Source organism: Tribolium castaneum, chromosome 8 (genome assembly GCF_031307605.1).
Source record: "Tribolium castaneum strain GA2 chromosome 8, icTriCast1.1, whole genome shotgun sequence".
NCBI classification, from domain to species: domain Eukaryota; kingdom Metazoa; phylum Arthropoda; class Insecta; order Coleoptera; family Tenebrionidae; genus Tribolium; species Tribolium castaneum.
This window is the reverse complement of record NC_087401.1, coordinates 181,536-253,624: the sequence shown is the minus strand read 5'-3', so window position 1 is coordinate 253,624 and position 72,089 is coordinate 181,536. Positions and strand designations below refer to the sequence as shown.

At 38.0% G+C, this 72,089-nt stretch overlaps 1 protein-coding gene, 2 long non-coding RNA genes and 1 other non-coding gene across 4 annotated transcripts; all 4 read right to left on the bottom strand.

Annotated features, from left to right (window-relative positions):
- Positions 1 to 21,645: 21,645 nt before the first annotated feature.
- LOC103313110 (uncharacterized) lies at positions 21,646 to 22,485 on the bottom strand. Its single transcript, XM_008195511.1, has 3 exons — positions 22,260 to 22,485; positions 21,823 to 22,122; positions 21,646 to 21,779 (listed from the first exon to the last, which is right to left on the bottom strand). Exons 1-3 carry the CDS (start codon positions 22,483 to 22,485, stop codon positions 21,646 to 21,648), a joined length of 660 nt encoding a protein of 219 aa, XP_008193733.1.
- Positions 22,486 to 31,386: 8,901 nt separating this feature from the next.
- Positions 31,387 to 37,809, bottom strand: LOC103314583 (hypothetical protein). The gene is made up of 2 exons (XR_010335161.1): positions 37,409 to 37,809; positions 31,387 to 32,445 (listed from the first exon to the last, which is right to left on the bottom strand). It is a non-coding gene; the product is annotated as a hypothetical protein (transcript).
- An 11,580-nt stretch (positions 37,810 to 49,389) lies between these two features.
- LOC135266989 (uncharacterized) lies at positions 49,390 to 50,813 on the bottom strand. The gene is made up of 2 exons (XR_010335217.1): positions 50,137 to 50,813; positions 49,390 to 50,071 (listed from the first exon to the last, which is right to left on the bottom strand). It is a non-coding gene; the product is annotated as an uncharacterized LOC135266989 (long non-coding RNA).
- A 12,856-nt stretch (positions 50,814 to 63,669) lies between these two features.
- On the bottom strand, positions 63,670 to 65,483 carry LOC135266970 (uncharacterized). The gene is made up of 3 exons (XR_010335190.1): positions 64,370 to 65,483; positions 64,248 to 64,317; positions 63,670 to 64,203 (listed from the first exon to the last, which is right to left on the bottom strand). It is a non-coding gene; the product is annotated as an uncharacterized LOC135266970 (long non-coding RNA).
- Positions 65,484 to 72,089: the final 6,606 nt, after the last annotated feature.

The following is a 72,089-nucleotide window of genomic DNA, read 5'->3' as shown; positions in this document are numbered from 1 at the left end:
ATCCAGGCAACGTTGAATCACTGGCATCAGAAAATGTTATCACATCGTCAAAATTTGTTGCCTTGATGGGGCCTACAAAAATGAAAGAACTAATTACTTGCGAAGATGTTAACGAGCGAGATGATAACTTTCAGCACTTGCATAAACTCTACAAGAGTTTAGGATCATTGCCAAGGCCGCAGTTTCCCGAGGAAATTGAATCTCAGCCTGTTCAAATCTTACAAAATGAAGATTGCCGTTCATTTGAAGAGTTTCCATAAGTTACTACCTACTTTTACAATCCACCGCCGTTTCCGGATTAGTATTACCCACTACAGCTCATACTCCAATAGTTTTACCCACAACAACTATCGGTGATATAAACAATGTATCTAAAAGAAATAATAGCGAACTAGATACGACATTGAGTACCCTGCCAGAATCAACCAGAATTAACCGTGAAGAGTCAACACCTTCAAAAGACTCAGTATCACAATTTGGAAATAATGATTTTGAAAATAGCCCACCTTTTAAGAGAATGTCTAATAGTCTGCTTGGAATTTACTTAACATTACCTAAAACACCTGAGAGGAAAAGAAAGAGGAATACTGTAAGAATGCCATTTGCAGTTACGTCAGACAATTATAGAAATAAGACTAGTAAAAAAAATTTATAAGAAATAATATATTAAGTATCAAGAACGGTAAGGACAGTTTACCGATCGAAAACAATTGTTTGGAGAAGGAGCGTAGCGACGACTCCAATTATTGTCTGAGATCAGCAATCCTTAACGTTCGTGATGCTTATAGTGTCTTTTGTACCATTCTTAATTTTTTTTAAGATTTATTAAATAATGTCAAAATAATTGTCAAAACAGCAGGTTCTGGTTACCGGTTGCTACGTGCAAACCGTCGACAAAATTGCTTACCGACGCCTAATTTACTTACTGACGGCTTTAAACGTAACAACTAGTAAACACCACAATACTGTCTTGGAAACAGGCGTAGTAAACAATTTAATAGAGTTCAATCTTGCAAACAAGGCTTTTAAGAAAAATGTTGCTGCTGCCACTAATTCATGTTAAGTCTATTCAAAAGCAACAAAGTCAAATAATCGTGTTACTTGTGATATGTGTTCCTTACTATTTCATGTCAAATGTGTGCCTAAACGACATCGAAAACATGTGCCTGAAGACACAGCAAGCGATCTATTTATTTGTCATACGTATTATATAGAAGATAGCGGCGACTAAACTTTAGAAGCTGAAGTTTTGGATGATGAAGCCCTCTAAAAGGACGTTGATTTGGAGGCTGAATTGATATTTAATTTATACAGAAAAAAGAATAATAACTTAAATAATTGCTTTGTTTTTATTTAAAAAATGAGAAGGTTTTTGTTATTTTATTGTTTTAATTTTTTTATTGGTTAATTTAGAACTATTGTTAATGGCTTTTCTGTAACGAGTTGATCTCTTATAACTTTAGTGTAAGAATTAATAGACATTTGTTGAAACTGATTGTGATATTCAGACTGTTTAAAGTAAAAACTCTAATTTAATGCTTATTGCATTACAAAACTATGTTTCTTTGTTTGTAAAAAATAATTTTATGCTTGTTTCGGTTTGTTGACTTTAGTAAAAATCTTTAAGAAATCTGATCGTGTTTTATTGAAATTTATACATGTTAAAGCATTTATTTATTACCTAGATACAAGTTAGCAATGTTATCACTATTAAATTGCTGTCCTATAACTAAATTTTGTGTCTAATGACTGTAAATTTTGCTATTTAAATTTTTAATTGTCATTACTCAGCCGTACAAAAAACTTTTTTTAACTAAATAAGGTACACATCATTAAGGAAGCTTATTAAAATACCACATTATCATTATTTTTTGATAATACGCATTATTATATTTTTTGCATATTTTTCTTCATGTTTTTACTCTTAAGTGACCAACAACTGATACGCAGAGCTGTCAGTATTTGAAGTAAAATACTTGAAAAATGTACTTCAAGTACTTTTTAGTACTTGAAGTACTATACTTCAATTACTTTTTTATTTGGATACTTGTACTTGGTATTTCAATTAGTCTAAAAAAAGTATTTGTATTTAGTACTTGAATTTAGAAAAGAAGTAATTCAAATACTGTACATTATTACTTGAAATACTAAAGTATTTGAAATACTCGAAAAATACTGCAAGTACTAACAAAATAATTTTAGTGCTACGAAAGTATATTAATCAAACCTTTGAGAACTTCAAATATTTTTTCTTTTGTACGAAATTCCTAGATTTTCTTGTTCCAACAAGTATAATCCAATTTATCCAATCGACGCAACAAGTCGGTGCGAATATTCACGAGCACCAAAACGACTGAGTATGGGTACGGTCGGTACGGAATAGTTTTTGTTTCATGTTATCGGCTGCCGCAAACGTGAGGGTGAAACAATCTTGTCTGTGCTTTATGATTGTGATTTGCGGTGCGATCTTACAGTTTTACACCTACTATATTTAAGATTCTATATTGTAGTCTGTTTGAAAAAGGTAAGTTAGTTAATTTAATACTATATAGGTATTAGGTCTATGTCACTTACCTATTTATACTCACCAGTGACATAGAAATTGCAGCACCACCAATAAAGTTAGAAAAAGTAATTTAAAAAAAATTATTGCATCATTGAAATTGGCACATCTATTCGTTAGTTGATTATGAAGACTTGTAGGACCTGATGGATGACCCTTTTTGAAGATTTAAAAAATTAAAATAAGCGGTTTTTACTTAAAAACTATGATTGTCTATATTACAATTCTGCACGTTTTTATTTTAAATTAGCTATGTTAATTTATAAGGTTGTTTAACTTGTAGAAACTCGTGAGATTTGCAATATGTAAGGTAACGGAGAAAGTGTTGTCTTTTAAATAAACCTTTTTTTTATTTTTCACCTAGTTACAAAAATGTGTCATTTAAAAAACAAAATTTTTTGAAGCTTTTAATTTTCCGAAAAAACTTAAGTATTTCCGAAAGCTAGTTTTTATGCTGAAAGAAAGAACGTAAGTACGTAAAATAGCAATATCGAAAATATGGAACTTTTTACAAAATTATAATAATAATAATAATAAATGCCTTTATTTAAGTAAAAACTGAGGAGGCGAAGTCTAGCTAATGCTACTCCACTTAACCTCGCATATAACAAAAAGTTTAAATTACATAACAAAAAATACAAATAGAGGCAAAGAGAAAATAACAAAAAAAAAAAGAAAAAATTCTTAAAATGTAAATTAACAGGTATAAAAGTAATAGAAACATTCTTAATATAGACAAAAAATAAGATTGTGAAAAAGAGAAAAAACAGTATTAGCAAAAGAAGAATAATCATTAAAGTAACAGAAATTTAAATTTGATTTGTTTTTTAAAGAAGTTTACTGGCTTTGATTTAAAAATATTTTCTATATTGTTATAAATAACAACAGCATTATAACTAAAAGACCTCTGGAACAAGGCTGTACGGAAACAGGGCATGGACAAGCGAGAAACATGACGTAAATTAGCACTGTGCAGAGATCGGCGATGTACAAGTTTTTTCTTTAGATAAGGAGGTGTTGACGTAGACAGAGTAGAGTGAACCAAGACAGCCATCAGATATTGAAAATGAAGGTCGAGTTTTAACCAATTTATTTGTTTAATTTTAACAGAAATATGATCATATTTTTTTAATTTGAAAATGAATCTACAGCAGTTATTTTGAATTTTTTGTAAGCGGTATTTATAACTAGAGTCAAGACAAGGATAAAAAACAGTGAGACAGTAATTTATAATCGGTAAAACAAGCATTTCACATAGTTTTTTTCTTAATTTGAAATTTATTATATTAAAATTCTGATAAAGCTGTCTTAGACACACATAACTTTTTTTCACTAAGAGAGAGACATGATTTTTAAAACGTAAGTCTTGATCAAAGACTACCCCCAGTAGTTTTACACTTTTGACAAGCTTTAATTTAGATTTTCCGCAATGTATGTTGAGAGTCGATACGAGATTACTATCATCAAATTTAGGTCCGAAAACTATAAAGGAACACTTTTCATCATTAAGCTTCAGATTGTGAGTAAATGAATACGTCTGAATACCTTCTAGATCAAAATTGAGACAACGATTTGCCTCAACAACTGTGCTGCGCTTAAAAGAGTACTCTAATTGCGTATCATCAGCAAATGCATGAATGGTTGAATGTTGAATAGAGTTTGCTATGTCAAAAGTATATAACAGATACAATAAGGGTCCTAAAACAGAGCCTTGGGGTACACCTGATGTAACTGCTCCGCGGTATGATAATAAATTATTAAGTTGAACGATTTGGGTACGTCCATTTAAGTAATGAAAAAAAAATCTTAAACAACTTGCATCAAAGCCTAAAAATTTTAGTTTAGCACATAGCAATGCATGATTTATGGTGTCAAAAGCTTTTGAAAAGTCAAGTGATATCAATGCTGTATTTAAGCCATTATCCGTATTTCTAATTATATTGTCTAAAATATTTGTCAATGATGTATTAGTACTAAAACCTTTTCTAAAACCAGATTGTGAAGGTGGAAGAATATTATGGGAAGTGACGAAAGTATAAAGTTGTTTAAAAATTACTTTTTCAAGTATTTTCGATAAGGTTGAAATAATACTAATAGGTCTGAGATCACTATAATTTTGAGGTTCGCTTACTTTTGGTAACGGCTTTACGAGAGTAATTTTCCAATGAACAGGATAGTAACCAGATTCTAAACAACAGTTTAGAATGTGAGTTATATATTTATCAATAAATGGACTGCAAAACTTTAGCATCTTGGCATTTATTCCATCAAAACCTGTAGCGTTTGACTGAAGGTCAAAAATTATATCATGGATTTCATTTACGGTAGGTAGCTGAAGTGAAAATTTAAATTCCTTACTATAAGTGTTTTGAAGGTAATAATTAAGTGTTTGATCATGGGGAGGATTTGAATTAAAAACAGATAAGAAATAATCATTGATTTTGTTAACATCGTTTAAATGTGAAGGAATATGGGTGTTCTCACGAGATCTCAAACCAAATTTATTTAATGTTTTCCATAACATTTTATTATTATTGTTAATTTTATTTAGAAAGGCTGCTTTTTCTTTTTTAATTGCAGAGACACAAAAATTTCGAAGTTGGCGATATGCTTCCCAATCAGCATCGAGTTTAGTTAGTTTAAATTTGGTTAAAGATACATCTCTTTTTTTCATAAGTTTCTTAATATTTTCTGTTAACCAGGGTGAGAATTTTTTTGTAAGTTTTTTAGTAACCAGAGGAGCATGTTTGTCAAACAATTTTATAACATTGTAATTAAAAAGGTATAACTTGGAGTCAATATCATTTATATAAAAAATATCATCCCAGTTTAAATTTTGTAAATCTTGGAGGAAGCAGGATTTTAAAAAATATTTGTAATCTCTGTAGGTAACATAAGTTAAGGAGTTTAAAGTGACTTTTACTTTTAAGGTACAGTGTATGATGCAGTGATCGGAAAAAATGTCTGCATTTAAAGTTCCAGAAGCAATAATCTTATCTGGAAAATTGGTATAAATGACATCTAGAATTTTTTGACTAGTTTTGGAGATACGTGTCGGTTCACTAATAATTTGAGTAAAATCGTAAGACCCAAAAATATCTATTACATTGTTTTCGAAAGTATGGTCAATATTTAAGTCACCTAAGAAAATTAATTTTTCATATTTTAGAAGTAAAGTAGGTAATAACTCTTCTAGAAACTCCGTGAGAACACCAATATTAGTTGAGGGGCTGCGATAGATAACCCCCAAAAGAAAATGACAAAAATGTGGTTTTAATTTCTACTAATAAACATTCAATTTCTGTAGGACTTTTTATATTTTCAACTATTTTAGATGAAATATTTTCTCTAATATATGCAGCTACACCACCACCCCGTCTAGCGACACGGTCCTGTCTTAATAATTTGAAACCCGGTACGTCAACCGCCTGCGACGGCAACTGACTTGTCAACCAAGTTTCTGACACACCCATTATATCAAAATCATTCTCTAGAATACTATCTCTAAAAGCATCAAAGCCAGTAAATAAAGATCTAGCATTCACATGAGCAATTTTAAAGTTGTGATCCATAAAAGAGAATAAAATAAGAGGAGAAGAAAAAATAAAATTATAAATTTTAATATTAGTTAACAATAATTAGTCTTTTGCTTTACAAGATTCAATTTGTGTTGATACGTATGACAAGATAAATCATTTGCTGTATGAACAGTAGTTAATTGCAATTTAAACCGAGAATTTGAGAATGTACAATTTGGACAACATAATCTTTCTGTTTCACAATCTTTCATTTCGTGGGATCCGCTACATTTGGGACAGATAGCTACTTGTGAAGTACATTTGTTCTTGGTATGACCGTATTTGCAACATTTGTAGCATTTTATTAAGTTGAAACATTCAGCTATATTAGATTTATGCCAACCGATATATAGCGAACCCCTTTCGATAATATTTTTAAAGAGAAACGGTGTAACTTCAATAATAATGTTATAATCTTTTTTGTTTTTGATTTTGGCAACTACTTTAATATCCTCAATGGAAGCATTAAGATCATTCCTAGAGATAATATCTTCCACAAGCCCAGGTTGAGTTGCATCTTCAGCAGGAACATTATAAATTTTTAGACGAGGGTTAAATTTACCAGGTACTGAAGCTGTGTAGGATGAGTTGCCTTTCGAAGAAACTAAGTCCTTTAATTTGCTCAAGGACTCTTTGTTTTCACAATTTATTAATAAACCACTTTTTATATGCTTTGTACCATTTACATTTATTTTTAAATCGGATTCGTTACACATATTTTTAATATCTTTCTCGATTTGAGCACTATTTTTATTTTGATCAGACGATTTTAATATAAGCACATCAGCTGAAGAATGGTTCGATTTAGATTTTTTCAACGCGCTGCTATAAGAACATGAAGCCGAGTTTTTACTCGATATCGTATCGCGATTTAAACCTTCAATGACATTTTGATAATCTTCGATTTTATCTTTCATAAGCTGACTAGAGTATTCCATTTCAGCAAGGAGTTTTTCTAGAAGCTGTTTTTCACGTATTAAACCTTCATTTTGAATTTTCAGTAACTTTAATTCCATTACATTACATTACAGGTACTTACTTTTACTCTTATTTTTATAGGAGTTAATGGTAATATGAGCCAAAAAGACGACGAAATCATGCAACAAACTTATTCAGATCTTTTGGAATCGCTCTCGGATGTCTCAGATGACATCGTCGATCCAACTTACAAGCCAGAAAATGAATTTAAAAAAAACAAGATGATACCAGATTATTTTGGAGTTAGGCAAACAAACCCGTCTGCATCAAAGCCCAGTTTTGACCCGGACCATGCATCTACGTCATCAAATATAAGCCAGGACTTCGTAGAACGTGTCACTATCGTGGATACCGATGAAACATTTCAAAATTGCCCTTACCTAGATGGTAAATTTTTCAATGTCATATCTTTCGTTCAACATGAAAATGGAACTAAAAGTGTAACAACTGAATGTCAGTTGTGCCTTCCAAAAAATGTGCAAATTAAAGGAGCTTTAGGAATTTCTACGAACTTTTTAAAACATTTAAAAGACTCTCATAGTAAAGTAGATGCCTTACACTCCTATTCTAACTAACAAGTTCGAAATTTATCTTCGAAACGAACTTCTTCCTTAATCGAAGTGAGTGGTAGTACTGGTAGTAGCACTGGTAGTCATGGCAATGGCGGTAGTACAAAACGGCAGCGAAGAATAACCGAAAGTTTCTCAAATAAAGCTAAACTGACAGTTAATCAAAACGTCTTTGAGAAACGACTTATTAGTTTTATTGTTAACACCATGAGTCCTGTAGCAATTCTGGATAATCTATCTTTTGTCCAACTGTGTGATGGAATGGATTTAAATGTTATAAGTCGAAATACGGCAATGAAAAGAATAGAGGTGTTATTCAAGGAAAGATTGGCAGACATTAACCAAGACTTACGACAAGCCAAATATGTATGTACCACAGCTGACGTGTGGTCGGCTAAAAAACGCAGTTTTTTGGATTGACTGCACATTGGATAGATAATAATTTTAAAAGGTGTTCAGCTGCTTTGGCCTGCAAACGATTTATGGGATGTCACACCTTCGAAAAAATTGCAGAAATTCTGGATGACACTCATTCAAAATTTAATTTAGGATCGGGAAAACTATTGGCCACCGTATCAGATAACGGCTCCAATTTCGTGAAGGCGTTTAAAGAATTCGGGCTACAACTGAGGATGAACGAAGAAGACGAAGACGGAGAAAATGAGGATCTAGAATTTGAAACTATTTCAGAAAATTTGAAAGCAATGGAAATGGAATCTGATATCACGATCTCACTACCTAAACACATTCGTGCTTCACACACGTTGAATCTTATTGCGACCACCGATATAAAAAATACAATTCTAAAAGATATTACGTTGAGGACTCGTCATACAAATATTCTGGCAAAATGCAATTCTCTGTGGAAAATGGCTAGTCGACCTAAGAGCGCAGAAATAATTCAAGAAATACTAGGCCACACATTAAGTTATCCAGGACCAACTCGTTGGAATTCTCTGTATGATGCTCTAACACAAATTCTTCAAGAAAAAGATCATTTACTAGAGCTATTCGAAAAGTTAGGCATTAAAACTCAAATGCTTAAAGACACTGAAATTGCCATTCTAACTGACTACTGTCAAATTTTGAAACCTTTAGCCAACTCGATCGACATTTTACAAGGTGAAAAAAACACCTTTTTTGGTTATCTTATGCCTACCCTTGGATCTCTTTTCAAGAAAATGGAGAGATTAAGTAACACATTGGAAACTTCAAACGTGGCTTACAAAATTCTTAAAGCATGTCAAGAAGCACTGCTAAAACGCTTTCAAGTTTTTTTTGACTTTTCTAAAGCCGAAGCTAAAGAAGCAATTGTAGCTTCATTTACATTGCCAAAATTTAAACTGCGCTGGGTAAAAGCCTTTGAATCTTTTTACAAAGAAGCGGATTTTGGCGATATTAACTCATATGTGCATAAACTTGTAGTGGAGGCAGCTGAGAAAATAGAAGTAACAAAAAGTGTATCAATGACAGACATTGAAAACAATACTGTAATGGATATGACTGACGAATTCTTTGAATTAGATAGATCCAACTCTCCAGAGAGCCTTAAAAGTTGCAATAAAAGAAAATTTGAACTTGAGATTCTTCAGTATGCAGAGGATACCAGTATAGACCTAAAATCCCTAAATAGATTTCCTGTTATACAAGAACTTTTTCTAAAATATAACACGTGCCTTCCGTCATCGGCACCCGTTGAAAGGCTATTCAGTTTTGCAGAAATAGTAAATGCACCTAGAAGACATGCTCTTTCGGACCAACACTTTGAACAACTAGTTATATTAAAGTCGAACGGCAAAAGACTGCTGTAAAGCACAACTAAATACCGTTTTGCTAATAATTCTAGGCTTAGGATAAAGCAATTAATGTTTGTTACGTTTACGTAGGTCCGTGATATTTTTATATTAGTTGTTGATTGATAATAATAATATGACTATAGTTCGTTCGTCTGGGACGCCTAGTGTTTAAAGTTGTTTTTGTTTCATGTATATTTTTTGGGTTTGTGTTTATTTGTTCTCTGTTGATGTTTGTAATAAACATCTAAAAAAACGAATTCCTTAGTTATTAATTCTTTACATAAAATCATTTATATCCGCAAAATATCCGTGTAGAATTATTATTAAAGGAGATATTAGACGCAGGTATTTTAAAAATTTTACATTCTTCATGCGGAAAGTGAACTAAAATCTCAGATGCTTTATACGTTACCAGAAATTTTAATAATTTTTAAGGGTTATATCATTAGGGTCTCAATCTTTATGTAAAAGTTTACAAAAATTGGCAATATTTTTTAAAAGTAATTGACCACTTTCATGTAATTGAAATACTTTTAGTACTTCAAATACCCATAAAGTATTTGAATTACTTTTCTTGGAACAAATCAAGTACTATACTAAGGTACTTGATATTTGAAATACTTTTTTATAATGAAAATACTTAGTAATTGTACTTGTTTCCTATAATCTCGGTAATTGATACTTGTTACTTGAAATACTTTTGTTCAGTACTTGTGACAGCTCTGCTGGTACGTTACCCTATTTTGGCTCATTTTTTGAAGGAACAGCAAATCGGTGATTCGAAACTTATATTAAACACAACGAAAAAAAAACTTGCAACGACGTCAAAAAAGCATTCATAAAAGAGTTTAGATTAGGCGATTCGGAAGCGGACTGTGAGATAAAATTCGAAAATCGGCGACAAAAAGAAGATGAAACGGTAAAATCATATTTTTTCGATCTACAATTGTTAGCATTTAACTACGACCTGGGTATGACCGATGAAAAGTTTTAAAAAATTTGGAAAGAGGTTTACAAACAAAATATTACAGTAACTATAAAATTTTAAAACCAGGTTCACTCGAAATTTCCGATTTAAAACCAATAATTGAGAAATTAGATTCCAATGAACATAGAAACTCGCTTGAACGAACAAATAATCTTAAGCCTGTAGAAAACAGAGAGGTCAACATCACAAACACAAATGTCCAATGTCATTTTCAAAATTCGTTCCAAAATTATAATCGGTACAATAATAACACGAGGCCTCTTCATAATTACAATACGACTAATTTCCAAACAAGAAATAACTTTCCGGTTTCTACACCAAAAAATAAATTCGGTGGCGATAACAATTCGTATTTCAAAGTAAATTATCAAAAGAATAAAACGAAAATTTTTGTTCCCGCCACACAAACCGCGAACGAAAGACCGAGATGTTATCATTGTAACAAAATTGGTCATTACGCAAGTGCCTGCTGGTTCAAACAACCACAAAACCTAAAAGATTTGGGACGTCGCAATTAAATCCCCGCGTCGTCCTAACTACGAAAGGGGTACACAAATCCAATAATAACACGCAAATATTAACATTACTAATTACCGTCAATAACGTGCTCACTTAACTTAATCGATACTGGTGCCGAAAAAAATATTGTCACCAAAGAAATTGGCCGCGACCTTAAAATTTCGAAATCTGATGAACCAAAAAATTTGTTAGCCGCCGGAAACGTTAAAGTTCCTATTATTGGAAAAGTAAATTTTAAATTCAAGATTAATAAATTCGACACTAGTTGCGAGGCTTACGTCATAAATGACATCCTACATTTCCTACATCCTGTAATATTAGGCATGCAATTCTTGAGATAAAAACAGCGCAATCATCAACCTGTCAATAAATAAAATTTTCCTGAACAATCAGCACTTTGACCTTGAGTTGAGCAAATGCAATATAATGCAGTAATAAGAGTTGCATCGCAAAGCGACAGTAAACAGCTTAATTTTGATGACAAATATAGAAAAAATTGCATTTAAGAACATAATAAGTTGTCTGAAACAAACCGATAAGATAAATAATAGTTGTAATCAATCATCAAAATTAATTACTGGTACATCCTCACAAATTAAGTCGAATCAATCCTTAAATTTTACAAGAAAATTGCAAGTCTTTAGTAATAAAGATCTAAATGAAAATCTAAATACAAAAATTTGCTTATCTGACCACTATAAAATTGAACATTTTTACAAAACATTAGTAAATCTAACATTTAACTCACCATCAAATAATACCAACTTGCACCATATAAAAAATAACGAGAGCTTTCTGGTCAAAAGAGGATTTATATTAACAATTACTGAAAATTTAAAACTGCTTTAATCGCGTCAAAAAGTCACAACCCCCAAGCTTTATTTAAAAGCATAGCAGTAGCATATATTGACAAAAAAGGTGCCGCGGATGACTTAAATTTAGGTAAAATCATTTTAATAAACTCAATACAAAATAATTTGCCTTTCGACAAAAATAGACCCGAACGAGAATTTAATGTGAATGACAAATTAACAGAAAATCAGCAAATTTTATTACGGCAATTTTTAAACGAATACAGCGATATTTGCAGACAACTTAAATAAGATAGGTTTTACGAAAATTATAGAACACAAAATTGAATTATCCGAAAATACCCCAATAAAAAGCAAACCTTACAAAGTTTCACCCAAAGATCGAGAAATAAAAGGTCAGGAAATTGAGGAAATGTTAAATAAAGGAATTATTAGGGAATCACAGTCACCCTTTTCATCATTTCAATAGTTTCAGTTGAAAAAAAAAAGTGAAAACGAAAAAATGAGATTTTGCGTCGATTACAGAAAACATAATGAAATTACAAAAAAGTCAAATTACCGATTAAGCAACATCGGCGAAATCTTAACAAATTTGGCAATTCAAAATTTTATAGCACACTTGACTTAGCGGATTTTAGCAAGTTGGTATCGAAGAAAATTCAAAAGAATACACGGCATTCATAACTCCCGGTTTCGGACTATTCGAATTCAATAAATTACCATTCGGACTATGCAATGCTCCCTCAACATTCCAAGACTTAACTGATCAAGTTTTTCGAAAGTTGAAATGGTCCTACGTTCTAGTTTATTTAGATGACGTCATAGTGTTTTCTGAAACGTTTGAGGAGCATCTAACTAAATTGCGAGAGGTTTTCAACAGGCTGAGGGAAGCAAATTAAACATTAAAAACAGAAAAATGTGTTTTCAGTGCTCAGGACGTCAAAGTTCTTGGACATATTGTAAATAAACATCATATTTACCCAGACCCAGAAAAATTAAAAGCTATCAAAGAATTTCCCAAACCCAAAACTAAAAGACAAGTACAAAGTTTTTAGGCCTTTCTACCGTAAATTTATTACCGTAAATTTATTGAATTTTTTTTTAAATTGCCCTACCACTGTATAAACTAATAAAACTAGACTCTAAATTTCGCTGGAAACATGAACAAGAAGCCGCATTTGAACAACTTAAAATTAAATTGACCCAAGTGCCAGTACTGACACATTTTTTTCCAAAAATCAGAAGTTTAAAATTAGAAAAAAAATTCAATTACGGAATTGGAGGCTCTTGCAGTCATTTACGGCTTAAAGCATTTTCGGCATTTTATCCATGGTCGTCAAGTAACAATTAAATCAGATCATCACGCGTTGTGTTACCCAAAAAAATACAAATCAAACTACAGGGAGATAACTCGGTGGGCTATTAAATTACAAGAATTTAATTATGAAATTGTTTTTAAAAATGGAAAAGCTCATAAAGACTTGTCAAGACTTTCTAAGAGGTTTCTAAGAGGTGTAAAGTACCCGAGTGTAAAACTTGACGAACGCTGTATAAAATCAATAATTATAATAAATACTCTGATGTTAACTATGTAACAGTAAGATGAGTAAGCACTGATAACAAAGCTATAATTTGAAGTTACAGTGATTCATAAAGAAATTATGTTTTTAACTGAGTTGTCGAAAATATTTATTCTTTCCACAGTAACAAGTAAATAACTAATACAATGACGAACTCTGTTTTAATAATAGAAAAAGGTCGTCTTATACAATGTACAGAATGTCCGGAAAGTCGCGCACCGCCGTGACACTACATCATCGGCCGATGCCCTAGATAAAAAGAAAAATGTTAATAAAAATCTAAGTCTTTTATTGATGAAGATATGATGAAGTAAAGATTAAAAATTCTTTGCTAAAAATGAAGGCGTTTGCTCTACCATTTCGAATCCAAATTCATTTGTGGTATAAATGACATTACATAAAAGGACGTAGTAACATAAGAACTGAAGAAACCTTCCCAGATTCTTTAAGAAATGTTAACAAAATTTTTGAGTCAACAATGATAATAAATCTGGCAACACTTGGCACAAACCATTGTTGTTCAGATGAAACCATGGTTACGGTGATTGCTTACAATGTCATTAAAATTTTTGTTTCGTCTGTCAGCGGTAATTTTTCAGTTTCAAACAGTGTCAGTGAAGGATTAAAATGTTTTCCTACTATGAATATTGTGACTAGTGTTTGCTGTTTGGTGAATAGGCTGGAAATGCAAGTGAAGCCGCTCGTCAGGGTGCCGATCTAGACGAAAACTCGAATTTACATTGACTGGACCAAAGATTGCGATCAACTGGTCGTTTGGATCTTTTACCAAGGAAACTTGGTCAGCCCAGAGGTACGAAATCAATAACATAATGAAAAATTACGAACTATTCTGACTAACAACAATGGCGTAACCATGGTTTTAAAGACTAGTAATTAAATATGTTCAACACCTTTCAATGGTACCCAAGACTTTAATTATAATTTTTAATTTTAGTTTTCACGTGTATCTTCGTGCAATGTTGCCTTTTTCCATAATTATCCAATTACTCCCCTTCAATGAGGTGCGCGACTTTCCGGACACTGTACAATGAAAAAATAGGATTTTGTTTTAGTTAAAAACGACCACAAACTTTGGTCATAATAAGCGTTTATGCACTGCGACGATGAAATCCGCTGCTCGGCTAGAAAGGTTGTGAGGTCATCACCTTTAGGCTTCTATTCAATTAGGAGCTTATGTGTTGTCCCACAAATGTGAGGTTTTCTCAAAAATTTTAAGAAAAAATCGGGTTTTCATCTGAGACGAACATCTATTTTGACCTAACAGGGCTTTTAACGTTGGCGATCTTGCGTATTGCCGCCCAGTGGATGAAATGTTACTACTGACCTTGGGATATCAGGATGAGTTTCCCAATGTTTCATAGATTAGTAAACGGCATTAACATGTGAATAAAGTCCGGGTGCTTTTACTACATTTAAACGATGCCAAGCCGGGTTGGATAAGGAGCACAAGCATGATAATCACTTTAACTTTTAAATACATGCGGCTAAAAACAGTGAAACAATGCGCCAAATGAATGTGTTAAACTTATAGATTTTTTGAAATCTATACCACCAAACCAATTTCACACAAATAAAACAGTTACTTCGACATCGTACAAAAGTAACAAAAGATCCTACCTGCTGATATCCTTCAATAGTGTGTCACACAAAACATTTTGGTAGCGCACAAGCACCGCACATATTCACTGTACCACAGATCCACACGTCGAACTAGTAATCCATAGATAATATCTTGCGTTCATTTAAAAACACTGGCCCAGTTGACTGTGCTTTAAATTTTAACTTGGGAACCGTGTAACTGGATCCGGAAATAGTTGCCGGCAATCATTTATCGACTTTATCGATTATGAAATGTCAAAAAGTTTTGAGGTTAGGTATTTTCCATGCCGGTGAAGATAACACCAAAAATCGTGCTGGCACCATCAGGGTTGCCAACCTAGGCGATTAATCGCAAATTGGGCGATTTGAAACTAACATTTTGCGGTCAATTTTTCCACATTGCGACTATCGCCCATTTGGGCGACACACATTTTGTGAAACAAATTATTGGGCGATTTCGTCAATTTTTCGATTTCCCGATCCCGCGCCAATGACTTTCATGACTGGCAGACAACATTATTTACACCCCGTATAGGAGCAGCACTTTCGTGCGGCTTGTTCCGTGATTGGTCACCTTTGATAGTTCTGTCAATTGGGAATTCAGTAAAAAGTGGCAAAGTATGGAAAGTATTCTGAAAAATACAAACCCGAATGGGATAACTGACTGCGGTCAATCAACTTTAAATAATGTGCCCATCATAACGATCTCAAACGAAGTGAAGGAAGCCGAAATAAATTTAGCGGCATACATTGCCGTTCATTGTAGTATCAGAAGTATTGACCATTTATCTGAAGTCATTAAAACAATATTTCCGGAAAATAAAATCGCCGAACGTATTAAATTACATCTAACAAAATGTTCCATGATCATTAAACACGTCATTGAAAAAACTCTTAGAAGTGAAATTGTTAAAAGAATTGGCAACAGTTATTACTCTTTAATTATTAATGAGTCCACTGATGTTTCAACTATAAAGTACATGTGCCTTTGCGTTAGATACTTTGATGTTGACGCCAAAAAAATTGCAACACATTATTCAGGTATCTTTGTAGTGGAGAGAGCAACTGCAGAAATTTTAGCAGATGGAATAAAAGACTTTCTAAATGATATCGGACTTAACTTAAATCGATTAAGTGGTCGTGGCACTGACGGTGCTAGCAATCTGTGGCGTAAATCATTCCGTTTACACATTATTAAAGGAAGAAATTCCACGATTAGAACTGGTTAAGTGCGTTGCACATTCACTTAATTTATGTTCGTTTTCTGCAGCTGAAACTTTACTATCCAGTTTGGATTTTTTATGCAAAGAAATATTTAATTGGTTTTCTAACAGTTCATTAAAGCAAGCAACTTATAAACATATTTTTGAAACAATTAACATTAATGAAAAAACAAAGTTTCATAAATTGGTAAAATTATCGGGTAATATAAATAATCAAAGCATTGCCCAAATATTTATTTAATCAAATAATTTTTTCAGGTACTAGGGGCTTGCAAGAGCTGAAGTGATGAAAATTATACTAGATCAGTGGACTGAATTAAAAGGATATTTTAATGTCATAATTAATAGAAAAGTCATAAATGACGAGGACACTTCAACAAATGCTCAATGACAATTCCCAGTATTTGTACCTTATAGCTGTTCATTACGTCCTAATTGAAGTCAATCGTGTCAACTTAATTTTTCAACAAGACAGCACTGAGATCTTTAAAGCTTATCTGGAGATTTATTTTTTACTACTAACATTAACAAGAATGATTGTGAAACCGATTTTTTTAAATGACATCGAGGATATGTCCTCAAAAAACTTGGAAAAAAATTATGGTATCTTGAACAACGACTTATCCCTAATTTCACCAGAACTAATCGAAATTAACTTTAAATTTCGGGAAGCCTGTCAAAATATAAACATCCCTGCAGAAGTAATCTCAGCTATCAAACTGAGATGTCGTGATTTTATTTTAACGTTGTGTAAAGAGATTGTAAAGCGGTTGCCCAATAATATTAGACTTTTTCAAGCAGTTAAGAATTTTACTGTAGAGAACTCTTTAAATTATACAGGTAGACCCTCTTTTGAACAGCTTCCTATACTTGATCACACTAAAGATCTAGATCTCTGTCTTCTTGAATCTCAATGGAAAATTTTTATAAACGTTAATTGGTATACTGACAACAATACTATGTCATCTGAAACATTTTGGATTAGAGTCTATTCATATAAAAATGCGGGCGGGCAATTCATTTTTCGTGAGTTGGCAAATTTTGCTATTACAGCTCTAAGTTTACCTCTAAGCAATGCTGTTGTTGAAAGAGTATTTTCCACAATGAACTTTATAAAATCAAAAGTTCGTAATAAAATAGATATATCCCTCCTGGATGCTTTACTACGTTTAAAAACGTATTTCAACGTGGAAAAAATTTGTTGCAATACTTTTGTCCCCTCAATGGAAATGTTGCAAAAATTTAATGTTAATATGTATAAACAAAAAAACGACTCCGCTTCCTGCAAAGAGACTGATACAGAGACTGACACTTTGGATTTGTTTTTTGACGATATTTAAGTACTTATCTACTTAAGTGTTATTGTAGCTTTACTTATTCGTGTTTTTTTATATTGTTTATTTGCATTATCAATTTAATAAATGTTTGCAAAATTAAAATTGTTATTAGTAAGTATTAAACAAGTTCAAAATGGTTACATTGGTTTTTGAAACAAAATTGGTCCATTTTGGGCGACATCAGCGTCATCTATTGGTGATTTCATCTTTGAAATTGTTGGCAACCCTGGACACCATGAACATTACAGTCAACCAGGCCCCTGAAAGTGTATACAAATTATGTGTTTACTGGGAGGGGTGGGGAAAGAGGGAAACGGCTAAATAGTTTGTGCACTCAAGCTCAGAGGTCGCGCCAGTTGCAAAGAAATCTGTAAACTTAAATGAATCTGTCAGACATTTTGCTAAAAGTAAAGCAGGTTCACTTAAAAATAATCGACGTGCGCACACTTCTCTTTTTAATTTTTTGATTTATAAACAGCCGATTATTTTGCTGTCGTTGCGGTTTTTGGCGACATTTTGTTTTAATGTGTTTTAAAGATTTCAGAAAACGATTTAACGTGATTTTTTGGGTGTTTTTGTGATTATTTTCACAATTTTATAACGCATATGCCTGTTAAAAAAGACAAGGTTTTTCTTTTTTGTAATTGCTAAATTTAGAAACTAACCGAAAAAATGTTTTCTACAAGTTTCATACAAGTTAAACAATATTAAAGCTTACCATTATTATAAATTTAAATGACTACATGGTAGTTTTAATCAGTCAAAGAGTTGTTGGTCGCTTTGTTAGTTTTGTAGCAGTAGTCATTTGCCCACGGACCCAGTTATATTGCACCGTAATAAAGATCTTCAAATATTAAATTTTTTTGTTTTCGTTAATAAATTCAACACGTAAAAATTGGCGCAGTCTGTAGGATATCGCGAATTTTTGGAAGAAAAAAAAATTGTTCCAAAAATTGTGTGTGGCACTTAATCGCGAAAAGAAAAATTATCGCTCTGTTGTCCGTTGTTCGTTGCGAAGTTTTGTGAAATCAACGATCTATTTCTTCGACTACTTCAAATTACTTCGAGCACAGTACAAGATAGGTTCTATACCGTGCTAGAGTTATCAAGATATAAGTTCATTCGCCGAAACTCCGAATCTGCGGCACCTTTCCAGATCGAAGTCCCCGGCTCAATCAATTGAAGAATCAGATCTGCGGCCCCTTTCCAGAGAAATTCCTCAATCACTTTAGATGCAACTAATCGTCAGTATTCTGTAAGTCGTTTTGTTTATTTTTTGCTTTTCTTGAACGGCAACATTATCCTTTAAAATTATTATTTTAAGAATCCAGTCTATTTCTAATACGGTAAACAAAAATAGCACGTCTTTCAGTTAAAAATTTAAGAACATTGATCCCCGAATTTGACGGAGATCAAGCAACTTTGAATGATTTCATAAGTGCATGTGACTTTGCCTTACAAAATATAGAACAGCAACAAGAAAATCTTTTTATTTACCTAGTTAAAAGTAAATTAACAGGAAACGCTAAAAAATTCATTTCTTCTCGAAATCTTCAAAATTGGAATGCGGCAAAAGAATTACACTTAGGTCATTACGGAGACTGTAGGGATACCGAAAGTTTATTACGAGATTTAACGTCTACTTGTCAAAAATCAAACGAAACCCCTAGAAGTTGTACAGAGAATCGAAGACTTGTTAACACGTGTTCGCAGTTCTGTGCTTTAACAGCCGATTTGGCAGAAAACGAAAAAGAGGTTTTAAATAGATCACACGAGAAAATTGCTTTAAAAACCTTTTTGGCAGGACTTAATGATCCTCTAGAAGAAGCCGAACAATTTTTGATGGAGGAAGAAAATATAGCTTATCTAAAAAATTTTAGAATCTCAAAACCTCCAACTAATCCAGGCAGTTCATCAGGAATTTTTCCTAAACAAAATTTTGGATCACATCAAACTAGAACAAATAATCCACAAAATTTTTGCAATTACTGTAAAAAGACAGGACATTTGATAAATAATTGTTTCAAACGAAATCAGGTACCACCTCGTTGAAATGAACACGCTAGTTTTAATCGACAAAACTTAGGGCAAGCTAGTAACAATTTTTCAGGAATTAGTCAAAACTCGAGTCAAAATGACCATTCAAGAACCAATGTGCCAGTCTAACGAGACTGGTGCGTGGGAGTATTTTTGAGTAAAGATGACTTTGAAATTTTGAACGAATTGGTAGCGTGGATTTGTTTTCGTTTTGGTGGAGATTGGCACCTTATTGAGTTCAGACGATCCTTGAGGTTGAAACAAAGGGGAGGATCGCTTACCTTGGTCGCCGATCCGCCTGAAATAATCTCTCGGGGATCACTTCACAGTGCACTCAAGAAAACACAAGTTTCAGCGAAACCAGCCGTTTATTTCACAACACTGACGAGCAAATTAGAGAAAGTTAATAATGAATACAAAAAACAAAGAAAAAAAAAGACTAAGAATTCTCCTACTGATCTCACAAACGTAATGGTCACGAGGACTATTCGATGTCGGAATCAAACAAGAACTAACTAAACTTCGGAATTTTGAAATTAGGAAAGCTCGCCTTCGGAGAGGGGCTACTTCCTAGACCAATAACTTAGAAGCATCCCTTGGCGGCAATTCCCGATCGGAACGTTGTTGCCAAATTTTTCTCTCTTACCCGAACTAACGCGAGGACCCAGAGAGAGGCTAGGTCTTTTGTAGTTCTTGTGACTTTGATGGATCGTCTCAACACTTGTGACGGTATACAATTTCTACGAATAATATGAATCAAGAGATTACACGGTACCACCGCTTGATTTTGAGTACGTTCCATCGCCTAACTAAGGTAGCCAGGACCTCGCGACTCTCCTGTGAATAGATAGGTCCTAAATACCTGTCTGATCTGGCCGATCTTACAGCTAATCAAGTTATACAACTACGTGAGGACCGCATCCATTGTATTTCTAGCATGTGGAGGCCAATTCCCTTAATTCGCGTCTAGTAATTCGGTTCCATGGACTTGATTATCAAAGAGAAACTATTGAACCGCGATTCTACGAAATGACCACATGTCCCCAATAACCAGATGACGACCGTTTCGGTCATAGAGGCGGTCGTCGGGGGTGGTCGAACAGTAAAGTTTTCTAAAGAAGACGGCACTAATTTTGACAAATTTATGATTTCCCGTACATGAACTTAAATGCTGAAAAAGACTGATAAAGTGTCGGCCTTCCGAGAACGCAATCTGGTCGACACTTTCGAATTTGATTCATGTGACAAATAACGGTCAAACTGAAACTAAAGGAACCGAAATTACTATTTCGTCTTTAACAAATAACACATTTGTTACAATGCCTCCCCCTTAAAACGGATCAATTTTTTTTTCACATGAGCCAAATAAATTGATGCGTTCCCCTTACACTAACGCGAGGTTTTTGCCAAGTTGAAAACCTATTTTAATTCGTTGGGTTGCCGTCTACCCTGCTTCTGGTGCGTGGTTCTTCGTCCGAGTTCGGGTTCTAGGAGGTCCAGTCCTGTTTTATCTCCTGGCGGCCGCTAACTCTGTAACACAGACTGAACCCAGTACCTGTGCGACTTTAAATCACACCACCGACCTGATTTCTGTGTCTGTTGGTCCTCGTCTGCGTTACTGCTGCGGTGTCGCCGTTTGTGTTGACCCTGTTCCTGGTTGTATGTGGTCCCCGAGCCCCGCCCCGCCCGGGAAAGAGGGGCACGTCCTTAAGGATGCAGTTGCCCCCCCTTCTTCCTCGCCACGCCGGCCTTGGTGTTGAACCTATCGTTGTCGGAGCTCCGCTGTTCTTGGATTCAATCTCTTATGCTACCTAGACTACCTTATCCTACTTATCTGCAAACACAACTATCAGTTCTTATTCTAAATTCTTAGTGTACTAATCCATGGTTGGTCCTCGACTGGTCCTTGGCATCTTGTGTGTCTTTTTGTTACCTGTGTTTGTCGACTTAGCTTATCCAACCTGGTACTCTCTCCTAGTGCGGCAGGTTCGATTTCGGATTGTGTTAATGAGGTATTTGCATGCAGGGGTTCTGATGTGGTTAGGTCATGCGCTACTGTATGGTTTGTTTCTGTTGTCGGTGGTGCATGAGCTGTAGTCTCTAAGTCTGCCCCGTGGTTTCCAGACTTTGGGAGTGGTGACTCTCGAACCTCCGGAATCCGGGACAAGTCCGGGACTACCTAACATGCAATTACGCTTATCTATTCTACGTTTAACTGGTACCTTCCCTAATTCGTCTGATTATGACGTTATCTAACATTTCCTGGATACAATTTTGCCTGACTTGCTTACGAGCAAACGGTACGCGATACGGTGGTTTTGCTATTGGTGGGCTGTCATCAGTGTTTATCTTATGTTTCACCAGGTTCGTAACATTGAGCTGAGCCGTTCCTACTGCGAAGAGATCCGGATACTCTTCCAAAACGTAATACAACTTCTCTCGCTCGTACTCTTGTAAGTGCTCAACCATAAAGGGCCTCAACTCCTCGTTACACCTCAAGTTGGGTCCTGTCCCTTCAAACGCTTCAGACACAGGGGTTACGTTTAAAATTCTTTTGGGTTATTGGAAATCCTTTCATTGTTCCGGTGTAACCCCTCAGACAATGCTGCTCTGTTGTTGCTGTTGTATGCAACAACGTGGTGCTGGCTCGAACGGGCACTTTCCAAGGGTAACCTAACACCTTTTAATTCTAATACTTCCTCCTTAAAATCTAAACGTGGCTGGAATTTTTCGAAGAAATTCAGCCCAAGCAAACCGTCTGCGTCAAAGTTTAAAACTGATCCGCAAATAATAAATTCATGTGAAATTTTGATGTTCTTAGTGAGTTCGAACGTGATGTTAGCTTTTCCATATTTTCGCAACATGTTTCCCGAAATGTCCGTCATGGCGATTTCGTTTTTTCGCGTTGTAGGTATTTTAAATTTTTGTACGAAACTGTTTTTCACGATTGAGACTGACGCCCCACTGTCGATTAACCAAAGTGAATTTTGTGTGTGAATTTGTAAAGTTATGAATTTTGAGTGCGAGTTTACTTTTAAAATAACTTGGGCTAGTTTTGGCGCAGTTCCGAGGCTCCTTGGGAGTTTAAAGGACATTGATCCGTAATGTGTGTGTTTGGTAGCGCGCAATGGTAACAGCCGGTTACCGTGTTGCTGAGGCATCCTTTACGAAAATGTCCCGGTTGGAAACATTTGCCGCAAATCCCTCTCATTTTTGGGTATCTATCGGTAAATTTACCCTGTTGCCCGTTTCCTTCTTGTCGCTGGTTGTGATTGGCGTTAAAATATGGTTTGTTGTTTCTTGCCCGAAATGACTGTTTTGCGTTTGACGGTATTGGTGCGCTTTTAACTGCCCGGATTGCGGTTCGGAAGTTTTCGAAACTATTTTCTTCTAATTGCCTGCTTATGATGTTCTCGTAATGTTGCGCGATTGGCAAAATATCGTTAATTTTGTAAAATTCTCCCGCTCGGAGAATTTCGTTTGCTAGTCTCAGATCGATTCCTTGTAGGAAGCTTTCCACAACCATTCTGTCGCGATGGAAGATTTGAGCCGCCGACAAGTCATCCTCCGGAAAAATTCTGTTGGCGATCATTTTTAGACGATGGGCATATGCCCCTAACGATTCATCAGCGTCGCGCATGCACCTTTGCAATTCTCGTTTCGCCTCCTCTTTGTTGGGTGTTTTTGAAAATATCTCTCTTAGCCAATTACGCATTTGCTGACAAGTCCTTGGTCTTTCGTTTGCTTTTAGTGCCAAATAATATTCTTTTGCACGTCCGCGGAATTTTGATTCTATGACCTGGACCGTTACTAATTCTGTCCACTGGTTTTGCTCAGCTATCAACTCGATCGCGTCCATGAATAAATCGAAATCTATACCGCCCGAATAATTTTCAACTCGGTCCGCCGCTTGCATTCCGCTCAACGCGAATCGAAATGGATTTAAATACGGCTGTGTACTAGACTGGGGTTGGTTCCCGTTTGCTTGTTGCGACCGTTGTTCGTTAACTTCAAGCGCGGATTGTAACTGTTGTTGCAGTTCCTCAATTTGGTTTCGTAATGTTTCCACTGTTTCCTGGCCACGTAAATTATTTGTTCCTGAGGTCTTGCTCGTTACTGAATCCTGATCTGGACCCATTTCTGCTAGTGGCTTCCCTCTGATACGTACAAGTAATTTCCTTTAATTTCTCTTTTTCTCGGAGTCAGTGATTAGAATATTCCTAAATAACCTAGGTGTAGGATGTCGAGAGCAAGCGGAACTGGCTAGCTTCCTACCTGTGAAATTCCTACTTCTACTGTTAAGAGTCCACCTTTCTCTTATTGAAGTCTACCTGTTGATCTGTTTCCTAATATCTTTACTTAGATCCTTTTGACTTCCTAATTTACTATATTTCTCTCTCACCGTTCGCTCTATTTCCGTAGTACCGTTTACTAACTCTAATTATCGTCTTTTGGATACTGACACAGATTAATCCTAATTTTCCGATAATTTACTCTAGGTTTTTAACGCTTTTTAACGAATGCTGACAAAACTAAACGAAATGATCAAATTGAAAATTCAATCTATTAATCTATGTACTACTACTTACTGTTTTTTCTAACCTGTGAACGTGAAATTAATATCTATACTCTACTTTACTAATTACTACTGAATTCCTACTGGACTATTTAATAACTAAGGTGAAATGTTAAAGAGGGTGGCACCGCTAATTGGTACTGATTTCCTTAAACACCACCGTCTAAGCTAGTTGGGCCGTTTTCTGAAACTCTTTACAACCTGTTTGTCACTATTGTCGCTAATTCAAATTGGCAAACTAACTACTTTCGAATTATCCATCCCGTATTACGTATGAACACACAAAATTTCTGCCCTACTAAATGAAATAGATTCAATTGAAACTGCGTTTGACCTAGTGCCTCACATTTTTTTATTCCGAGTTTTATGATGCTACCTGCTCTACTCCATCTACCCTTTTTAAACAGTCAGTGCTCGAACGTAATGCTATTGACCCTATTCCTAAGTTTGCGTAACTAGGCGCCATAAACTATATTGAACGGTCTTCCCAAAGTACCTGCTACTCGTTCATTGGCAAAAATGAGAATTTTGACCAGGCTCAACCCTTACGAATGCCGTGGTGGTCCATTACAAAAGATTTCCACCACCGTCTTAGACAATTCCCTTCACCGTTTTACCTTTTTACAATCTGGTTAACGACAAATCATTTAATTCGCCGGAGTTAATGTTTGATTCCAATGACACTTGTGCGCGGAAACTCTCTCTAACACCGATTTTACTACTCCATTTAGGCAAAATCGAAACTTTTTTGAATTCGCATTTATTTTACTCGTTATTTCTACTAATTAATTTTGAATTGCGCGTTTGCTGACTCTATCCAGTACTCTCTGACTTTGCTCAACAAGATACCATTCCACTTTCGACTCTATTTGTATAACCATTTACAATTTGACTTCGACACAATAACAAAAATAACTGCTTTACTCAAATAAACAATAAAGAAAAAAAAACATAACGTTACCACTGCGAAAAAAAAATTATTTAATTTGGAACACTGTTGCTACCATACAATGTGTAACCAACTTTAAAAATGCGTTAAAAAGAATAAATAAAATAATAAAAAAATTTTAATTAGTTTGGGACACCGCTGCCACCATAAAATATGTGCCAGTCTAACGAGACTGGTGCGTGGGAGTATTTTTGAGTAAAGATGACTTTGAAATTTTGAACGAATTGGTAGCGTGGATTTGTTTTCGTTTTGGTGGAGATTGGCACCTTATTGAGTTCAGACGATCCTTGAGGTTGAAACAAAGTGGAGGATCGCTTACCTTGGTCGCCGATCCGCCTGAAATAATCTCCCGGGGATCACTTCACAGTGCACTCAAGAAAACACAAGTTTCAGCGAAACCAGCCGTTTATTTCACAACACTGACGAGCAAATTAGAGAAAGTTAATAATGGATATAAAAAACAAAGAAAAAAAAAGACTAAGAATTCTCCTACTGATCTCACAAACGTAATGGTCACGAGGACTATTCGATGTCGGAATCAAACAAGAACTAACTAAACTTCGGAATTTTGAAATTAGGAAAGCTCGCCTTCGGAGAGGGGCTACTTCCTAGGCCAATAACTTAGAAGCATCCCTTGGCGGCAATTCCCGATCGGAACGTTGTTGCCAAATTTTTCTCTCTTACCCGAACTAACGCGAGGACCCAGAGAGAGGCTAGGTCTTTTGTAGTTCTTGTGACTTTGATGAATCGTCTCAACACTTGTGACGGTATACAATTTCTACGAATAATATGAATCAAGAGATTACACGGTACCACCGCTTGATTTTGAGTACGTTCCATCGCCTAACTAAGGTAGCCAGGACCTCGCGACTCTCCTGTGAATAGAAAGGTCCTGAATACCTGTCTGGTCTGGCCGATCTTACAGCTAAACAAGTTATACAATTACGTGAGGACCGCATCCATTGTATTTCTAGCATGTGGAGGCCAATTCCCTTAATTCGCGTCTAGTAATTCGGTTCCATGGACTTGATTATCAAAGAGAAACTATTGAACCTCGATTCTACGAAATGACCACATGTCCCCAATAACCAGATGACGACCGTTTCGGTCATAGAGGCGGTCGTCGGGGGTGGTCGAACATTAAAGTTTTCTAAAGAAGACGGCACTAATTTTGACAAATTTATGATTTCCCGTACATGAACTTAAATGCTGAAAAAGACTGATAAAGTGTCGGCCTTCCGAGAACGCAATCTGGTCGACACTTTCGAATTTGATTCATGTGACAAATAACGGTCAAACTGAAACTAAAGGAACCGAAATTACTATTTCGTCTTTAACAAATAACACATTTGTTACACCAAAAATTTTTCTTAAAATTGCCCATCTGTAATACAGCGTAATCCAAATTACCAAAATAATTTTAATCGTAACGTGAACTATTTAAACTTGAACATGGAGTTTGTAGGGGACAGTAGATAACGAATGGGGGGACAACACAACACAACCTTGACCTTGAGTTTGACCCCGCCCATTTCCCCTCTCTTTCTTTCAAGGCCACTCGTTCTCTCTCTTACTTTTCAAGGCCAACCCCTCCCGCTTCCCCCACCACTTCAAGGCCAAGGCATTATTGGACCTTAATATTTTCAAGGTCAAGGTCATTCATGCTACTCCCCACTTTTGCAGTGCCAACAACTTCCCTCTTTACTTATCATTCAAGGTCACTGCAGCTAATATATATAGAATTCAATACAAATTCAAAAACAGTATCTAATAAGTATTTCTCAATATTAAAGTAGTAAAAAAATGTGGTATCGTTTTACTTGTGAAGGTGTCATAATAGTGGAAGAAACGTGTTTCTACAACCAGTTAGGACACATATCTTTGGAAGGTGGTTGGGAACGTTTCTTTAATAGAGTGGTTGTGTGTGAACAGTGCAGCACTAAGGACATTTCTATTATTAATCCAGATGGGTGGAATAATTCTTTAAGTATTGACATTACGTGTAATGAAGAGGAATTTAAAGAGTTACTTAGAAAATGTGGTTTCGTTTGTCATAAGTGTAAAACTCCGTGTTACACAGCTAGCCAAGTGGATCCGGAAAATGCCCAAAAAATTATAGCTATATACCACTAACTTAAATCAGCATAATGGAAGTTGACAATGGTATGTAATATGAGATTGTATGTACTTGTAGAAATTAAGTTTTAAATGTTTTCAGATCCTTACTGCTACATGCTCTTTTGCCTATCTCCAAAGGACTGTAGTAACAGAAAATTCTTTTGTTTGAGATGTGTGAAGCTTATGGCAGTGAGATTTCACATTTGTCATCTACATGTGACTTCAGTGTTAAACTACAAGTGTTTTTGGTGTAATACAGTAATAGGACAGAATTCTCAGTTGTGTGGAAATAATTTAATAAACAGAATGACTGTTAAAATGTGGTATTTTAGTAGAGCGACAAATGATGTTTTATGATTCTGATGACTATGATTCTGACGACTCATCAAGTAGCTGTGATAGTGGTATAGAATGTTAGTTAATAATAGTAGAAATTAGATATAAACAACTTGTAACCTTAGATTAAATTAGTATCTAGATTGTTCTTTTGCTGTATGGATAAAAGTAAATAAATGAAGTTATATAATAAACAGACTTGTGATTCTCAACATAGTATTGATTCAACTCTGACAAAGAGAGGTTGGGGTCTAATAAATAAATTAATAAATAAATTACCTATTGAATTACATATACCGGGTTATCAGTTTTGTGGTCCTGGAACCAAATTACAAGAACGAATTGCACTTGGACATAGTGGTAGAAATAAATTAGATCAGGCTTGTAAAGAACACGATATATCGTACGCCAACGAAACTAATTTGCAAAAACGACACGAAGCAGATAAGTTATTATTAAGTAAAGCAGTTGAACGTTTAAAAGCAAAAGACGCATCGTTTGGGGAAAAAGCAGCTGCATTAGCAATTGCTGGTATAATGAAAGGCAAAGTAAAATTCGGAATGGGAGCTAAAAGTAAAAAGGGTAAAAAAAAGAAGACAAAAAAACAACGAGTTCTAGTTGCTCCTAAATATGGTGGTTTTTTACCATTCCTATTACCACTATTAGGTGCTCTAGGCGCTTTAGGAGGAGGAGCTGCAGGGATAGCGACTGCTGTAAATAAAGCTTCGGTAGATAAAAAAATGTTGGAGGAAACTATGCGGCATAATAAAGCAATGGAAATGAGTAGCGGTAAAGGTGTAGGAAAAACTAAAGGGAAAGGTCTTTACATTGGTCCATATAAATGGTGTCAGAAAAAAAACTCCCAGTAAAATTACCACGTCACGCCCTCACTAATATTGAAATAATAAAGTTTGCTCGACTATTACAAATTCCAAATTTTAGAGGTGTATATATGCGTAATAAATTACCGAAAATTATACATAAAAATGAAACAGGAATTATAAATTTAGATGAAGAAAAAAATAGTGGAACTCATTGGACAGCATATGTAAAAAATAAAAATAATATATTATACTTTGATAGTATGGGCAATTTAAAACCTCCTACAGAGATTATAAATTATTTCAAAAGTGATAATGATGGTAATAACATTACATACAATTATGATGGATATCAGAAAATGGGTTCATATAATTGTGGACAATTATGTTTAAAGTTTTTATATAGACACACATGCAAATTATAAGTTTAGTCGAATCAAAGATGCTGTTTGTATTAACAGGAAAATCAGCGATACTAAGTGCTGACTTTAATCCACCGATTGATGTTAGTGATGGTGTCTATGAACTGGGTGTTACAAATTTTGAAGTCTACAACAGTATACCGAATATTGATGAAGAAAATAATAAATTCTTTTTCGGGGATGTCGAATTTAAAATACCGACCGGTTGTTATCAATTAACCGATATAAACAACTATTTACAACATGTAATTGAAAAACAATTCAGTAATGACCTCTTATCTATTACTGCAAACAATAATACATTACATACACATATCAAAGCAACAAAAGATGTTGACTTTACCAAACCAAATACTATCGGACCAGTGTTGGGATTTAATAATCAAATAGTTCCAAAAAATATTGGAAAAGATTCGGATAATATTGCAGACATAATGAAACTTAATTCGATTATGATTGAATGTAATATTACAATTGGAAGTTTTAAAAATGGAGAACCTGTACACATAATTTATCAATTTTTTTCCAAACGTTCCACCTGGATTTAAAATAGTACAGTCACCAGATCATGTGATTTACCTACCCATTAGTGTTAAAACTATCAGAAATATTACACTTAAAATAATAGATCAAGATGAAAAGTTGGTCAATTTTCAACAAGAGACTGTAACAGTTGGATTACATTTGCAGAAGAAAGAAGAAAATGGGTATTAGTTTTAGAACTGACTCATATAAAAAGCAACAAAAGTGTAGAAAAACAGTTAGTACGAAACGAAACGTGCAACAATTAAGTAATAAAAATAAACTGTTTCTAAAATCATTAGGATTTGAATTATACACATAAAAAATGTTCGATATTGAGAAGGGTATTGAGTGGGATGAAGGTGTGGTAGGTTACAAATTTCAAAGTCATGAGGCATATACAGCCAGATATGAAAACACGGATGAAATTCGAATTCCTTTACAAGAAGATTTGTGTACACTACCATGTGATAGTTTAATTTTAATTGAGGGACAATTGGTTAAAACCGACGCTACAACCAATAAAACTGTACCAGCAACAGAAACCAAGTTTGTAAATAATGGTGTCGCTTTTTTGTTTAGTGAAATACGGTATGAAGTAAGTGGAGTAACTGTAGATACAAACACAAAGCCAGGTATTACAACAACTATGAAAAATCTGGCATCATTAAATCAAAGTGAAAGTCTGAAATTAACAATGTCTGGTTGGGATCTAAATGAAGAAGCCACTAAACCTATAGATGGATATTTTCAAGCATGTATCCCATTAAATCGACTATTAGGATTTGCAGAAGATTATAAAAATATAATGCTAAACATACCGCAAGAGTTAATATTAATTCGTAGTAATAGTGATGTCAATGCATTAATTTGTGCAACAAATGAGAAAGCACGAGTTGTAATTGATAAAATTGCATGGCTAGTTCCACATATTGTGCCCGGTTTAAAGGAAAAGGTTAAATTGACAAAAACCATTGAAAAAGATAAAGAAATTGCAGTACCGTACAGAAGCTGGGAACTTCATTCGCTGCCACTCTTTCCAAATACTACAAAGTGTAGTTGGCCTGTGAAAATCTCTACAAAATTTGAAACACCTCGTTATATTATCTTTGGCCTTCAAAGCAATAGAGAAGGACAACTTGGTAAAAATATGAGTAAATTTGATAGAGGCGATATAACCAATATGAGAGTATTTCTAAATAATGAACGATATCCGTATGAAAATTTAAATATTTCATATAAAAAACACCATTTCGGTATATTATATGAAATGTTTACAAACTTTAGATCCCGATACTATTATACAGATAAAAAAGAAACACACATTACACCTACACAGTTTTTCGACAGTTATCCACTAATCATAATTGATTGTTCGATGCAAAAAACTGGTTTACAAACACAGTCTATTGCACTGAGAATTGAATTTGATACAGACACCGGTATAAGTGAGGGAACCACCGCATATGCATTAGTCATTAGTGACCGAGCCTTTACATATACACCGTTGACAAAATCTGTAAAACAAGTCTAAATTAATATTAATAGTAATGGAGAACGAAGTGATTATAGACGTTCAAGGTTACAAAATTGGAAAAAAGTTTATAGTTAAAGAACTGGCTGCTTTAAGAGAAGACAAACTCGCACACTATGTTTTTCAACCTCCTTTCCCTTCACAACTTTTGAATCCTCAAGATGAAAAACAAGTAAAATGGTTAATGAAGAATTATCATTGTATTGACTGGAATATGGGACATATTCCATATTCGGAACACGTACAAGTTATAAACAATGTGTTGAAGGATGTTGACAAAATTTACGTAAAAGGAAGAGAAAAAGCCGAATTTTTTAAAAAATATACACATAAACAAGTTATTGAATTTCCACAACAACCAACATTACACGCCGATAAAGTTAAATGCATGTACCATCTGAACGATAACGCATATTGCAGTTGTAATGTCCTTTTTTTCGGGCGGCTTTGTCGGAGATCGGGTTGCGGTTGGGCCTTTTGGAAAGCCTCAAGAGAGAGAGAAAACGGGTTTCTAACTCAAACCAATTATTTATTCTATCAAACTGTACAAATAAAAATAACAAATCCCCAAGATAAATAAAAGTAATAATAATAACTATCCCTAACTATATACACTATTTACACGGTTGTCCTCGGTCGTAATTTCCCTACCAAGCCCCAGGTCGGTCTGGGCGGTGGAGATGGTGTGCTGGTTTGATGCGCAGCAAGCACCACTCGTCGGAGCTCTAGGTCGGTCGGGTCGGTGGAGATGGTGTGCTGGTTTGATGCGCAGCAAGCACCACTCGTCGGAGAAGGTTTTGCCGGTTTGATGCACGGCTCGACCCCCAGAGTTACTCACCGGTTTGATGCACAGTGAGCAACTGCTGGAGAACGCTCGGTTTCGCCCTTTTATTGGCGACACGGTGTAAACAAACCGAGCGCCGGTGGTGGTGGAACTGACTTGAGCGCATGACTCCTACGTCACCATAGAATCGTCCGGAATCCGGATGCTTCATTACACCCCCCCCTTTCTTCAGAAACGGCATGACGTAATGCCGGATACGCCCGTCGCCTTGTCCGCCGTCTTCGGTCTCGGTGGCAGGAGGACCCATCGGAAGCCGCCGGTGGTTGTCGGGAATCTGAATCGGCATCGCCCCTCTGTATTACCCGCTGGCCGGAAAGTCCAAAGTGGGACTGCCAGGTTGATCGGTTCCGGCGCCGGTGGAATTTTCGGCAGTATCCTTGGCTTCGACCGGAAAACGTCCAGAACCTCCTGGGCGATGCTTTTGCCAGGGGTAACGGGTTTTTCCGGTTCCGGGGAAAACTGCACCGGAGTTTTCGGGGATTCCAGCCAGGCTGTCGGGCTTGCCAATATGGGGCTTGTTCCCAGCTTCTTAATAAGGGCCTCCTGAATCTCCCTTCTGCGGACTGGGGACGGTGTTGGCGGGAGCGGCGACACGAGACCTGGTAATGGGGATGCATATAGCTCCAGATAGGGGCTTTCCGGGGATTGTCCAAACAGGCGCACCAATTTTGTCTCGATGGACTCGGAGTGGCGGTTTCTCGGCGGTGTTGATTCCATCTTTTACTGCAAAATAAGAAATTTAGTGCGCGGGTTTTAAATCTTTGATATGGACGTTCTTCAGGATCTGTCCGGAGGAAGCATGTTTTAGGTTAAATACTACAGGAGAGAGGACTTTGGTGATTATGTACGGGCCGGAATATTTGGGAGCGAGCTTGGCAGCGAACCCTCGAGCGGCCGAAGACAACACGTGATCTCGTTTCATAACGCGGTCACCTGGGTGACATGACCACTCTCGACGGCGGCGGTCATAGTACTTCTTTTGCGTGGTGAATGCCCTAGAAAGGTTTAGTCGTACTAGTTCGAACTGTTCTTGTAGCTCCTGAATCCTTTTCGGGTATTCCTGGATCGCGGCGTCCTCTGTTTCCGGGTCAAATCCGATTTCCTCATTTTTGTCTTCTTGTAGTAGCGCCGAAGGCATCCGGAGTTCGTGCCCTAAGTTCAAATAGGCTGGGGTGAATCCAGTGGACTCATGTTTTGACGAGTTGATAGCCATGCGGAAACTGCAAAGATTTTCGTCCCATTTCCTTTGGTTTTCTTCACAGTATTGGGCTATCATTGTCTTTAACACTTTGTTCGCTCGTTCCACTGGATTTGCCTGCGGTGTGTAAGGCGGTGTTAATCGGTGCTTTAAGTGGAAGTCTTTCATCAGTTTATTTAGAAGTCGGCTCTCCAGTTGAGTTCCGTTGTCGGTTATGATTCTTTTCGGGCACCCAAATCGAGTAATTATATTTTCGTATAAAGTTCTTGTCACGACAGGTGCGGTGGCCCGACGCAAGGGCTGAACTTCTATCCATTTTGTAAACCTGTCTTGGCAGACGAGTACGTAGCTGTTGCCTTTTGATGAACGGGGAAGTGGGCCGACCAAGTCCACACTTACGGTGTGCCACGGTTCGTATATTTTGTAGGGTTGCATTAGTCCGGGTCTCGCTTGTTGGCTGGACTTGTAACGTTGACAGTTTTCACAGCTCTGGACATATTTTGCGGCTTCTCGAAACATTCCGGGCCAATAATATTTTTGTGCAAGTCTTGCAGTCGTCTTTGCGATTCCTAAATGACCAGCGGTTGGGACGTCGTGATTTTCAAACAAGACTTGCTTTCTTTGACCTTTCGGGATACACAATTTCCATTCTTGCGCTCCGGTGAGTCCCTGGCTGTTCATAATGTGTTTGTATAATCGGTCGTTTTCAATCTTAAAGTCCGGAAAGAGATCTGGGGTAGCTGATACCTCTTCATATTTTTGCCGGTACCATCTGTCGATGGGGTGAGCAGTCTCAATCGCCTCTATCCCGGATTTCTGCGGCATCGGGTTACGAGATAGGGCGTCGGCGACTTGATTCAACACTCCCTTCCGGTATCGCACCTCAAAATCATATTGTTGTAACGTCATGATCCATCTCGCTAGGCGGCCTTTGGGTTCTGGTTGTTTCATCAGCCACTTCAGGGGCTGGTGGTCGGACTCTACGACGAAGTGGTATCCCTCGATGTACGGCCTCATTTTCTGGATCGCCCACACAATTGCCAAACATTCTTTCTCTGTCGTTGAGTATTTCGATTGTTGATCCGAAAGACTACAACTAGCATAGGCGATCACCCGGTCGCCTCCATCGAGGTTCTGTATGAGGGCCGCACCAAGTCCTAGGTCACTAGCGTCGGTCTGTAAAACAAAAGTCTTTGTGAAGTCGGGGCAGGCCAGAACGGGTGCTTCGGTGAGTAGTTGTTTGATTTTCTCGAATGCTTCCTTCTGTTCGTTTCCCCATTCCCATTTCTGCTTCTTCTTCAGAAGTCGGTTTACTGCGGCGGCGACTTGAGAAAATACGGGCACGAACTTCCGGTACCAGGAGGCTATTCCTAGAAATCGACGAAGTTCCTTGATATTAGTTGGTGGTGGTAATTCCAGGATGGCTTTCACTTTCGAGGGATCGGTGCTAACTCCCTGTGATGAGACAATATGTCCCAGATATTCAAGCCTTGTTTGACCAAAAGAGCATTTTTCCCAATTTGGTGTCAGCTTTGCCTTTCTTAGCTTACGGAAGACTGTTGCCAAGTTCTCTTGGTGCTCTTCTTTGGTCCGTCCCAGCACAATGATGTCATCCAAATAGGCGAATGCACCACTGTCCATTTCCGGACCCAGGACCCGGTCTAATAGTCTTTGGAACGTTGCTGGTGCGGAATGGAGACCAAATGGCATAACTTTGAATTGAAATAATCCCCGGTTCGGCACAGTGAAAGCTGTTATGGGCTTACTTTCTTCGGCGAGAGGAACTTGCCAATATCCTTGTTTCAAATCAATTTTAGAAAAATATTTCGCCCCACGTAATTTGTCTAAGATCCCATTAATGTGTGGAATCGGGTATGCATCCTTTTGCGATACGGAATTGATCTTACGGAAATCGATACAGAATCTCTTCTTTCTCCCATCCTTTTTGTCGGCTAGGACAATTGGAGAACTCCACGGGCTCTCGGATGGTTCGATGATGTCTTCTGTTAACATCCGGTCAACTTCCTCATCGATAATCTGCTGCATTGCCGGATTTTGGGGACGGTACCTTTGTTTTATCGGAGTCGGGTTTGTGAGACGGATTTCGTGGACAGTCATATCTGTTCTCCCTTGGACCTCAGCGAAATTTTTAATTTCACGTTCAACAAAACCGTCCCCAACAATGGCGGTATCCACTGTCGCTGTTGCGGTTTCAACAGGTTCGGAAGGGGCGGTGCTGACGTCGGAATCGGTCCTTTCGCTGGTTACAAGAGTTAGCGGTGTCTTTACGCAGACTAAGACTTGTCCCTGTCGAGAAATTTCTCCGGTTTCAAAATTTAATACTAGCTGTTGCTCCATGATAAAGTCCAACCCCAAGATCATTGGACTAGTTAAGTTCGGACAGAGCAGAAAATCACAGGAAAATTCTAAGTCACTTGCCTGGAATTTGATGTTAAAGAACAAGTTTGTATCGACGGTTACCCCATTTGCCATCTTGGCTTGCATCCTGGAGGATAAAAATTGTGGCTGCAGTCCTTGACTTATACAATGTTTGGCCGTCTCTTCGTTGATGTAGGAGAGCACGGACCCGGTGTCAATCAGGGCCGGAATTTCTTGGTTTTCTACCACAATTTTCCACAAGACTCGGCTATTATTCGCAAAATCGGGGAAAACTTGTCCAATCGGGTACGGTGTGCCGGTAATGGCTCCTAGTTCCGGGGACTGGTCGGAGCCTTTTCGGGTGCAGTCCCCTTTGAATTTCCCGGTTTAAAGGGGCAGGGACACTCGATCGATTTTACCCCTTGGCGTCCACATCTTGAGCAGAACAGTATTGCTGGTTGTCGGCATTGTAGGCGTGTGTGGCCCTTTTGACCGCATCTCCAACATAACCTTTCTAAATCAGACTGTTTGTTGCTGTTCGAGCTCCATGTGGGTCTTGGTGCCGGTTTTGGTCTTTGTAATGACGTTTGTTGCGGAGTGCTCATCGAAAATCCGGGCTTTGCCTTTGTCCAATTTGATGTGGTACTCATGCAGCTCTTCACGTCTGATTTCGACCGTCTTATTTCCTGAGTCAACCCTTCGTATTCCTGGATTTGGTCCAATAATTCCATTACGGAGCGGACGTCGTTTTTGCGTATGTATTGTCGGTACTCTGGGAGCAAGTGTTTGTATATACAATTCAGTTCTTGGTCCCTTGTCCATCCTCCGTGTCGCCGGATCAGAGTTTGCAACTGGATTACGAAGTCACGGCCATTCTCCTGCGGTCTCTGCACCCTCCGGAAGATTTCTTCTTCAAGGCCCTCACGGTACTCTCGAGGAAAATAAAATGCTCTGAAAACCCTGACGAAATCGTTCCAAGAGTGAATGTCGCTTTTCTGATTCCGGTACCACAGGATTGCTTGATTCCGGAGTAATTCCGGTAATGCCCGTACTAGATGGTTCTTCGGTATCATGTATTCTTCGGCCAGTTCCTCAACACGTTCTAGGAAAGAAACTGCATCATTCTTACCATCGAAAGTAACGTTCCACTTCCGGATTTGATTCACAAAATCCAGGTGAGCTACCGGATTAATCACTGGTTGTGTTTCTAACGACGATAGTCTAGGAGCGGGGTACGTGAACGTCGGCTGTGGCATTTCGGTGGCAGGTCGTCTCGTATACCATCCTTCAACCTGGGTTGTGGAGGTGTTGATTCCGGTGTACCCTCTGGGAACAGTTCCGGCTTGGGGCGGTACGTTGAAGGAGAATACGTTCGGAACATAGGTCGTCGTGAAAGCCGTCATCGTAGACTCCGTGTTGGTTATTTCCGGAGTTGTTCCAACTGCGGCCGCATTCTCTTTGGCAAACTGTCGGAGACGACGTCGTAGTTCCTCAACAGTACCTTCGGTGGAGAGTCCAAATCTCTTCAAGTCACTGATTAGTTCCTGTTTCCTCAAACGGTAGATCCATCCAACTCTTATGTCTCCAGCTTCTGTGTCGGAATCCAATTCGTCGTCGGTGCCAGACATCTTGTACTCTCTCTCTTACCTTTTCCTTCAGACCCTTCTCTGTCCCTGCTCGGGCGCCAAAATTTGTAATGTCCTTTTTTTCGGGCGACTTTGTCGGAGATCGGGTTGAGGTTGGGCCTTTTGGAAAGCCTCAAGAGAGAGAGAAAACGGGTTTCTAACTCAAGCCAATTATTTATTCTATCAAACTGTACAAATAAAAATAACAAATCCCCAAGATAAATAAAAGTAATAATAATAACTATCCCTAACTATATACACTATTTACACGGTTGTCCTCGGTCGTAATTTCCCTACCAAGCCCCAGGTCGGTCTGGGCGGTGGAGATGGTGTGCTGGTTTGATGCGCAGCAAGCACCACTCGTCGGAGCTCTAGGTCGGTCGGGTCGGTGGAGATGGTGTGCTGGTTTGATGCGCAGCAAGCACCACTTGTCGGAGAAGGTTTTGCCGGTTTGATGCACGGCTCGACCCCCAGAGTTACTCACCGGTTTGATGCACAGTGAGCAACTGCTGGAGAACGCTCGGTTTCGCCCTTTTATTGGCGACACGGTGTAAACAAACCGAGCGCCGGTGGTGGTGGAACTGACTTGAGCGCATGACTCCTACGTCACCATAGAATCGTCCGGAATCCGGATGCTTCATTACACAGTCTACATAATGTATTTTTTTTAAAACAAACATTTCGTTAAAAGTGTACAAAACATTGTGTAAATAATCTCAACTCATCAGTCTATTGGTAATCATGGATCAAGAGAGTTGGATAACGTGTCGTAATAATCCAGGACATCGCCTGAAAGTAAAACATCTTTGACGACATTTACGAAGATGTCTTCCACAACGTGAATATTCTTGGAGGAGTTTTGATTGCGGAAATGGAAATTATTTTGATTCATCTTTATCCCATAATACTAATAATGATTATCAACAATCATCGAGAAGCAACTTTGAAAATACAAACCCTTCAAAAAATATTTTTTGTAATGAAATGGAATATTAATTGAATTAATAATTAATTGTAGTATTTATAAATAAATGTTATAAATTTATAAACATTTGTATTTTTTTCATAATATTTACCAATCCCTTACACATTCAATAATCCTTATACACCACCCAAAAAAAATTTCAGTAGATATGAGTGATTTTTCTCATTTTTTCAATAAATTAAACAGGTTAACGATGTCCTTGAAACAGGCGGTTACACTCCATCCTGTCTACATAGGGCTTCTTTTTACATTTCTTTGTATCAATATGTTAACCTTGATGGAATACACCAATGTAGTTGCAGTAAGTGCATACAAAGAAGTTGACCTTGACGGGAGCTTTCAACAATTTATAAAATTGCAGGGAGTGCATGCAGAAATTCATTCTGTGTTGTACAGGTAGTCTGTGTACGAAATAATGTGTTAAAATTATTTTGCTAATTTTAAACCGTGTACTCATGGTGACGAGTGTTCTCAGTGTCCCGGTCCCTCAACTAGGACAACTGTAAGTAACCAGTCATCCAAGTTATTATTTAAAGTATTGAAGGGAAAAGTTGCAAATCCCTATCAAAACCGTAGTGGTTTTAATAGGGATAAACCTAGAATCAATATCGTTTCTGATGTAATTATTAGACCTGCTTATTCAAAATTAATCAAAAATGATGAGACACAATTTGAACAATTTGCCAAGTCGTCTTTAAGTCAATCTTTGAGGGAAGATTGTCTTGAAGAGGATGTGATTGAATGTAGTCAGTTAAGTGTGAAAGAGAAGCAATTAGCTAATCACGCTGTTGCTAATATTGTTCAAATCGTTGATGAGGATGATGATTCTATGGTTATTCCTTCATCACAACCTGATAGTGAATTATCGTTTTCTTTACCATTCACGCAATACCTGGCTCAACATGGTATTGAAAATGATTATTCGGACGACATCTCGTTGACCTTAATAGACCAGTTTATTAACGAAGACGAGGCGGCGTCCAATCCGGTTGTGGATGAAGGAACTTGTCCCATCAATAATTCGGTTACCGATGAGTTAAATGTATTTGATAATGATATGGTGGTGGTGGTGGTGGAAGAACCCCCAATCTTTTCCAGTCCACCACTACCACCACAAAGCCCCTTCGTTGAGCCAGTGTTTACCCGCCCCGTTACACCAACATCTCCTGAAGCGGCACCCGCGGTATTAACTCAACCCCCTATGATAATATCGCAGGACATCATTGACGCTTTATCGGAGCCTTGGGTTGAGGTGGAAAACGTTATCAATGGTAACGTTGAACATCCCCCTCAACCCAATTCACCGATTATTGAGGAAAATGATGTTCTGCCAGAGAGATTGGTGGTGGTAGAGGCCGAAAATAACATCATTCGGTCACCACAACCATCACCACCACCGTCACCCATGCCAGGGCGTCAATGACATACAACAACCATCTGGATCCGAGGTTGATGTGGAACTTAACATCATCACACCACCACTCCCTCAGCCTCCTGCAACGTTCGATCCGATGAGTATTATTACTCAAAATGTCATTGACGCACTGGCAGAGCCGTGGGTTGAAGAGAGGAGGCAGGGTGAAGAGATGGATGTTGAAAATGACATCATTCAACCCTCTCAATTGTCACCCATTCTAGGGCAAATAAATAATAAAGTTGAGAATAGGGTGGAGGGTGGAGACGTTGATGTCGAAAACGAAGACAATGACGACGACGACGACGACGACGACATCATTCCACCCACTCCCCCTCACTCACGATCAAGGAGGCGTCGGCGCCCTAGAAAACCTCGTAGACGTTCGCGAAAGTCCCCATTAATATTAATTATTAATAATTATAATATTAATATTAATATTAATGATGTTAATATTAATAATTAATATTAATAAATCCTATTTCTGTTCTACACTCATATCAAGTACATTTAATTCGGACGCGATTTTCCAAATTTTAACATCATACTACCTACAACACGATGGCAAGCATGCTGCTCCTCCTCGAGGTCTTGCTGGATACCTATCTTTGAACACAAAAAAATATATATTTATATAGTATAAATAAAAGTCTTTCAAAGATAGTAACAGAAGGCAGCAAATTTATAATTAAACTTTATTAGTAACCTGTTTAATTTATTAATTCATATTTTCATAAGAAAATGCATCACTGTGAAAACTGTAATAAACAATTTACAACCCGTCAATCACGACTACGCCACGAAAAGCTCTATTGTCAAGTGGTCAAAAAACAGGAAAATGGAGGACCGGCCGCCAAAAAACAGAAAATATGTCATTCAACTGGTAAGTTTTAACTAATAGGTACTCTATTTTCAATTATTTTTCTTTTCTAGCTAGCAACAATTATATGTGCGTTACATGTAATCAAGAAATTGCTCCAAAGCTTATTACGGCTCATGAGAGAAGTAGACAGCATAGAAATAATTGTCAAAGTACTCCCTTGGAGGATGGGGTGTTTGCACTCAGCAGTGCATTTAAATCACGCATCGCTTCATATAGGATTTGTGATGAAGGCGATTATATCGATTTAAATGAATTTATGGATAAAATTCACAATAAATTACTTGGACTTATTGTTTCACAAATTGAAAAATTTAGTACAATCAAAATTAATTTGGAATTATTTGGATTGTATACCATTGAGTCAAAAAATATATTTGATGTAAAATTTTTCAATACTACTAACAGAATTGTCACTTTAGGCACGAATATTAGGAATATGTTGCATGACTTTCAAGAAGTTATTAGTTAAAAAATGATGGATTTTTTGGAACGAGATTCAAGTAGTTATATATTGTAAAAATCTATATAATACAATTATTTTTTTGCTTCTTTGTTTTAGGCTGGACACTTGTGAAAATTTTACATTTAGAATTAAATGTAAACTATTACAATCCATTGAAAGCTTCATCGTATATCCCACTACCGCCAAGCGTGAAAATGAAGAGGGCAATAGTTAATGTTCAAAATCAGGATATTCATTGTTTTGGTTGGAGTGTCGTAGCAGCAGTGTGTCTACCTATGGGACCAGAACATTTACCCAGTTCATATCCACATTGGTCGACACTTTTTAATTTCCAAGGTATTGAATTTCCTGTAAAACTGGATAGTATTGCAAAATTTGAAAGTCAAAATAATGTCTCTCTTAATGTTTACGGACTTGAATTACTTTATGTAAACAATAAGGTAAAATTTAAAATTGTGGGACCATTATATTTTACAAACTTTAAGAAACCGGTACATATAAATTTATTATTGTTGAGTGATAACGATGGTAATCAACATTACTGTACAATAACTAATTTACCACGTTTAGTATCTTCCCAACTCTCAAAACATCATCATTCAAAATTTTTCTGTGATGGATGTCTACAATATTTCACAACCCAAGCTTTATTAGATAGACATTCTTCGACTGATTGTGGAAAACTTTATGCTAGAATCCCAAATAATGAATTAATAACAAATAGATTTGGTTATAATGTTTCCGCTAATGTATTAGAATTTCAAAATTATCATCATAAAATGACTATCCCATTTATTGTTTATGCTGATTTCGAATGTTTATTGAAACCTATGAGTACAGTTGCACCAAATCCAAATCAATCATTTTCGATAAAAACTTTTCTCCAACAACCATATTCATGTGCATATTACATTAAATGTTCATATAACGATCAATTACCTAAATTCCAAAGTTTTCGAGGACAGTCATCTGTGGTTGACTTTATTACAGCATTAGAAATAGATTTGATAGAGATTTATACAAAGTATTTAAGTATTGTACAACCAATGCTTCCATTAACTATTCAAGAAGAGTTTGATTATCTTACAGCAACGGAATGTCATATTTGTCAAAAACCTTTTCAACAGAATGATATTAAAGTAAAAGATCACTGTCATTTAACGGGTCGTTATAGGTCCGCCGCGCACAGTAATTGTAACTTGAATTTTCAAATTCCAAATTTTATTCCGATAGTATTTCATAATTTAACAAATTATGATAGTTACTTATTAATTAAAGAGTTGGCCCTTGAAGAAAGTGAAATTAATATCCTTGGTAAAACTAAAGAGAAATATATTACATTTTCGAAAAAAAATTGTGTAGGCGAATATCTAAATTCAAACAATCGAATAGTCAAGGAGCACTTACACTTGCGTTTTATAGATAGTTTTCAGTTTTTGGCATGTTCATTAGAAAAACTGGCAGCAGCCTTGGATGATGCTCAATGTATGGAAGTAAAACGATACTTTCTCGTTGACAGAGAATTTCAGTTAATTAGACAGAAAGGGGTTTTTCCATATTCATTTATCGATGATTTTTCTAAATTAGATTTCACGGAATTACCACAAAAAATTGATTTTTACTATAAACTTCGCGATGAGCATATTTCTGAAGATGATTATCAACGAGCTAATACCGTATGGGATACATTCCATTGTCAGACTCTAGACGAATATTCTGATCTCTATTTAAAAAGTGATATTTTACTATTAGCTGATGTCTTTGAGAATTTTCGAAACATGTGCCTTAAGCATTATGAACTTGATCCAGCACATTACGTGACAGCACCATCTCTTAGTTGGAATGCTATGCTTAAATTTACCCATGTAAAATTAGAATTATTGACTGATATAGATATGTTGCATTTTTTCAAAAAAGGGATTCGTGGGGGAGTTAGTACATGTGTTAAACGAGCGGCTCAAGCAAATAATAAATTTCTTCCAAATTATGACCCTTCGAAACCGACATCATACATTTTATATCTCGATGCAACAAATCTCTATGGTTGGGCTATGAGTGAAGTACTCCCTTTAGGTGGATTTACTTGGTTAACGCAAGACGAAATTAATTCACTTAGTATTATGGATTTGACTGATACCACACCTGAAGGTTATGTCCTTGAAGTAGATATCTCTTATCCTCATCATTTACACAACTCTCATAATGATATGCCATTTCTACCTGAAAATTTAATTCCACCAAACGGAAAATGTGCTAAACTCATTCCAAATCTATGTGCTAAAACAAACTACATAATACACTATCGAAATTTAAAACAAGCCCTACAAAATGGACTGGAATTGACAAAAATTCATAGAGTACTAAAATTCAATCAATCGTCATGGCTCAAACCATATATTGATTTAAATACGAAATTACGAAATCAGACTAAAAATAAGTTTGAAAAAGATTTATTTAAACTCATGAATAATAGTGTGTATGGAAAAACCATGGAAAATGTCGATAATCGGTTAGATATTAAACTGGCTACACATTGGAAAAAAACGGTCACAAGTATGGAGCAGAGACATGGATAGCCAAACCACAATTTAAAAATTGTTCTATTTTTACTGAAAATTTAGTTGCAATAGAAATGAATAAAGTTCAAGTAACATATGATAAACCTATTTATGTAGGATTCAGTATATTGGAAATTTCAAAAACTTTAATGTATGACTTTTTTTATAATTTCCTTAAAGTTAAGTATGGAAATAATGTACAGCTTTTGTATACGGATACGGATTCATTAATTTTAGAAATTTATACGGAAAACGTACATAATGATATTAAACAGAATATCGATCGGTTTGATACTTCAAATTATCCCGAGAATAATATTCATGATATTCTTAAAACTGTGTCTGTTATCGGTAAAATGAAAGATGAGTATGCTGGTGTACCAATTGCACTACTTTATGGCACCGGTGCCAAAGCATATTGTGTGCAAACAGTGAATGATATAACTAAAAAGGCTAAAGGTGTAAGTAAACATGTAATTGATAAATCTCTAACACGGTTACAATATCGGGCAATTGCAACAAATCCCTCATCTTCATCAGTTTTCTGTGTTATGAACGTTTTCAAATCTTATTTACATAATATGTATACCGAATTAAGGAATAAAATAGCACTGTCTAATTTCGATGATAAACGATACATTTTAGGTAATTCAATTGATACATTAGCCTGGGGACATTACGATATTGATAGAGATCGAAATTTAGATTCTCTAATTAGAGAATTGCGAAAATATGTGGAACCCACTGATTGAATTTTACCTTATTGTAGATATGTAACGATATGTAACAATTTATTTATACTATATATTTATTATTATTATGTATTTATAATTGATGTAATGTGTAAAGTATTTTTATTTGTATTCTGTAAGTCAACAATGAAACTTGTGCAACAAAAAGATTTATTAAAAATTTCTAATCACGACTATTCAGTTTGTGTACCCTATCAACACTTTCCTAAACATAATACTTTATTCAATAATAGTGTAAAAAGAGGACTAGTGGTTGGACGTTCTGGATGTGGAAAAACAAATGTGATATTAAGTCTCTTGCTGCATCCAAATAATGGATTACGCTTCACAGACATTTACTTATTTTCAAAAACCCTACAACAACCAAAATATCAATTTTTAAAATCGGTTCTGGCACCTCTCGATAAAGTCGGTTACTATGAATATGAAGATGGTGCCGAAATTCCTCCTCCTAAAGAAATCAAACCCTATTCCATAATAATATTTGATGATGTAGTAACTTGTAACCAAAATATAATACGTAATTATTTTTGCTTTGGTAGGCATTATAATATCGATTCTATGTTTATTAGCCAAACGTATTCTTCCATTCAGAAACAATTAATTCGTGATATAGCTAATTTCATAATTATCTTTCCTCAGGATGTATTAAATTTAAAACATATTTTTAATGATCACGTTGGTACAGATATGTCATTTGAAACCTTTCAGAAAATGTGTTCACAGTGTTGGCAAAAATCGTATGGATTTGTTACTATTGATAAGGATGCTGAACAAGACAATGGGCGTTATCGTAACGGTTTTGATCAGTTCATTAAAATATAAATGTAAATGTTTGTCAAAGATTTATTTATTAGTCGACGATCGACATGGATAAACGTTTAGCTTTAGAGCTGGATAAGGCAAGACGACACGTTAAACAAAAAGTACGATCATTATCTTCACACATTGCAAGTTCGCAAAGACGTTTTGCAACTCACATTCAACCTCTAACTGATCCAATAAAAAGTTTAATTTCTGAAATTAAACATGAACGCGAAGTTGTTCCAAAACAGGAAAAAACATCAATTCATCATGAGGTCAAGCAACCGGAGGCGAAGCGACTTTTTGAGTCAACGACTACAAGCCGTAGTACTACATCGCTCGATCCACGATTCAGTTTAATGCGACAACATGCGGCTGCTAGCACACCCAGAGAGGAGGGAGAGTCACTCAGGAACGTGACCATTGGAAAGTTGCAAGAAACATTAATAAATTTGTCAAAAACCGATGCATTTCGCCATTTTCTTAAACAATGGACCGGTTTACCTCGACAGTACATTGAAGATATGATTACTGACACAGAAAACAAATTTGATCATCAATATGGTGTGAGACAAGGAACCGAGGGAAATAAATTTTTTATTGGCAATTCTGAAATTGATTTCAAAGACGATCATGTAATCGTTCAAAATATTGCTTATCCTGATACACCTGGATTGTATGAATTATTATTTAAAAAAAATCCAACTAATTATACTCAATCAGATTTAGAAACTTATCGAAATATTGTCATTCGAACCAATGCAGACAGAAAAAACTATAAACCAAATGCACAAATTCTGGGTAATGTAGGGAACAAATATAAAACAATTATTCGACATTTCTCGAGACAGCCACTACCGCTTCAGGAACACCGTGCATCTCAGTCGCCGCCATTTTACAGTGATACCCAGGCCCCTGAAAGTGTATACAAATTATGTGTTCACTAGGAGGGGTGGGGCAAAGGGGGGAAATGGCTAAAATAGTTCGTGTGCTCCAGCTTAGAGGTCGCGTCAGTTGCAAAGAAATCTGTAAATTTAAAGGAATCTGTCACACATTTTGCTAAAAGTAAAGAAGGTTCACTTAAAAATAATCGACGTGCGCACACTTCTCTTTTTAATTCTTTGATTTATCAACAGCCGATTATTTTGCTGTCGTTGCGGTTTTTGGCGACATTTTGTTTTAATGTGTTTTAAAGACTTCAGAAAACGATTTAACGTGATTTTTTGGATGTTTTTGTGATCAAACATCTCTACTTTTATATGGATCTTTTATTTGAATCTAGTGTATAGTGTGAATGACAGTGTTTTAATGAAGGATGAATCAACTTAAGGCAAATTAAGGTAAACGTTATTGAAAGGTGTCTATACAACAATTAATTGCGATTTCTAGATATTAATATAATCATATTACACCAAGAAGGATCACACAAACTTAGGAGATGAAGACCGTCCTTGGAGATGATAACGGTTCTTGGGATGTAATTGAAAATCCCATGAAGACGAGTTAAATATAATGTGCAGTAATTAATAGATATATCATAATAATAAATAAATTTATTGTAGTTGCGAAGCTAGTATTTTGTGAAAGCAGGGAGTTTAGGACTTGCTATGGTTCAAGGTTTTCAAATTCGCCATGTCCCTCTATGTCTTAATCTTTTATGTTGTTTTACACAATGTTATAACGCCTATGCCTGTTAAAAAACAAGGTTTGTCCTTTTTGTGATTGCTTAATTTAGAAACTAAGCGAAAAAACGTATTCTACAAGTATCATACAAGTTAATCAATATTAAAGCCTACTATTATTATAAATTTAAATGATTACATGGTAGTTTTAATCAGTTAACTTCCAGTGATAGTTATGTATATCAGATATGTGGGTTTTTATTTAAAATAATTTTAGCACACTTGTAATTCTCTTGTGTTTGAGTAATTTACTAATAACTATGATGCAATCGAGATTACTTTTAAAAAATTTCAAAACTTATCAAGAACTTTGACATCAAACTGTTAAAGTACGTGTTAGGGCCGCTTTTACAAACGTCCGTAAACCTTATAACCGCGAATAAATTTCGAAAAATAGTTGTTTAAATTTAGCCTTAAGGGACTTAAAAATTGGACTATTGTCAAAGGTTACAAGCAAAATTTTGATATTTTTTTGCTTTTCTGAACAGTCTGTAGACAAGTAATCAAACCAACAAAACTGATGTATTTATACAGACTGATCCCGAAATACTGTGTCTGTTAGCAATCTGAATTTAAATTTTAAAGGATACCAATAGTGTACACTTCCAGGTAGCAATTCAATAATTTAATCTGATGCCAACATACTCAGTTTCTCTGGATCATTGTGTATATTTAGACAATGTATTTACATATATTATTACATCTGAGTATGTTTATGAACAATTCGAGTTAAATTAATTTTGCCTATACATTCCAGCACGTTATTATTTTTTTAATAAATTTTTATTGGAAAGACTTTGTTTCATTTTATTAAGCGATGTTAAATGTTTTTGTGCTATTGCAACTGTTACAGATGCTTTTTTATTAAAATGTCTCGTAACAGTGCATGAGTACAGAAACATTTAACATTTATAATTCTTTAAATTTGGAAAATAAATAAAATGTCCTGTTTGAATTTCCCGCTATTATCGAATTAGTTTGTTCTCCCCAGGTTAGGTGGCGCTTTCGCGAAAAAACGAGGGGTAGACAGAGAGATTCGCTTCTTCCTCTCTCTTATTCTATGGTGATACCGAAGAAAGCCTTGATACCGATCAAGGTCAATCGACTCCTGTCCAGCAACGAAGCCGCAGTAGTAGTCTTTCAATTCTCGTACCACCAGCATGTAAACAGTATCCGCGACTTCGCAACATACCTGCAATACAACGATTGCAGGCTCAAGGTTATGAACAATCAACTCCGACAAGTAGTATCCAACCAATATCAAAAAGAGTTAAGGGTGGTAGTATTCTTCGCACATTGGCTTTAACAGATAAAAATTTTGAATTTGTTCCCTACAAAAATCCCAACACACTCGTAAATAGACTACGTCTTTTATTATCATCGACAGTAGCTGGTAATAATAATCATATGAATGAAATCAATCGCATCATAACAGAATTGCGTGAATCGAAAATAATTCGTTAATAATTTAGAGACGACTTGTATATATTGCAAACACATTATATTTTATAGTTAGTATTTCTACATACTTTATTCATTCAATAGACGAGAATATGACATTAGATAAATTTGGTGAACACATTAGTGAACACAAAATTCGGACAACTTTACAACGTGTCAAATCTTTCTCATATACCACAATCTCACTCTTTGGGACACTGGATCCAGCTAAAAAACTTTTTGTATTATTTAATATTGGTACGAATTATATTTTCCCATTAAAAGAAGCAACGATTACGTCTGTAAATGGTAGTCCATCGAGCGGGTGGATTGCATTAATTATTTCGAAACAAACTACGAATTTAATTGGTCAAATTTTACGTGAAGGTGACAAACTATGATTTAAATATGGACCCAAAACATCAGAAGCTAAACCGATATATATATAGAAATAGTTTTAAAAGTACCAATCCACCATGAAGCGTAGTGATTTAAATATTAAGCGTCAAGTTGTTAATGAACTACATGCACCGGCGAGAGTGAACTTTAAAAGACGACGTGTGATAGTGAAAGGTTTCAATGATTTATTGCAACTCGATCTGGTTGAAATGATACCATATTTACGCGTCAATAAAGGCTTTAAGTATATCTTAATGGTTATCAATGTTTTTTCTAAATTTGTATGGGCTGTTCCATTAAAGAATAAGTCGGCTTTAAGTGTTGTAAATGCAATGAGTGAAATTTTAAAAACTCGACGTAACGTTCCTAAAAACATTCAAACAGATCTGGGAAAGAAGTTTTACAATAAACATTTTCAACAATTAATGAATAAATACAAAATTAATCACTACAGTTCTTATTCGAATTTAAAAAGTAGTGTCGTCGAGCGCGTGAATCGAACAATCAAGGGAATGATGTATAAAGAATTTTCGGTGCAAGGTCACTACAACTGGATAAACATTTTACCTGACATAATAAAAAAATACAATAATACCAGACATAGGACTACTGGTTTAAAACCGATTTCAATAAATAAGAAAAACGAACGCAAAGTTTTGGATCAAGTTTATAGTCATCTTAAAACAATGGACATTTATAAACCCAAATTTAAAGTTGGTGATTTTGTTCGAATTAGTAAACATCGACATCTTTTTAAGAAAGGGTACACCCCAAATTGGAGTAATGAAGTATTTACAGTTTCGAAGATTCAAAATACTAATCCTAGAACTTATTTGCTACAAGATGTTTCTGAAGAAACAATACGAGGAGGTTTCTACACTGAAGAATTACAAAAAGTTAAATATCCGAATGTATATCTCGTTGAGAAAGTTTTACGAAAGAAAGGTAACCGTTTATTCGTCAAGTGGAGTGGAATGGATAAAACTCATAACTCTTGGATTAATTCATCGGATATTACATAGATAATTATTATTATTATTATTATTATTATGAATTGTTTTTTTAATAAAATAAACTAAAAGGAATCAATTAAAACACTTTATTTCATCAATATTATAGGTAGTACATTAAATATCCTTAAATCTATTATAAATCCTCCATATTATTCTACCACTTATTTAATTATAAACTAATTAAATCAAGACGCCTCTTGAAACCTAGTTTACCTCGCCTTTGGCGCGCGCCCGACACTGATCAAGGTTAACAAGTCTACATCACATTACCTATGCATAAGAAGACGCACATAAATAATACATGAATACAAATACTATAAAAAATAAAACTACAACAATGCTATTTTTAGTAACTAATTTGAATTTTTGAATTGTAGTTTTGTCTGTGGAAAGCAATTTCACATATCCACATTTTGGAGAATGTTTTTTATGCTCCATAAACGCATCATCACTTTTTTCCCATCGTGAAATTATTACTCCACAAACAAAACACTGTGTACAATCAGATATTTGAATATAAAACAATCCCGCTTTTGCTAAACTCCATGGAGATGGGTATGAATGTACCCAGTTCTTATATGATAACAGTCTTTTATCAAAACACTCGTATAAACTTTTTTCATATTGTCCATCGTCTAGACACATGATTTTTATTCATTTATTTTAAGAAACTATCACTAGCACAAAACGCACATTACTTCACACACATAACTTTTTCCGATAATTTCATCCTACTCTTCGGCACTCTCGTTAACTGTAAATGAAATATACATTTCTTTAATTTCTTTTCATCATCCATTTTACATTATGTTCACTCACCTAATATTTCATCATCAACACGTTGAAACTCAAAACAATGTGCAGATGTCGGGTTTCTAGCATCTTCTTTTCCCAAATATATTAAATATAGTGGACGTGGATCTCGTAATAACTCATCAATTTTCTCCTCAGTCAAATAATCACTTATTCTTCTCGGCAGAAACACTGCATAATTGTCCAACTCAACAAGCACTGAATTTCCGAACAGAGACTTTGTGCGTCTAATATTATGTATGCGGAATCTTGTGTTCAACTCTAGCTCACCAGCTTTTAAAATGGGCTTCTGTTCGCATCGAGCGATTCGATTCAATACATCCATGACCCAGCAGCGAATACTCTTAAACATTAACACAGATATATGCACTTTTTTTATATTCTTATTTCTCGGAGGATTAAATCAGTACTGACTGCTATCAAACTTGTACTAAATTCTATATATTAACTATACCACCACTTTTTAACCTTGAATGAAAATGCATCAATATTGTGGCCTTGAAAAAGTGAGATAATGCGAAAAAGTGAGATGAAAACATCAAAGATAAAGAGGGAATGAGTGGTCTTGGAACAGTGAGCGACTCTCTGCTTGCAGGTCACACTTACTTGTATCAGTAGGTTGAAATAGGTGTACATAAAAACATGTAGCTTTTTTTACAACTTTTATTTTTTTTATACAATAATATAATATTTACATTTTACTACAACTACTACTACTACTTAGCTAAACTTATTCTACACTATTTTTACGAAAGAACCCCGGCCCTAAAAACAAATTCACAATAAATTACTGTTGAAAAAGATTCAATAAAACTTACTTCTTAAATTTAAGGCATTATGATTCCTTTTAGATTTTAGGAAGTCGAGGTAGCTGGGCTCATTGAAATGATCCCAGTTCTCCTCTTCTTCCTTCATCATCACTTCACATGAGGCCCTTTGTTTTATGACATTATCATTCTTTTTAGATCTTAGGAAGACGAGGTAGCTGGGCTCATTGAAATGGTCCCAGTTCTCCTCTTCTTCCTTCATCATCACTTCACATGAGGCCCTTTGTTTTATGACATTATGATTCTTTTTAGATCTTAGGAAGTCGAGGTAGCTGGGCTCATTGAAATGATCCCAGTTCTCCTCTTCTTCCTGCATCATCACTTCACGTAAGGCCCTTTGTTTTTCTTTATCGGCCCGATGACACTTCCAAATGTGCCTTTCGAGCCGAAACCAGAGCAGTACGTGGTTTTTGTCGTACGGACATGTAATCACATCCTCTGAAAAAAAATTATTTCCAAGTAAACTACTAAAAAAATATTAAACTTACCAGGAGTATTATAAATAGAACTTTTTCTGATGGGTTCCATTTTTTAAAGAATTTCTTGTTATTGCAGATATACACAAGAACTGTGTTACACAACACAACACATTAACTTTTATACAGTTTGGGGTGGAAAATGAGTAAGGAAAATTGCGCGATTCATCTTGAATGAGTGAAGAGTTGTTAGCCTTGCAAAAGTGGGGAGTAACATGAATGACCTTGACCTTGAAAACATTAAGGTCCAATAATGCCTTGGCCTTGAAGTGGTGGAGGAAGTGGGATGGGTTGGCCTTGAAAAGTAAGAGAGAGAGCGAGTGGCCTTGAAAGAAAGAGAGGGAAAATGGGCGGGGTCAAACTCAAGGTCAAGGTTGTGTTGTGTTGTCCCCCCATTCGTTATCTACTCATATGCAATGGCATCCTAAAAACGAGAAAATTTTCGGACAACTGGAAAATAACAGAGACAATAATGATACATAAAACAGGAAAACCAGGAACGGACCCACAAAACTACAGACCAATAAGCCTCCTAACTAATCTGAGCAAAATAGCAGAAAAAACAATCCTCGAAAAATTAAAAACAATTATAGAACAAAAGGAAACAATTCCAGAAGAACAACACGGATTCAGATATAAACACGGAACAGGAACCCAAATAATAAGAATTACAGAGACTATACTCAAAGCCAAAAACCAGGGAAAATCTACCGGGGCTGTATTTATGGACATATCCAATGCGTTTGACAAAGTATGGCATCAGGGCCTAATCTACAAATTAATCAAAATGGAAATACCCATCGCCCTAACTAAACTCATAGCATCCTACCTTCAAAACAGGAAATTCTACGTAAGAATTAATGAAGAAACATTTGAAATTGAAAAAGCATCAGCAGGGGTCCCTCAGGGATCTCTACTAGAACCAATATTGTACAACCTGTATACAAGCGACATTCCCAAACGTAAGGACACAACACTAGGACTATATGCGGATGATACCGCTATTCTGGCACACGGGAAAACCACATTGAAAATAACGAAAAGGCTCCAACTGCATTTAAACAAACTAACGAGATGGTACAAAAAATGGAGAATAAAAATAAATAAAGAGAAGACACAAGCGATAATATTTGAATACAAAATGAAGCGGGAATACCCAAGGGAAAAAGTCAAAATAAACAATGTAAACATCAAAAGGCAAGATAAAGTCAAATATTTAGGAATTATAATGGAACGTTATCTAAAATTCAACAAACACATCGAAGAAACTGGAGAAAAAGCAAAGAAAATCAAGGGCTATCTTTATCCACTAATCCACAGGAAAAGCAAACTAAATAGAGAATTGAAAGTAAGAATATATAAATCTATCATTAGACCAGTAATGACATACGGGAGCGAAGTGCTCATCCTAAACACCAAGGAAATCATAACACTAGAACGCATACAATCAAAAATCCTGAGAGAAGCAATAGATGCACCTTGGTACATCAGAAATACTGAAATACGAGAACTAACACAGACTCCGGAAATCTACAAATTTATGGCAAAATTATCGAGCAAAGCTTATAAGACTATGAAAACACACCAAAATAATGGCATAAAAGAGGCAACAAATTACGATGAAGAGAAAAATAGAAGAATAAAGAGACCCAAACACAGACTCTGTGAAATAAATAACGAAGACTGATCACAGCACACGATAAACAATGACTGGTCTAGAACATCATAAAAATCAAAGGAAGGGACTGATAAGGAAAAAGAAGACAGCAGTAATAGAACAAAAGTTCTGATTTGCATTTCGCAAACAGATAACGAAAGTGAAAGAAGTGAAAAGTACAAGAGAGCACTGAGTGAAAAAATGGCGGTTTCAAGTCCTCCATTGACACTCGAAGCCATCAAGGGTGCCATGAAGACCCTTCTGGCACCCATCAGCGAGAGACTCCAACGTCTCGAGGAGGCTGTTTTTTCAGACAAGGCCTCCGAATCCGGTTCCACATCAACATTCACCGGATTTTCAGCCCACTCGCTGAAATCCGGGGAATCCGACCTCATGGAAACCGAAGGCTTCAGCCCAGTGAAAACTAGAAAGAAGCGCCCAGCGCCATCTCGGAGCCCCCAGTCCATTGAGACTCAAAACAAGTTTTTGAGTCTCTCCGAAGAGGAGGAATCGGAAGACTCCGAGGCCCCCCTTGACGTCGAAGCCCCTTTGCAAGGGGAAAAGCGCAAAAAGAAGAAGAAAAGCTCTTCTTCTTCGAAGCAGAGCTTCACGCAGGCAGCCCCCTTAAGGTCCTCCATCGCGGCGGGCCACCTCCCCGGTAGCCCCAAAGGCCCCATCTTGGCAGCCCCTCAGGTTTCCACACCGACAGCCCCCCAGGGCTCCGCTCCGACAGCCCCCCAGGGCTTCGCCCCAACAGCCCCTCAGGGCTCCGCCCCGACAGCCCCCCAGGGCCCCACTCCGGCAGCCCCCAAGTCCTCAAGGATTCCCCCATTTTTCAGCGAGATGCAGGAAAATGGCACTTGGTTTCCCAAAAGGCCAACTTCACCAAGGCGAGGTGCGTAAGCGATCAAATCCGCATACAGCCTGCTACTGTTGCTGATTTCAGGTCGTTCACGAGGTTTATGGAAGCCGAAAGGATTCCATTCCACACCTTTACTCTCTCGGAAGAGAACACCACCCGCGTCGTCCTGAGGGGAATTCCAGTCCAGGTGTCAACCGATGAGGTGTTTGCGGACTTGAAATGCCAGGGTTTCAATCCCATCAGCACCCATCGGATGCACACCGGGAAGAGACAACTTCCGCTGGTGCTCCTGGAGGCACCACTCGACCAGCCGAAGGAAGTCTGGAAGATAAAGACTGTCTGCAGCCTGATGGTCAAGGTTGAAAAACCGAAGAAATCAGGCAAAGCAGCCCAGTGCCATCGATGCCAGCGATTCTTCCATGCTCAATGGAATTGCACGGCAGAACACCGATGTGTCAAGTGCGGGGAAGCACATGACACAAAGATGTGCGCCAAGGAGCACAAGGAGCCTCCCAAGTGCGCCAACTGTAATGGCCCCCACACGGCCAATTACAGGGGCTGCCCGCAGTTCCCCAAGCTGCAGAAGACCGCCGCCCCCAAGACATCCGCCCCCGCAAAGGTGGTCGCCCCCAAGGCAGCAGCCCCTCAGAAGGCCGCCGCCCCCAAAACAGCAGCCCCCAAAAAGGCCGCAGCCCTCAAACCAACTGCCGCCCTCAAGGTCGTTTCCAACAAGGCAAACCCCACCGCCACCAAAGGCGAAGGAGGCACCAAAAAGACTGCTCAACAGCGTCAAACGGTGACCTTTGGATTGCAAAGGAACCAGATCGTCACGGCCGTGGCGATGGCAGAGTCCGGAGGAGTTGGCTGAAAAGCTTTCAGCCTTCGTTGCTCTTCTTCTGAATTGTTGATGGGTGCAAATCAATTAATTCAGACTTCTTTTCAGGTTGCGTTTTGGAACGCCAACGGTCTTCGAGCAGCCCGGGACGAGCTTGAAGAATTCATCAACAGGTTGCAACTGGACATCGTACTTTTCCAATTCCAATTCTCGAAGAGGACCGAGGACCCAGATGAACCCCTGACCCCGACAACCCCCGAAGAAGTTTCCGGAGTGATACGGAAACTGAAAAAACGTAAGGCATCCGGACCAGACGAAATCAGCAACAGGGCTCTCAAGAACCTCCCGCTGAAAGTCATCGTCGAACTGACAGGTATTTTGAATGCAATGTTCTGTTTCAGATATTTTCCACAGCGTTGGAAAATGGCAACGGTCATTTTCATCCCGAAACCGGGGAAGGACCCAAAGATTTCCCAGAACCACAGGCCAATCAGCTTGCTGTCGGCTGTGGGAAAGGTCGCAGAACGTCTCATCCGCTCCAGCCTCCTCCAGCTCACCCAGGAGCGGCACATCGTCCCCGACGAACAATTCGGCTTTCGGTCGAATCATTCAACAACTGATCAGCTACTACGAGTCGTAGAGCACGCTTCCATTAGGATCGAGCGCAAGCAAGTTACTGGTGCAGTGTTTCTCGACGTGGCAAAAGCATTCGATGCGGTTTGGCTCGATGGGCTTATTTATAAGCTCCATCAGACTGGCATTCCACTCGCAATGGTTCAAATGATCAGATCGTTTCTCGATGGACGCCGTTTCCAGGTGAGAATCAATAACTCTGTTTCAGATCCCCAGGACCTGGAAGCCGGAGTCCCTCAGGGCTCCGTTCTTTCACCCCTTCTTTACTCCATTTTCACCCACGACATCCCAAAAACTGACCGTACGACACTGGCAATATACGCAGATGACACAGCGATTCTCACCAGATCGAAGCAACCCTACATGGCTACCCGCTACTTGCAGGAGTCTGTGGAAGGCATCGAAAACTGGTGTCGCAGGTGGCTCATAAACGTCAACCCCGACAAAAGCCGAGCGCTTTTGTTGGCACGACGTAGAGTCAGCACTGATGGGTTTGTTCGATTGTTCAACGCGGATATTCCCTGGTTTGACCAGGTCAAATATCTCGGGGTCATTCTGGACAAAAAACTCTCCTTCGGCCCACATCTTGGCTACGCACTCGCGAAGGGCAAGATGGCCACGTGAATGCTGAGATCTCTCGTATGTCGGCGGAGCGCGTTGTCAATTGACAACAAGCTCTTGTTGTACAAATCAGTGATCCGACCTACCATGACTTATGCTTCTGTGGCTTGGGCGTTCGCGCCCTGTAAGACTCGGATGCATAAGTTACAAACTTTCCTAAACAAATTTCTCCGTCAAGCATTCAACGCCCCGTAGTTTGTTCGCAACAACCAATTGCACCGAGAGGCGAAGATGCCGACGATGGAGGAATTCTTCCGTGAGACCGCCGAGCGAGCCTTTTCGAAGGCGGAAGCCCACCCGAACCCCCTGGTCCGAGAGGCCGTTGACTACGACGAAAACGGTCCGTCCAGATACAAGAGGCCAAGGATGGCTCTCTTGTGATCGAAAATGCCTTCTCACTCAGATCTTCCGAATCTGGTAAGCATCAAATGTCATTGCCACATTTATCTGTCGCAGCTCTTTTCAGATTCCATCAAATAGATCACTTCGGGGGAATCCCCGGAGCGCCCTTTTCTTTTCTTCTGGCGCCATGCAAACCGGCATGGCTGCCCAGCGTGCGTTCAGGGATGAAGGACCAATGGTTCCGATCCCTAAGGTGATGCGAGGGGTTTTAGTGGGAATTGTCGGCTTGCACATTTACCGACCGAGTCCCACATAACCAGACCTAGTCTGGTATGCGTAAAAGCATTTTCCCTCTCCAAAAAATAAATAAATAAATAAATAAATTATGTCGGATGGTGATAGCAGTAATAAAATATATTACTTTTAAAAACAAAACGAAAGTTTTAAAAAATGTTGATTGTGATTTAGATTATGGCCCCGAAACTGATATGGAGCCAGATATTATTAACACAGAAGATTTTCATATAAATAAAAAAAGTATTTATTGAGAATCTAAAAAAAACTAAAGAGGAAATTATTCTTATTAGTAAACAGTAAACAGTAAACAGTAAACCAAAAGTCATGTACTTTGTGGAGGCAAGAACGATTAAAACGGTTGACTGCCTCAAATTTTGGTAAGATTTGCAAATTGAAGCAAAATACAGACCGATGCAAAACTATTGCTTCAATATTATATCTAACGTTTTCTGGAAATAAATTCAGGGTGTATCAGAACTCACTCCCCACCGGAGAGGTGCTAGTGGTAACAGCAATAGAGATGGCAAAAATGCAAAAAAATGTAGGTCTTTTATTCTTAGTTTGCGAGATAGAGAGGTCTCAAAATGACTAATTCCACAAGCTCTCTCCCAGGAATACTGCATACAGTAGATGCGTTACTAAAGAATAAAAAATAATTCAAGTGCCCATTTTTATTGTCCGTTCTACCTATTTTTGTTTTCCTAGCAACGTGATTTGTTCCCCTAATCCTCTAGAGCAAGGCCTTTTGTGATTGGGTATTTTCAAACGTTCTTATCTCCCAAACGCAAAGAGTTAAAATTTTTTTGTAAAGGAACTTTAGCTTCAGAACTGCCTAAACTATACGCACATTTCCGGTGGGGAGTGAGTTCTGATACAGGCTGTATACGGAATATGGTAGGTATTGAAAATGAAAAAAAGCAATATGCCAGTTTAAAGGAATTCTAAATAAAAAAATCTACCCTGTGGGCTATTTATCTCAGAAGAGTACCCCTTTCTGACTGCAAGTCATGATGGCCTTTTGGGTAACGATGGACTGGTAGAAATAAAATATCCCTTTAATACTAAAGATTTTATTCCCGAAAAAGCAATTAGGACAAAAAATAAAATTTGCCACATTAAACAAATCAAATTTATCAAAATTAAAAATTAATGATAATTATTTCTATCAAGTTCAGGGGAAGTAAATATAACAGGTTGGGAATATTGTTATTTTGTCTCTGGACGCCAAAGGGCATATTAAATGAAAAAAAATACAATGTTTTTTGAAGAGAATTTACCAAAGTTAGATAGCTTTTATCATGAACACCTGTTGCCTGTCATTTTAAAAAATGAAATTTTAAATTTTTATTGTTTTGTCGTAATTTTATATCTATAAAAAATAATGAGTGCTGTATAGTTGTACTAAAGACAATAATATACTTAAACTGGTCAAACTGAAACTAGATACTGAGCATATACGAACTTTTTACTGGGCAAATTTTATAAAACACTGTGCGTGGTTTACTTGTCATTTAAATTTTTTACTGTGCAAAAACGAATTAAACTCTGATCATTTATTATTTTTTACTGATCAAAATCGAATTTATTACAGATCGCTTTATTTATTTATTTATGTATTTATTAATGTTCCTGTTTTATTTTTTATATTTATTTTGATTAATCCCATTTTAATAAATTATAACTTTTAATAGTATTTGCTTGTATTATAATTATTTTTATGTTTTATTTCTCTAATCTAAGTAATTATTAAATTTTTAATAATAATAACCGTATTTCATTTTTGACATTTTAGTTAGTTGCATAGGTTAGCTGATTTCATAGATTATAATTGCAGTCTCGATCGAGCAGTCAAAGCCTGTCCAAGCCTTTACCTGTTCAGATTAGCGACAACCCTTTGCGACTTGCACTTGTGCTAGTTGTGCGCTCCACCTTGCGTGAAAAATCGTTTTTCTCAAAACGAACCAAACCATTTTCAAAGTGAGGTCCAGGCCAAAACTCCCTCACAAAACTGTGCCTACAAAGCGCACTTTTGATGCCATCGGGGATCGAACGAAAATCCGAAAACCGAAAAGAGTTCCGCTCATCAGAATTCCGCCTCCGGCGGAATTGACCCCACCGATACCAGCGACGCCCAAGCCAACCACATCGAAACCGGAAATGGTAAATTCCAAAAGACCTGTTCCAATCGCCTCCGACTAAGAAGATGGCTAGGACACCACCCCCAAGCCCAGGTAAGTCGAAGATAAAGATCAAAAATAGATTTGGTCCATTACCGGTGGAAGAAATGGAAATCGGGACACCAGGAGAAGCAAACCAGTCCGCCGGTCCCTCCCAGTACACGACGGAGACACCACCATGAAAGAGCCCCCCAGAAAGACCCCCACCGCCGATTGTCATTCACGGCAAAGCAAAAGATCATGCAACACTTCTTCAGTTTTGCAAGAAACAAGCTGGTGAAAATTTCACTATCAAGTACACCCGGGAGAGGACAATCATCTCCACAAAAACCAAGAAGGAATACAATTCCATCAAGTAGAAGATGGAACAAGACGAACTGGAGTACCACACGTACACCACCAGGGAGGAGAAAACCCACGCGTTCGTGCTCCACGGCCTGGACAAAGGGCCTGAAATTCCTGAACTCGTGGCTGAGATGAAGGAGAAGGGTGTTGATCTCATCAACATGTATGAGATGAAAAACACCCAAAGGCCCCTGTTCCTCGTCATTACGGGGAAATACGAGACGCTGAACAGCATCTCCAAGAAATGCCCGGCACTAAGCCACATCCGTGTGAGCTTCCACCGGTATGTCAAGAAAACGCGCATTACGCAGTGCCACAGATGCCAAGAATGGGGCCATGCGACAAGCAACTGTCACGTGAAACCAAAATGCCTGAAATGTGCCGAGGGACATTGGACAAGAGATTGCGAAATCGGCGAAGACGCCACACCAAAATGTGCGAACTGCGGAGGCCCCCACACCGCAAACAATCTCAATTGCCCCGTTTATCAAAAGCGGGTGCAATACATCAATGAGAGAGTTGCACATGAAGACGACAAAGCGGGCCGCAAACCCACCCGCTACATTCCAGCCCCGGCCCCCAAAACCAACGCCTGGACGAGGGCCCCCACGATGCAACCGCAGCCTGTGCCCCCCACGATGCAACCGCAGCCTGTGCCCCCCACGGCTGCATCACACTGGCCAGCGCTGAGCCAGCGCTACCTCCATCAACAACAGGAGCCCCCCAAACCCCCAGGGACGATGACAACGGCCGAAACCCTCGCGCAGCTCTCACAGGCGTGCAAAAGGTTAGATCAGTTAGTTGACTTATCTAAAATGCTCAAGGCGGTAGTTGATCTCACCACCCTGCTGGAAGGGTGCACAGATCCTACCTCCAAATTTATGACAGTTTTCGAATTCGCCCAAAATCTTCACACTTATGGATTTTAAAGCCATTTGTGTAATTTGGAATGCTAATAGTGTCAAACAAAAAATTGACGAATTAATTGCTTTTTTACATTCTAACAACGTAGACATTTTGGCCATCAGCGAAACTAAATTAACATCTAACGATAGATTTTATATTCAAAATTACAACATAATAAGGCAGGACCGAGTAGACGGTTCTAATGCGGCGGGTGGCGTCGCAATTTTAGTCAAAAAAGGTATTTCATTTTCAAAATTAACGTTACCACGAACCACAATAGAAGCCGTCGGAATTAAATTAACTAATCAAATTCATTTTATTGCAATTTATAACCGCCCGTGTTATAATATTTCACAACGCGATTTAGAAAACCTAAATAATATCGGTAATAAAGTAATTATAGCTGGGGATTTCAATGCGACTCACAATACCTGGGGATGCCATCAAAATAATACAAGCGGAAATACCATATATAATCTTAGCATTAGTAGCAATATCATCATAAACCAACCGCGGTCACCTACTCACTTTCCCTCCAATAATTCCACCCCGACAGTAATAGACTTAATCCTTACGAAGAATTTCTTGTTGGAAAACGACCCTCAGTCTCTTTCACAACTAAATTCCGACCATAATCCGGTAATTTTCGAAATTTCTAATCTCCCTAAAGATAATGATAACCGACAAATAACTTCCTTTAAAAATACCAACTGGCATAACTTTCGTATAGATTTAGATAATGAAATCCAAATTAATCATAATATTTTAACCACCGAACAATTAGAACACGAAATAAATAAGTTTACAAAATCAATTCAAAAAATTAGGAAAAAACATTCAACCACGCGAATAGTCACTTCCTTAAGAAAAACAAAATACCGGATAACATTGTTAATATCATTAAAACTCGTAATCGCGTCAAGAAACGATTGCAAGTCACCGGTGACATTACACTCAAACCCCAAATTTCGGCATTAAATAGTCAAATAAAGAATCTAATACGCGAACATAAAAATAACGTTTGGCAAACAAAATTAGCTTCACTTAACCCTAACGATAATTCACTTTGAAAAATGACAAAATTATTGAAACGTAAATCTTATGATATACCGACACTTATCGCGAACGGCACCCCAGCAGAAACGACGGAACAAAAGGCGGAGGCACTGGCGGCACAATACGAATCAGTACATAGAGCAGATCAAAATTTCAATAACGAACAAAATGATATTAAAAGGCAAGTTGAAGAATTCATAAATCAAAATCGCGAGCAGATAAATTCACAACACTATCTATCACGAATTGTAACAAACCCTACCGAAATTGCAGAAATAATTAAAAAATTCCCCAATAACAAAGCCCCGGGGCTAGACGAAATAGAAAATAAAGTAATTAAAAATTTCTCACGTAAAGCTTTAGTACAATTGACAAATTTAGTTAATGCAATGTTCAAATTAAATCATTATCCCCAATCATTTAAAATCGCAAAAGTAGTACCCATTTTCAAACCAGGTAAAAACGCGCAATTACCGTGTAGTTACAGACCGATTAGTTTACTTTCTTGTATCTCCAAAATTTTCGAAAAGGTAATTCATTTTAGACTCAGCAAAATTCTTCAGAAAAATAAAACAATTAATAATTGCCAGTTTGGATTTAGACCGAAACACAATACCACACAACAACTTGCCAGAATCGTTAATGATATACAGATTAATTACAATAAAGATAAAGTTACCACAATGGCTTTACTTGATATTAAAAAAGCATTTGACCGCGTTTGGATCGACGGTTTAATATACAAAAGGATCCATTACAAAATTCCGAAAAGTTTAATCCTATTAATCCATTCATATTTAACAAATCGGGAACTCCTAGTACAATTAAAAAACACCCAATCAACGAGGAAATTAATTGCAGCGGGGGTCCTGCAAGGTTCCGTACTAGGTCCAACTCTTTTTAATATTTTTATAAATGACATACCAATATTCGCGAAAACAAATACGACGCTTTACGCAGACGACACGGCAATATACGCGAGCTCCTTTTCGGCCCAGATAGCGAGCAAGCAAATTCAAATTCATATTAATTTATTGGAGAAATTTTATGACAAGTGGAAAATCAAAATTAACGCGGAAAAAACACAACAAATAATATTTACACGAAAATTTACCGACCATAAAATTTGGGATAAATTACGGGTATACGATAACAAAATTACAGACGAACCGCACGTTAAATATCTCGGGACGTACATTGACACACGTTTAAATTTTTTCAAAAACACTAAATACTTAATTAGTAAAGCCTCCGCCGCCCTTAAAAACATGTACTCGCTTATGAATAGAAACAGTAAACTCACGCCACAAAATAAAGTGTTAATGTACAAAACCATATTTCGACCAATTTTGACATAAGCCGCCCCCCTATGGTGTCACCTCTCGGACACTGCCTTCAAACCGCTGGAAGTTTTTCAAAATAAATGTTTAAGATTAGCTTTGAATGAAAGTCGCTATGCTAGAATTGTCGATTTGCAGGAAAGATCGGCGACCACTAGCCTACGCGCATTTGTTAATAAACTTAGTAACAATTTTTATAGTCATCAATTAAAGTTCAATAAATTAACTCGTAGAATCACTAAATTTAGAAGTTACAACACGCCCTTCAGGCTAAAACATAAACTATCGTATCAACATTAGACAGATCCATGGAATTTTATTCTCGTGTGATCTGTCAAAGTCTAACCGAAAGAATCAGCCACCAATACAGTTGAATTAACGTCGGAAATCAAGGATCGACCTCTAGTTCGCTATGTGGTCCACGAATTTCCAAACGCACTTTTTTGTATATTTGTAACTATTTTTGTAAATAAGTAGGTTAAGTTAAATTAGTTAAAATGTCACAAAATAAATATTTTCAAAAAGTACAAAACTACAGGACTGGGGAGACCTCTGGTCCACAGTCGCGCGCTTCGGTGCATAGCTTAAGTTAACTTAGGTAGGACGCGTAATTTATGGCTCGGCGGGGTCAACAGAAAAAGGGTTTTTGTACTTCTTTCCCTTAGATTAATGATAATTTTGTTATGCATGTTAGTTATAAGAAAATTCCATATTGTATTAATTAGTGTAAGGCGCCTTCAGCGCACCAATAATTGTTTGCACTACAGGTTAAGCACGACTGCATGAACCTGTAAATTATAATTTGTAAATTAGGTTAAGATTTCTGTGTTTGTAGGATTTCTGATCCATTGTAATTGTTGTAAATTAAATAAACTATGTTGAATTGAATTGAAATAGATTACAATTAATCTATGAAGTTAAGCAGCTCTGACCCCGGTCATTACTTAGATGGGTGACCGGATAATGTAATGCCAAAAACATCGCAACTAACTCGTCTTTCGGAGAAGACGTTAAGCCGTCGGTCTCGGTCACTACTAGTGGTCGTTAGGTCAGGTCAGAGGCTGTAGATGCGACTTGAAAACTGTGGCACTTGGGTGATGGCATTACCACCATACGCATATTTTATTTTTTTTATATTCTTGACACTAAAAAGTTTTTTGTCCGCTATAGTGTTTTCGTTCGTCAACGAATAGGCGAACACATTTTGGATAATTATTTTCAATTTTATTTGTTACCCTAAAAATTACCTCTACTCATTAATGAATAAATCTTGTAGAATGCCATCAATAAAGTGAATATCAGGATATTTCGCGATTTTAGTATTTATTGTCAGTTGTGGTAAGCAGTTATTAGGATAGACCCTTTATGTCGTCGTCGGTCGAACCCCCCGGCAAAACCAACGCAGGTACAGTGGACAAGAGATAAATTATAGAGACAGAAATTTGATAAATTATGATTTCTATTCGCTGGCATTTATACATTTTTTTAATTTTTAATTAATAACATTTTTTGATAAAAACAAAAATTGAGCCCCTGCGTATAATGTATATCTAACGGGCAATCTTCTTGCTGAGAATATTTTATATAAAAAGTGGTCGCAGAATCAAATTACTTATTGACGCAAGGTAGTGTTCGTATAGAAATGCATTTCAAAGTCTCTTGGAAAGTGTGGACTATACGAAACAAAGTGCAGCTACAACTAAGAAAAAAAAACTACAGTAAAAAAATTTTTGAAATACATACCCCAATATGCAACTTAATAAACACATGTCACAAGCAGATGCAGTAAATATGTGGCTAGATTTAAAAATACCTGAAAAATTCAAAGGTAATTTGGAAAATCGCAAAAAAATTGCTTCAAAAACTTATCCGGGGTTTATGTGACAATTGTAAAATTCCCGTAAGTATTATTATTAACCATTACCTACATTTCACAGTCAAATAGCATAACAAATTTTGACATAAATGTCATAATCTATTATTTGTATATTGTTAACATATTTGATATTGTTGACATCACTTCAAATGTTAACGTCTACGCAGTTGTTGACAAGTAAACAATTGAATTGTGTACCTTGTATTGTTGACACGCTCATCCCTGTAAATGGGCTTGTTTATTTCGCACCAAAAATTTTGTTGGAATGCAATGGATTGATTCATCAAACTAATTCATTTGAATTCATTTCAATGATGATAAGCTGTTGTTACTTGATTAAAGAGTAAAATTCCTGGTATTAAAGCGTTGTTTCTAAAAGTGGGTATTCCAACTCAAATATTATTTTAGGCAGCATTTATAGGCCACCCAATACAACTGCAACTGCAACTGCCGATCAAGTACTTTTTTTATTCTTGACCTTCTTTTTCATAATTCTGAAAATATGCAGCCTGATGGTCAAGGTTGAAAAACCGAGAAAATCAAGAAAAACAGCTCAGTGCCATCGGTGTTAGCGATTCTTCCACGCACAGAGGAACTGCATGGTAGAACACCGATGTGTCAAGTGCAAAGAAGCACATGACACAAAATTGTGCACAAAGGAGAGCAAGGAGCCTCCTAAGTGTGCCAATTGTAATGGCCCCCTTCCGGCCAATTACAGAGGCTGTACGCAGTTTTCCAAGCTGCAGAGGGCCGCCGCCCCTTGACAACCGCCCGCAAGCTGACAGCCGTCGCCACGGTTGCTGTTCTCAAAGCAAACCCTACCGCCACCAAAAGCAAACGAGGCACCAGAAAGACCGCTCAACAGCGTCAAACGGCGACCTTTGGATTGCAGAGGAATCAGATTGGCACAGCCGTGGCAATGGCAAAGAGCCCGGAAGAGTTGGCTGAAAAACTCTCAGCCTTCGTCGATCTTCTTTTTAATCGTTGATGGATGCAAATCGACTAATTCGAGGCCACAACCGATGGCGAAGCACCTTCCCTAGGGAAAAAACCAAAGAAAAAGCACAGGAGCACCTGCGGTAGTTCTTTCTTTCCGGTGTGCATCCGATGGGTGCTGATGGGGTTAAAACCCTGGCGTTTCAAGTCCGCGAACACCTCATGGGTTTCACCGTCTTTGAAGGGTGTTTATCAACACGTTAGAATTCTTTCTCGCAAATAAAATTAAGGTTTCATAATACAAATAGAAAAAGCTAAAGTCCCTTCTGGCACCCAGAGAGACAGACCGTCTCCGCAGACAAAAACTCCAAAACTTTTCCCATGTCTACCTAGAACTTCATGGAGACCGACGCCTTCGGCCCAGTGAAAACAGGCAAAAAGCGAGGACCTCCATCCCCAACTCCCGTCGAACCGGAGATCGATACAGTGAACACGTTCTCAAGCCTGTTCAACAAGGACGTTTTCGATCCGACCCCGTCGGAAGACAAGAAAGGAGAGAACGAAAAAAGTAGGAAAAGGAAGAAGAAATCCTTAACCAAGCCTCCCAAGTCCACCCCCAGGACGGTTATATGGTCCTTGGTTGTGGCGGCCCCTCAGGCTCCACTCCCGTAGCTCCCATTCCAAAGGCCCCACGAATTCCGCCAATTTTCTTGCGAGACGCAGAAAAATGGCAACACGATTCGTCGCAAATAAGAGGAAAATCAGATTCACGAAGGCAAAGAGCGTGAGTGATCAAATTCGAATTTAGCCGTCTACCTTTGCTGATTTCAGAGCATTCACAAAACTCATGGACGAGGAGAAAATCCCGTACCACACTTTCACTGTCCCGGAGGAGAGAGACACCCGGGTCGTCCTGCGAGGGATCTCGGTCCAAGTGTCGGTGGAAGCAGTGATCCAGGACTAGAAGCTCTAGGGCTTCAATTCTTCCTGCGTCCATGGAATGACAGTAAAAACAATAACTTCTGGTTATTCATATTTAAAGAAAATCCTTTTCTGAACACCAGCCCTGACAGGATTTTAGAGGATGCCCCTGAAATGAAAAGGACATGACACCTGAGGAAGGAGTTTTCAACAAATAAAATTGCATTTGTTGCTATTGATAATAAGGAAAAAATAGAATTGAAAAAAATCATTGCTATATGTATCAGGTGCAAAGGCAGATGATGGTAAAGGAATAAAGGAAATTCATAAATGTTATATCGTGGTTTAAAAGGAAAAAAGGGGTCCATACAGAACTAATTGTTAAAAATGAAACTTTTTGTCAAATATTTACTTTGGTGCATTTTGCCAAAATTAATAATTCAATCCTGTCTGCGTCCACCGGATGCACGTCGGAAAGAGGCAACTCCCGTTGGTGCTCGTCGAGGCACCACTCAGCCAGACCAAAGACGTCTGGCAAGTCTGCAACCTGATGGTCAAGGTTGAAAAACCGAAGAAATCAGGCAAAGCAGCACAGTGCCATCGGTGCCAGCGATTCTTCCATGCTCAACGGAATTGCACGGCAGAACACCGATATGCCAAGTGCGGGGAAGCACATGACACAAAGGTGTGCGCGAAGGAGCGCAAGGAGCCTCCCAAGTGCGCCAAATGTAATGGCCCCCACACGGCCAATTACAGGGGCTGCCCGCAGTTTCCCAAGCTGCAGAAGACCGCCGCCCTCAAGACAACCGCCCCCGCAAAGGTGGTCGCCCCCAAGGCAGCAGCCCCTCAGAAGGCCGCCGCCCCCAAAACAGCAGCCCCCAAAAAGGCCGCCGCTCCAAAGCCAACAGCCGCCCCCAAGGTCGTCGCTCCCAAGGCAAACCCCACCGCCACCAAAGACAAAGGAGGCGCCAAAAAGACCGCTCATCAGCGTCAAACGGTGACCTTTGGATTGCAGAGGATCCAGATTGCCACGGCCGTGGCAATGGCAAAGAGCCCGGAAGAGTTGGCTGAAAAACTCTCAGCCTTCGTCGATCTTCTTTTTAATCGTTGATGGGTGCAAATCAACTGATCCAAAATTCTTTACAGGTGGCGTTCTGGAACGCCAATGGCCTTCGAGCGGCCCGGGACGAGCTCGAAGAATTCGTCGACAGGCTGCAACTTGACATCGTACTTGTGTGCGAAACAAAGTTGCAACCTCAAACGACGGACCCAAAAATTCGGGGTTTCACTCTCCACAGGGCGGACAGAGGGATTGGCCCAGGAGGAGGAACGGCAATTTTTGTAAGTAACAGAATTAAACATTCTGTTCTAGCAACACCCGATCTTCGGAACATGGTAGCCGTGGGCATCAACGTAGCCACTGGAAATGGGCACCTGCGCCTGTTTGCATGCTACAACCGACCACAAATTCCAATTCTCGAAAAGGACCTGCAGACACTTTTCGACGGCAACACACCAACGATCGCTGCTGGTGATTTCAACGCCAAGCACATCAACTGGGGAAGCCGCCGTTCGAACAGAAACGGAAACATCCTCAACGGCTTCACGGATCAACACCTGGACATCTCCGTCATGGCTCCGGTAGAACCCACGTTCTACCAAAACTCGGACGGAGCTGCAGACATCCTTGACGTAGCAATCGTCAAAAACGTCGTGCACCAGGTTCGGCTGACGGCAATAAACGACCTCTCTTCGGATCATAACCCCGTCTTGATGCAAATCGGGAACGAGGCAAACGATCCGATTGTATGTCGTTATACCTCAGTGGATTGGAGGAAGTTCACCAAGCACCTGGTGAACAACTTCGGAACAATCCCACCCATCAGATCTACAAAAGAGATCGACGAGGCCGTCTAAACCTTCGAGACGAAGATCCGAGACGCCATCGCCTCCGCCACCAGGGAACGGAGAACTCCGGCCCCAAGACTGAAGATTTGATGAGAAATCAAGAATCTCATCAGGGCAAAAAGGCGAGCCAGACGGATTGCACAACGTACCGGTTTTCCGGTGGACCGTGCAGAAGCCAACCGGCTGAGATGGGAGGTGAGAAAAGCACTTTCTAATTTCAGAAAAGAGAGATGGGATGCCAAACTTCAATATCTCACCGCCGAAGACAACTCCGTCAGAAGAATGTCGAGGGTGCTGAGATCCGACCGAAAACCGCTTCCACCAATCCACAGTGAGAAGGGGATCGTCTTCACCGACGAGGAGAAAGCAGAAGCGTTCGCGTTGAGCATGAGCAGACAATGCTCACTCAACCTCACGAATGCGGACCTGGACCACGTCGAAGAGATCGAGGACCACTTGGAATCCATCGCCACCGACAACCCACCTTTGACCCCGACAACCCCCGAAGAAGCTTCCGGAGTGATTCGGAAACTGAAGAAACGGAAGGCATCCGGACCAGACGAAATCAGCAACAGGGCGCTCAGGAACCTCCCGCTGAAAGTCATCGTCGAACTGACAGGTATTTTAAATGCAATGTTCAGTTTCAGATATTTTCCACAGCGTTGGCAACGGTCATTTTCATCCCGAAACGGGGGAAGGACCCAAAGTTTTCCCAGAACCACAGGCCAATCAGCTTGCTGTCGGCTGTGGGAAAGGTCGCAGAACGTCTCATTCGCTCCCGCCTCCTCCACCTCACCCAGGAGCGGCACATCGTCCCCAACGAACAATTCGGCTTTCGGTCGAATCAGTCAACAATTGATCATCTACTACGAGTCGTAGAGCACGCTTCCATCAGTATCGAGCGCAAACAAGTTACTGGTGCAGTGTTTCTCGACGTGGCAAAAGCATTCGATGCGGTTTGGCATGATGGGCTTATTTATAAACTCCATCAGACTGGCATTCCGCTCGCAATGGTTCAAATGGTCACCGTTTCCAGGTGAGGATCAATAACTCTGTTTCAGATCCCCAGGATCTGAAAGCCGGAGTCCCTCAAGGCTCCGTTCTTTCACCCCTTCTTTACTCCATTTTTACCCACGACATCCACAAAACTGATCGTACGACACTGGCAATATACGCAGATGACACAGCAATTCTCACCAGATCGAAGCAACCCTACATGGCTACCCGCTACTTGCAGGAGTCTGTGGAACGCATCGAAAACTGGTGTTGCAGGTGGCTCATAAACGTCAACCCCGACAAAAGCCGAGCGCTTTTGTTGGCACGACGTAGAGTCAGCCCTGATGGGTTTGTTCGAATGTTCAACGCGGATATTCCCTGGTCTGACCACGTCAAATATCTCGGGGTCATTCTGGACAAAAAACTCTCCTTCGGCCCACATCTTGACTACGCACTCGCGAAGGGCAAGATGGCCACGGGAATGCTGAGATCTCTCGTATGTCGGAGGAGCGCGTTGTCAATTGACAACAAGCTCTTGTTGTACAAATCAGTTATCCGACCTACCATGACTTATGCTCCTGTGGCTTGGGCGTTCGCGCCCTATAAGACTCGAATGCATAAGTTACAAACCTTCCAAAACAAATTTCTCCGTCAAGCATTCAACCCCGTGGTTTGTTTGCAACAACCAATTGCACCGAGAGGCGAAGATGCCGACGATGGAGGAATCCTTCCGTGAGACCGCCGAGCGAGCCTTATCAAAGGCGGAAGCCCACCCGAACCCCCTGGTCCGAGAGGCGGTTGACTACGACGAAAACGGTCCGTCCAGATGCAAGAGGCCAAGGATGGCTCTCTTGTGATCGAAAATGCCTTCTCACTCAGATCTTCCGAATCTGGTAAGCATCAAATGTCATTGCCACATTTATCTGTCTCAGCTCTTTTCAGATGGATCAAATGGATCACTTCGGGGAAATCCCCGGAGCGCCCTCTTCCTTTTCTGGCGCCATGCAACCCGGCATAGCTGCCCAGCGTGCGTTCAGGGATAAAGGACCAATGGTTCCGATCCCTAAGGTGACGCGAGGGGTTTAAGTGTGTATTGTCGGCTTGCACATTTACCGACCGAGTCCCACATAACCAGACCTAGTCTGGTATGCGTAAATGCATTTCCCGCAAAGCCGCTGAAGTCCCCAAGCAAATTCCAGAACCCAAAGGCCTTCTGCGCCGGCCAAAACAACTTATATCTTAACACGAATTTCAAACCGTGACACATTTGACGTCTCACAAATGATTGAATATGCCAAGTTATCTTGGTGATAAAATCCAAAATGAAATTATTCATATACTCGCCACACAAATTCATAACTTTATTTTAGATTTATGTCGTAATACTAAGTATTTTTTAATAATTTTAGATTACACTCCAGATACATCACACACGGAACAAATCAGTATTATAATAAGTGTTACGTTTGGAAAATCCACCCTGACTTAGAAGGGCGGGTCAGGGTGTAATTTTAATGCCCTTAACGGCGTCAGAGTGAACGGCTGACGTCGGAGCGTCAATGTTCCTGTTCCTTCTGTGATGTCCGCTTTTTTGTCAACCTTACAAAGAAATGTTTTTTTTCTTCCTTATATGTGGCTCGGTGCGTCCCGCATTCAGTTGTGGGCAAACTTGAATGTCGCAGCCTTTTAGTGCCCACTGTCCTGAAAATGTTTCTGGTTAAAACCGTAGGTTGGTACCTTGATAACTTAGTTGGGAAAATCGTCGGAAATGCTATCCGTTAGGGCCGGATAGCCTCCTTATTTCCTTTTGCCTGCCCTAGGGGTTCCCATGTGGGCTATGGGGGGCCTTAGTTTAATTGCCCATGTCATTGTTTACATTTTCTTATCTGTTTTGAATTTGAATCTAACCTGTAATTGTCAATCTTAGTTACCTTTCTAAACTCCCTAGTTTTCCTCTTATCTTCTGTTTAGCGCGTAAATTTTAAATTTTCGTTTCCGTTTCACTTTTTTTCTGAGTCTCGTTCTTTAAAACTCCGAACGGAAATCGTTCTAGCACTTTTGTCCTAGCTCCGTTGTGGGAGTCATCTCGAGTGATCAGATTTTAGATCATCTCACATTATTGTGGAGATTTGCGGTCATCGAGTGTGAAAATTTAAGTATCGTATGGAGTGATTCGTTGTGAGTGCAGCTTCACTAAGATTTTCGTGGTAAATGCTCGCACCATCGCCGTAGCCGAATAGTCGGATTCGCAGGACAAAATTCTTTTGCTAACACGAGGAAGCCGCCCAACATCAAAGGTACCGAATTGATTCTGATGAGCCCTTTTCTTTGTTTTCTTGGTTCAGTGTGTATTTCGATTTAAAGGCTTCAAATTGGGGGGGAGTAAAACCTTCGAGGGGACCTAACATCCCATCATCTCTCGTTCCGGACGTGGTCCTTCGCCGTTATCACCAAACCCGCCATCTGCGAGGTCAACAGCTACCTCTGAGGGAGCCCCTCATCGAAAAGACGGTCAGGCAAGCCTTTGTTAATTACGGACGCGCCGGAACCCCCCAACCTCGAGTCTTTTTGCTGTCTCGTGTGTTCTCTTTCTTCCAATTTTTTTTTTGTTTGATCGCCTCACGATCAAAGGTAATATTGCTGATCTCATTTTGTAATTTAATATATATAATTTCGTTGTAAATCGTCTCTGGACATATCGGTTGGTAGATTCGGTTATTAATTTTGCGCTTATCGATATCAGTCACAAAACATAGATCTATGAGTTTGCGGCCGACAAAGAATAATATTCCGAGCACGTGATCGGTATAAGAGAATCACTTTTCTCCTGTCTACTTGTCCAGCGTAGATAGAATAGTATTTTTTTATTTCTTTAATAATTTTTAATTTCCTACATTTTTTTAAATCTTTGTTATATAATATTTTAATCCATTAAAATTTAATTTCGG

Coding starts and splice junctions, on each gene's coding strand:
- LOC103313110 (XM_008195511.1), bottom strand. CDS start 22,485: ATGACGGACATTTCGGGAAACATGTTGCGAAAATATGGAAAAGCTAAC. Junction 22,123..22,259: donor TGTTAGGTTACCCTTGGAAA/GTGCCCGTTCGA, acceptor CTGTGTCTGAAG/CGTTTGAAGGGACAGGACCC. Junction 21,780..21,822: donor AATCAGACGAATTAGGGAAG/GTACCAGTTAAA, acceptor ATTGCATGTTAG/GTAGTCCCGGACTTGTCCCG.